Source organism: Diadema antillarum, unplaced genomic scaffold (assembly GCF_040938485.1).
Source record: "Diadema antillarum isolate AM-2024a unplaced genomic scaffold, OU_Dant_1.0 scf00000031, whole genome shotgun sequence".
Lineage (NCBI taxonomy): Eukaryota > Metazoa > Echinodermata > Echinoidea > Diadematoida > Diadematidae > Diadema > Diadema antillarum.
Window position 1 is genome coordinate 1,103,600 of NW_027270920.1, and position 72,089 is coordinate 1,175,688.

A 72,089-nucleotide genomic window follows, 5' to 3' on the forward strand; every position below is an offset into this window, starting at 1 on the left:
CATTCAGTAAGGGCAACTGTCTACAGAAACAAAATCTACAAAATGCAAGCTTAAAAAGTACCTGTTCCTCTCACACAGAGGATTATAACTACAATTTATAATGTTTATCTGGTATGCGTGTATTTGTTGTTTGCCATTACTTCTCTGTCGTCATGTTTGTACATGTGTTATATTTATCTTTTCATTTTTTAAAGCGTTTTGAGCATCGAAACGATTAAGGTGGACTTGTGCGCTATACAAGTAGTCACTATTATTATTATCATAACTATTATCATGTATCTCATATGGCCACACATCCTATAATGACCTAGCCAAACAACCTGACTCAAGATGGCAAAGGCTCTCTTCTTCGCCCTGGCTGTCGTGCTCATTGTCGCCGCCGTCGCCGAATTTGAGATGGAGGACGAGGCCACCGACATCGAGTTCCTGAAGAGGGACCCTGAGATGCAGGAGTTCTTCATGGCCGAGAAGAGGGGAAGGAACATGAGGAAGTACAAGTGTAAGTAGATGGAAAAGTACACGTACTAAGGTTCCACCTTTTGTTTTTATAGATATATTCGTTTGATTTTGTACTATTGCAACGTGTAATGTAATGCATTCGTGGATGAAGAGAAACAAGATTTTTATTTTCTTCGTGAGGAATATCTATCACTTAAAATCTTACTCTTAGCTCCTTTCTGTACACATCGCCTAACTTCGGAATAACGAGCTGTAACCATATTTAGTTGTGAACCACAGGTTCACGAAATAAAAGTACGAAATGATGCAAGATGTTACGATTCTACGATATGCCCATGCATGGGGGACGGAAGCACAGCACATCATGTAGAACATAGGTAGTTTTTCACTTTCAAAATGCTGATAGAATAGAAATGGATAGATTTTGTCAACAAAAGTATTCTGAAAGAAAAGGGGGAATGTTACGGGAAAGAAACGAGGAATGAAACGGGGAATGTGGGGAAAATTTGAGAGAGCTTTAAAAACTGATCAAAGTCAGCTTTGTCTCAGATTTGGGGGATGATGTGCAGTTAACCCGTTCTGAAATCCCCATAGACTTAATACACAGGCCACCAGGGGGGTGTTTCATAAAGCTGTTCGTAAAGTTACGAACGACTTAAGAACGACTGGTGATCAGTTCTTGTGCTGAATTATGGAAATTCTGATAAGTATAGCACATCAGAACTGATCACCAGTCGTTCGTAAGTCCTTAGTAACTCTACGAACAGTTTTTTTTTTTTTTTAAATAGGGCCCAGGTTCCCGTAGGAAACGGGTTAAGATGATGAGAATATTCTACTTTAATTTTAACTCATTTAAAACTAGCTCGGTTCATATTATGTAATTCCATTTTATTTAAGAGCATTTTAAGTGTAATAAGAGCATTGTTCTTGAATCATTCCAAAAGGGTACTGATTTCATTAATCTGGTTTTCATCTCAGACTGCGCACAGGGCAACCAGGACTGCTGGTGCAGCAGGAGAAAGGGCAACATTGTCTTCTGCAGTGGTAAGTATGCTTGAACAACCTAACAACCAAGGGACAGAATGTAGAGAAAGCTCTCCTTTACGTCATGTTTTGCCTCGATCTCTCGCTATAAATTCTTTTTTTTTCCCCGCATATCTGGAGTCATTGAGTAAATAATCGCGAATGAACTGGCACATGACTCTCAAAGCGAATTGTACATGCGTCTCTTGCGAGTCCATCCGATGTAATCACCCACGATGATGTACCATCAATAATGATTTGGTTGCTTGCTTCATACGCAGTTTTAGGGGCTTCCCCTTTTTAGCGCTGGGATGGGACTGCACTAAGTCAACTTCAAAGACGAGTATATAAAGTAGGCCTACGGTATTTTTGTGCAGTTTATGCTTTCTCTACATAATTGGAGATGATAATAATTATATTGGATGGCATTAATTCATGAAATACCAAGAAGCATTGCACTCGTTAGGACAAATATTCCCTGATATCCCATTCATAGCTATCCAATATAATATAAACATCGTGTTATTATGACAATGACTTGTTTTCTTTTGAGTTCGGTCGTCACATTTGACTGCTTGTTTCATCATCGTGTGTGCTAGATGCGAAACATGTCCAGTTATGTTCTGATCTTTTTTCTGCTTTATGCAGGTGCTGGAGATGGCTCGGGTATCACCCAATAAACATGAGCGCATCAACCACGTGACCGAAAATTCCGGAACACCAAGACCGTAGATATTTCGGCGAAGGAACCGTTCACTTCGTTTCTAAAAGACAATCTTTCTTACCGAATTAGCTCTCTCGGTTTGTTCGGCATGTTCATTTGCCATAGACGAATTGTCATCATATTTGCCCGTTTACTCGATGAAAAAAGAACTGGACAATAAATCTGATTGCACAGTCACTCAATGCTTGTTTCATTTGTCTTTATTAGTCGCCCCTTGTGAATGATACGTGCATGTGAAGTGATGGAATTGTGTAGTGGAAGCACACCACTTAAGCATACCGTGTTTGAAGAAAGTGGTAACAATACTACGGGAACAAAAGATAACGTGACATGTAATAAGGAAAATAATAGCACAAAGAAAGTACAAGAAGAGAGCAAGCGAGAGCAAGCGAGAGAGAGAGAGAGAGAGAGATGGAGAGAGAGAGAGGGAGCTCTAGATAAAAAAAAAAGACAGCATGAAAGAGAGGTGATTCATGTCTGGTGAGTCTTCGTGTGAGATTACACGTGTGTACATATCCTTGGTGTATGACTGAGTGCGTATGGAGGAAACCAATAAGGAATGGAAAAAGGAGTGCGTAATGATATTGTTCGACTCGACTGTATGACTTGTAATATATATATATATATATATATATATATATATATATATATATATATATATATATTACAAGTCATACAGTCGAGTCGAACAATATCATTACGCGCAATATATATATACAAGATTACAGTTTATGTGAATAGAAACACTAACATCCGTCACACTGTAAACAAACTGTGCACACATACGACACAGGACAGGAGGATGAAATAATTCAGTTCAATTCAGAATTTAATTATACTTTAGGTTCCATCAAACAAAAGGTAATAGGTCTCCATCCTATACTATAAAAGCTGTACATTTGTCGATCCGTATTGTTTAACAATTAAAAAAAAAGTTCAATTAAGAAAGTATAACACAAAATTATATGTACGAATATATGCACACTTTGCAAAGGTACCAAAGAGAGTAAATATAGCGATGGAAAAGAGTACGTTATCCTATGAGCATAGGATATAGTAAGACGTATAGAGAGAAATATAACAGTAACATACGACTATACATTATTCTATGTAACGTTAATAGCATTTGATAATTAACATACGAGGATGTGATGCTCATAATATAAAAGCATATTGTAAACACTACATATTTTAAAGTGTAGCGAAAGTACAAACTTAAAGTAAGATAACACTGTTACGACACGTGTACCAGGAAAATATGGTGACAAGGGCCCTGTTTTATGAAGAGTTAAAATTGATTGATTTCGACCGTAAGTCTATGGCAGTCTGTGTGGTAAGGACATTTAAAATCGATTTCATATTTTGATAAAACGTGGCCAAGAGTATCGATACACACAAAGACACGCAGGTGGTCACGTTGTCAGGTGATGTACAAGGACGCCATATTGTAGCAAGAGAAAAGAACACAATTACACTACAGCACAACGGAGAACAAGGAGAAAGGAGCAGGAGCAGAAAAGAAATTAAGGAAAAGAGGTATGTGGACTCTCTTAGAACTGTGGAAAGTAAGAAGGCATCACATAAACGATTTAATCATGATCTAACTGTAGAAGACAAATATTTAAGTTCATATCTAAATGTATTGCAATTAGACAATTATTTCCACCTGTAGACTAGGTTATTCCAAAATCTGGATCCAGTATAATAATTTCAATTTCAATTTCAATTTATTTTCATATTTCTCGATGAAAAAATACATCAAATATAACAAAATTAAATGAAGTACATGATATCAAGCTGGAGGCATACATAAAATATTGCAAATATATAAAACATAGAGTGGTCGATCTATGAGGTTTGGAGTCTGTGAATGAATGCTAGAGAAATATGAAGGAACCTACTTAAAAGCGAGCTTGTTGAGCGTAGGTCCCAATTAAAATCGAGTTAAAGATTAAGATGGGGAGCACGGGTACAACAATGACCGAAACATATAACAGAAAAAAAAGTACAATTATACAGTTATATAGCAATTTCTTCTCTAATGCAGATTTGGGGTCGGATAAGCCACATGCTGTAGGCGGATGACCCATTGTTGTTCTGGCAATGATAACAATTTGACTCAATATATAATAACAATGATACGGTTTATAAAGTATTAGAAATTTATACTTTGCCTGTATTAAGGAGGGAACACATGCACCTGCAATCCCCCCCCCCCAAAAAAAAGACATTCAACAACCAGTTACAGTGCAGAGAAAATTAAAATACCAGCTGTTACCTCGCCCCAACTGTCTTAAAGAAGGAAGAATAATGATGATAATAATGATGATAATGATAATGATACTAATAATAGTAACAATAATGATAATAATAATGATAATGATAATAATAATAATAATAATAATAATAATAAGAAGAAGAAGAAGAATAGTGATTCAGGGTAATTAAAATGTACCTATTCCAATTGACTAATGGGAAAGAATGAATTATGAAATACAAAAATCATTACAAGCACATACACGTACATGGAAGTATAAAGTAAAAGGATGAAACAACAATAATGAAAAATATGAAATTACATAATGTACATATAGATCCAGCGGAAAGCAATGAGTCTTGAGGGCCACTTTTAAACAGTCAACAATCGAAACGTAACGGATAGCTTAAGGCAACTGATTCCACAGGTAAGGCCAGTACGTGCAAACGACCGATCCCCCATTATTTCTTAGTTTTTGGAACAGGTAATTTACAGTCGGAGAATTATAAGGTATCAACACATCAATATTGTACTCTGCGGCAGATCCGTATATGCAGTGAAAACCAACAGGTACCAACATTCAACAGGTAACCAGTGCAGTTAGGATAGAACGGGGGTAATGTGAGTATGAACAATGTATTTTGGGCATGAACAGTTCTTATCATCAATACAAAGATAGAATTCATTGAATCGTCGTGTGGGGTATAGTTGTGTAGGTGACTATTTCGACGAAATACACCCTGAAATATTTTGGGTGGGTGATTAAAACATCTTGGCCCGAATTCACGAAGGTGGTACAAATGAAACCATGGTTTAAATCATGGACAAAAACCATGGAGCGCCAAGTGTCGCATGGAATATTTCGTTACGAAATCAGTCATTTCGTCGATGTTGATGATTACTTTGTAATGAAATGACGACATTTTGTAACTAAATGAACATTTCGTCGATGAAATGATTACTTTGTAATGAAATGACGAAATTTTGTAACTAAATGAACATTTCGTCCACGAAATGATAATTACGTTAACGAAACGGGCATTTTGTCGACGAAATGACCAATTTCGTAACGAAATATTCCGTGCGACTTTTGGCGCTCCATGGTTTTTGTCCATGGTTTAAATCATGGTTTCATACTTGTACCACCTTCGTGAATTCGGGCCAAAGTGGCCAAGTTCAAATGAACACAAATCCTTTATTTTCAGACTTTTATATTTTGAAAACAAAACAAACAAAAACACCAGCGGGGAAGAAAAAAACGAATCGAAACAAAATTCAATACAATTCATTTATTTCATTAATCGCGACAAAAAAAAAACAGAGATGTCCATTCGTTTTCCTTATAAAATTTTGACTACTTTTAGGGTAGACTAATCTAAAGGCCTATATCTACCACATCAAGCAGAAATTACCTTATTTTTCATTCATTGGCTACCATAGCTAAGTGTTCTAATTCCAGCTGCCGTCTACAAAGATATCTGAAATGCTCCTGTTTAGCTGGCATAATGTGAAGCATAAACCCCAACCACATTAGATTTTGTCACGAGGTACCGCGGCTGTAAGTTGGATAGTAATAGAGATAATAACGTTATCATTACTCATACCTGTAGCAATGACATGAATCACTACACGTTCATTTCGCCAAAAATATACCTAGTAAAAGTATAATAAAAAGTATAATGACGGGTATGACAAAGGACTTCAAATACCACATAGTCTGACTAAGTTCACTAAAAGTCTAGAATATCAAATATTGAATTGAATCTTCAACATCATTTGATATTGAATAGATTAAATTTGACCATGAATTTTGGCGGCGAGTGAAAATATGTTTGCCGAATTTGGTAACGCTATACTAAGGTGCGACCATGAAGACAAGTGTCGTCTTGCGACCATTGGAAGACAAGTGTCGTCCATCTGACAACCCCGGTCGGGGCAGCTATAGCTGATGTGCGTGCGATACACTGATCCGCTAGTTATTTAATAATGATAACCAATATTTACATAGCGCTGTTTCTAAACAGACACACAAGGTTCTTCAACAATTTCAACAAAATATAAGAATTCAACAATATTTTCCAAACAAAACAGAAAAAGTACAAAGCAAAACAAATAAACAATGACTATTTCCCCTATTCTTGATGAGAAAACACATATAAAACAATGTGCTCACCAATTTCCGGTGAAAGCATATATTTTCTTGAAAAGTGGTGATACACAAGATAAGGGCACACAACAAAATATCCCTTTTTATCAACATCATAAGACAGACATCGTGAACTTTCATCACATCAACGCTTTACGTAAGACAGTTGAGGCATAATCGTAATTGTTAGATAAACTTACCGAGTACGTTCAGTCAGACGTTACTCTGATCAGGGTGTCAGGACAAAAATTTTTGCCCTACTGGCAATTGATCAACATCATTCGGATCCAATCAACACATGGAGGAAACGAATCTAAAGTAGCATGGAATTAATGAGACCATGCATCCCTTCATGTTCCATTTACCGGCGGAAAGCGAAGAGTGGTACATCAGCGAATTATATTCCACATACTAAGAATCTTGCTATAGGATTGGTGAAGAGCTTATCACGTGATAAAACGTAGTTTTCCCCATCACATCACCTGAGAAGAAAAGTTCGTTACACTCTATAGTCCCTTTTGTTTCGCTGATCTCTTCAGTCTATACAGTCCTAACGCGAGATGAGTACGCGCGAAAATAAGTGCGTTGCACTGTGGACTATCATTTAAAGTGAAAACTAAGTTTCGGTAAGTGCTTGAGAACCCGTCTAGCACCATTTCATTTTTGCTTGCAATATATCGAAAGAGTCCACTAAGAAACTTACCTGGCTGACGCGGTTTGCCGGAATGATGAGTCGGTTTGGAGTATTTTGAGAAAAATAATAATAGTAGGAAAACCGACTTTTATTCCAGAAGGCTCCAGACTAACTCGGTCTCGGGAAAAATTCGACCCTACTTCAGACAATTCACACGCAGTAAGTGATCTCCACATTCTACTGGCCACTGCATAATACCAAATGAGGCCTAACTGAATGGACAGGAAAGTGCGTGCTACGTAATCCAGTACAAATCAAAACAAAAATGACAGCGCGCGGTCCTCAGTTGCTGAGACGCGCGGTCTTTGGAGTTTTTTGTTGTTGTTTATCAAGCGCCTTTGGTTGTTTTAGAGATGCTTGATAGGCGCACACTAATTTTGCATGCGCGCAAAAGAGTTTTTTGTTGCGCGCGTTGTAACAACTCGGACCATTACTGCGAGTAGCCACAACACGAAGCGCTAGTTTATACAGGCCGCTCCCATAGGACAACACTGTTGGTACAATCAGAGGGACAACCATACAACTCATCTCGCCGTCAAAGCGAAGCCGAGTTATCCCCGAGTCCGAGTTTAGCCTGACCCCGTTCGGGTAAGTTCTGAGACTGAACCTTTTTGGTTAATATTTCGCATTTTCGTCGTTACCCATCGAATATCTTGTAATAAGATCGTTATCCTGCACATTTCCTAAGCATACGTTCACATTTGGGAGCGAAATTTGACAACTTTTGCAGGCGTACCAGAACTTTGTTTGGGCTTTAACTACTGTCACTGTCTTGATAGTCCACAGTGCAACGCACTTTAACTTCGGTGCCGCGCGGTGCGCGCAGCAAATTCATTGTTTAGTCATGTACGCGCACACGTCTAAAGTACTATTATAAAATGGGTTCAAGAATGTAGCCAATTGGAAGCGCTGAAATGAGTCACGTGTGCTTGTATTAATTTCTCACTAACATCCACGGCTGACGTCACAATGTTTGCACTAGCAGTGCGCACTCAATCAGTTGTTACAAGTGCGTCGCGCGCTACTATACGCGCTGTCAATCCTGTAAACAACTTCTAGTTCGGGCTGCCGGCCGGCCTTTCTTGTGTGCATAACATGTGTGGCGTACGTATACTCTTATACGTACAGTACTTAGGCCTATATGTGCGGGATTTCCGAGTGCGACGTGCGTAAATGTTTGGGACGAACATCTTCGGACATCTTGATCCACAAAGGTACATGAAAAATGCTGTTTCGACCCATTTTATAAAACAAATGATGCACAGGATTATTTCGGGGCGTTAGTGGAGATGCAGCTCACTCTCGGGTATTTACATCTCCACTAACGCACTCTATCCTGTGCATCATTTGTATATTAGTAGTAAACTATGTAGCCTAAGCCCTAATTATATTCCACATACTAAGAATGTTGCAATAGGATTGGTCCAGAACTGATCACGTGATGAAGCGTAGTTTTGTCCATCACATCACCTGTATGGTGATAGTAAGCAAATAATCAACGTTGGTGAAGGTGATGGGACAAACTATCACTTCAGAGGCAATCTGGATGTAGCTATCTTTCCGAAGCGCAGCTGAGGAAAGATAGCGTACACATTCAGATCGCCGAGGAAGTGATAGTTTGTCTCATTGTCTGAAACTAAAAGTTGATTATTTGCTTTATATTCCACATCTAGGGTCCTAGAAATTCCCATTTTATTCCAAATCTGAAACCTTTTTAGCTGTCTTTAGGTATCCTTAGGGCTTAGGCTACGTGTGCGCGTAGATGACAAAACGATGAATTTGCTGCGCGCACCGCGCGGCACTGAAGTGAAAGTGCGTTGCACTGTGTACTATCAAGTGACCTAGTTAAATGATAGTCCATAGTGCAACGCACTTTTATTTCGCGCGTACTCATCTCGCGTTAACACTGTATGGACTGCCAGAGATCAGCAAAACAAACAGCTGTCTTTATAGATGACAAAACAATGAATTTGCTGCGCGCACCGCGCGACACTGAAGGGAAAGTGCGTTGCACTGTGTACTATCAAGTGACCTAGTTCTTCTCGGGTGATGTGATGGGCAAAACTACGCTTTATCACGTGATCAGCTCTTGACCAATCCTATAGCAAGATTCTTAGTATGTGGAATATAATCCCTTTTGTTTCGCTGATCTCCACACAGTCCACACAGTCCTAACGCAAGATGAGTACGCGCGAAATAAAAGTGCTTTGCACTGTGGACTATCATGTGACCTAGGTCACTTGATAGTACACAGTGCAACGCACTTTCACTTCGGTGCCGCGCGGTGCGCGCAGCAAATTCATTGTTTTGTCATCTACGCGCACACGTAGCCTAAGCCTTAAGGATACCTAAAGACAGCTAAACGGTTTCAGATGTGGAATAAAATGGGAATTTCTAGGACCCTAGATGTGGAATATAAAGCAAATAATCAACTTTTAGTTTCAGGCAATGAGACAAACTATCACTTCCTCGGCGATCTGAATGTGTACGCTATCTTTCCTCAGCTGCGCTTCAGAAAGATAGCTACATCCAGATCGCCTCGGAAGTGATAGTTTGTCCCCTCACCTTCACCAACGTTGATTATTTGCTTACTATCAGCTACCAAATCTCAATTCTGAGTAGTGACAAATGATATGGGCATGATGCGCGGACGTGCTTAATCATTGCGTTTAAATCGGCCCATTTCAGGCGTTGAAACACAGGCTATCCGTATTTACAGAGATTTCGTGTCGAGTGTTCTTTCGTGGAATGTCATGAGAATCATTCTTTGTTGGAAGTAACAACGAATCAATCCTGATTATTCACTACAGTATCTTGCCAAGTGGCAAACACATTAAATGCATTATATTTATTCAGAAAGTTACTTTTTTGTTAAATTTGAAGAAAAAAAATACCATACTGAAGAAACCATGCACGAGGCGAGGTAAACACGAGAAGATGAAGTTTCTGCAGTGAAATCTGCCAGCCTTCGTCCGGCGAAGTGCCTCGTGAGACAGAAGATTAGCTTTATTTCCTTCAGCATTTTTAGCATATTTTCCATAAACACTTTCTATTCTTCCTCTTTTGAACGTCGTGTAATGTTCTTTTTAGATCCCATGTAACAGTGCGCTTATGAAGTTGGGAAATATCGATGAGTTTACTAAAGTTGCAATTGAGGTACAACGATTTTCTTCGTTTACCGAAAGTGAAGAAGTATGCATTCTTCGTCAATGATGGGAGAGATGTTTGTTTGTTTGTTTGTTTCTTCTTGTTTCTTTTTTTTCTTCAATATACATACATCAGAGAGAGGGAGAGAGAGCAATGAATAAAAAAAAAAACTCGGAAAAAACCGCTCGGTCGATCGAGTGATGGAGGTGACTGCTCACAGAGAAAAAGGCCATAACGCAGCTTTAAATTGATACCTACACCAATTAACAGGAAAGCAAGCTATAGCACGAGGGTTCTGAACAATTTCGGGAATACATGTGGCAAAGCTTGAGGGATAGTAATAGTTGTAACGCAGAAAGAAGTCACAAAACCTTCATGACTGAGGGGGTACTAAAGGTCCATGCAACAAACGCTTAGAAAAGGTCATCTTGTTGGCCTTCAAGGTATGCACTACAGTTATTATTTTTACATTCGTTTATGATTAGTATCATTGTCATCTTGATCTACAGGTGGTGGAGGTGTCGGCCTGAGTGGAATGTCTCTGAATGATATGACCATAGTATGGGTTCAAGCCCATGCGAAGCCCGACACGTTTGCCCTTCAGTAAGGCACTTTGTATACATTGCTGCTCTAAATGGAAACCCAGTAGGATGAGAAAGTTTATATTGGTTGATCAGCATGTGCACGCCTGTAAAATGTCTGCGACTGAGTGGAATGCTCCAAAGAGTGAGCACTGTCAGTGCTGATTTGAAATGTACTTACTTTTTTATCTATTTATTCATTTATTTGTTTGTTTACTTATTTACTTATTTATTTATCTATTTCTATTCATTTCTAATTTTCTGTCAGGGTAGCCCATTCACTAATAAGTAGTGATATTCCATGGAGCCCTGAAAAATATTAACGAGTATAATCGTATATATACATTAAAAAGCAAAACGTATACAGAAGAAAACATAGATTTATACTATACATTGCAAAGTATAACATAAAAGATGCAGTGTATATTGATATACCGCAAGAGGTCACCAGAATGCCTAAATATCAATTAAAACAGATTTACAAATAAATTAAAATAAATCAGTTGAAATAATGCTTCCAATCACCGGGAAAATAATAGTGTTAAGCGCATTTCATTGAGACACTTAACGAGTGTGAAATGCTGATATATTATATACATATATTATATGTATATATAAAACTAGCAAGCTATCGATACTCAAAATGGAAAATTAGAACGCTTGTTAGGATAGCGACTAGCATTATCATCAAACAGACTGCGATAAGATGACTGGGGGAGGGGTGACGATCGTGGGTGCAATGCATGTGTGGTGGTATAATATAGATCAGAGGTGAAAGACATATACAAGAATTACCATCATATGAACTTTATACAGGAGAAAAAAAAAATCAAAAATCAAAGAGGAGAGAGATAGAGAAGGAGAAAAGACACAAAACTATTGAAGGGAGGATGGGGGCGAGGTATTGGTATAGAGAAAGAGAGTAAGAAACAGATGTACAAGCTGAACGAAACAAAAAATGAGTGAAAACCTTTGGCGTCTTTTTCGACCTTCGCTGAGAGCTAATGATCCAGGACCAAGACATCACAATTATGATTACAAGCATATCATGCCAAGATTACTGTGTATCTCTCTATCGAGATATATAAGGAAGCTAAGATGAAAATGTGAGAGTCCAAACGAAATATGAACTAATGAGTAGATTATTTCGTGACGTGATGGCAGTAAAGTTAAGCAGCATGCGTCTAATAGTGTGAGTGATAACCTTCAGCAAGATGAAACCACCAGCTGCTACTGAAATGTCTTCGTACAAAGAAATAGCGGAAAGAAAAGTATAAATTGAGGTCCGTTTCTTCGTCCGTCAACGTTCTCCAGTCGACGCGGCTGAAACCATCCCCAGAGACGCAATTTTCACCAAAGCTGATTGATTTTGCCGAGTAAGATTTGATTACTATGCCCTCTCAATTTATCATTTTTTGACCATTTACTAGTTAATTTTGTCGTTACTACATCATCCTTGTTATTGTGTTTAGCTAGCGTTAGGAATAGAGTAAATGTTCAAGATAGCTGAATTAATTGTTTTTCATTTTATCTCCTAGATGCCGATGACATCGGTGTGGAAATGTTCAAAGATTTTGGGGTATCATACAATAGTTATTTAATCTTTGAATTTCCGTGCATCTTGAGAATGTACAGTTCAAAGTAGATATTTAATCTAATAATATCCAAATTATATTAGTGAAAATTGCAATTTCATAGACCTTTCTTCATTCCTCTACCAGATCTGCAAACACCACCATGGCCAAGTTTCTCTTTGTCGTGCTCGCTGCCGCACTCGTCGTTGCTGCGCTGGCCGAGATGGAGTTCGAAGACGAGGAGACCGACCTCGAGTTCCTCAAGAGAGACCCCGAGATGCAGGAATACTTCATGGCAGAAAAGAGGGGGAGGTCCATGAAGAAGTACAAGTGTAAGTAAAGTCAACCATTTCCTGTTTTAAGAATAATAACCAAAGCATGGGTGAATAAGAATTGTTATCCAGAGAATTTCATTTACATTGTTCTCGATGATATCTAGATATCAAAAAATTATTGTGCTTTCGTTATAATGTTACGAACATAATTATACTAAGGAGCTCTGATAGCTGTTTAGTGCTTTAATCTATTTTATTCCAAACAAATCAACTCTTTGTAGAAAAAAACCCACATTGAGTAGCATGCAGTGCTTATCCCCTCATGAATACTGATTTCAAGAATATTCTTGAATATGTATTTGAAGCCATTTCTTATTTATGTGGGGGTGGGGTGGGGGTCCTTCACTGTACAAATAAATAACAAATTTGGGCCAGTATATAGTGCCATGATAAAGAGACTTGACTCAGAAGTATAGGAAGTCCAAAGAACGATCTAAAAATCTGTGCCAAGGTCATGACCTCCAGAGATTTTGTTAATTCCACATACAACACAATGTCACAATGAACAATTTCGAAATACCGAAATATTTATTTTACAAAATAAAAAGCTCTTCCTGCTACAAAACACCACGTAGTTAAAGAAAATGAGGTTTTATGAAAACAATACACTGATAGTTCAACCACTTTTACGGTGAGCTGAAAACAAGATCTATAACTTACATAAGTTCTAATGCAAAAATTAAGTGACAGCTACTCAACATTTGTCCGCAACCCCCCCCCCCCCAAAAAAAAAAAAAAAAAAAAAAAACTTATCCTGTCACGAAACACCACACATTGAAAAGAAATGTGTTTCTATTTGTTTGTTTTGGTGTTTTTTATGCTTGTACAATTTCAAAGTGAGCTAAAAAAAAAATGACAAAGTGAAAGTGCAATGCACAATTCAGTGAAGGCTGTCTAAACATTTGTCTGCCAAAATTTAAAATTCTTCCTCTTTCGAAACATCACATACAGACATAATGACATTAAGTGGGGCTCTATTGAAATAAAAAAAGTCGATGGTTCCACCACATGTTTGTCCTGCTGTCCCTGAAAAAAAAAATGAATGTAACGGTGAAAAAAAAAAAAAAACAAGATTTGATGAGTGAAGATCCAATGCACAATTCTGTGTAGGGTATCTTTTGTCTGCCCAAATTAAAACCTCTTCTAGCTGTTTCAAAATACTACTGTATGTAGTAAAAGGAAATGAGGTTCTATGAAAATTATAAACTGATAGTTCTGCAGGTGGTGTTTTCTTCTCTTCTGGAAAAATTGTGTAGTGCTACCGTGAGCTGAAAACACGTTTAGGCTCTGTATGGAAATTCTTGAAGCGTGTTTATCAGTCTCTCACTTTTTGTATTCAAATCATTCATGTGTTTTACTTGACAATTTTCACTGAGCACCTGCTAATTCCTTAATGGTTTTTCGAATGTACACCTTCACTTATATCACATTTCAATTAATGTTGATGCTTATTCCAAAAGTTCTTCATAATACTAAAATGAAATACACTTTATTTATCGAAACGGATGTTGCATTCATCAAGCAGATTCGTCATTCTGTAGGTTCTTTCTTCTGTAAGTTCTACATTTTTCCGAAAATGGAACAGTTTGTCCATTTGAAGATGAAATGAGGTTTGCAAATCTAAAGGGGAAAGAGGATTCAACGACCATAAATTGAAACAAGGCTTGTAAAATTGGGTCCGTTCATTCTAATCCGTGTACAAAGACTGTAAACCAATATATTCATCTTGATTTTACGGATCTACTGGACAGCGTTTCTTTGAAATTGGCAATTGCCGGTAGTTAAATGCCCCCAGAACCTTACAAGCCCCTTTCCACATATCCCACGGACTACACTGTAAGTGGAAAACTACTTTGAGGGCTAATATTATTTCTTGCAACTAGTCTGACCAAACGATATATTCGTGAATTGATCAAGCTTTGCAATCATTGATAAAACAACAGCAACAACAAAATGATAAATTCGCATATTAAACAGCCATTGCGCCGTACTCTCTTCTGTCACTGCCATATTCAGATTGCAGACAGTACAACATGGACTGCTGGTGCGGTAGAAGGAAAGGAAACATTGTCTTCTGTAACGGTAAGTTGAGTTCTATCGTGTGCTCTGTTACATTTTCCGTTTTGTGTTGTGTCTACTGTGCATTTGAAGCTACTGACAAACGGAACTGGTGTAACCATACACCGCTTGCCATTACAAACGTGACTAATGACAAAATGCCGTATTTTTGGAGGAATCCACTTTCGTTATTGCCCAAGGACCTGTATGATATTGACGTTTAAAAGAGAGCGGTCTTGAATACACCGATACAAACACTACTACTGACCGAGTCATTTTACCGCGATGGCTCGATCTGTATGGTTTTCGTGGACTGGTTACATTACATCTTGCATGACATGTTACAAATCCCCACACGTTAACCTTATCTTCTTCTTCTTCTTTTCTTCATGCGGAGATGATTTGACGTATTTTAGAAAAGCTGTTTAACTAACTCAGCGTGAGGGTGCTTCTTGTGTATTCTTGTGTATTTGCTCACGTTGTCGAGGGACCCGTTTCATAAAGATTGATCTTACAATAGGTACAATTCAAAAAAGTTGCGCTCGATCTGCTATTTATCCTGTTCTTTAAATCAAGCGTAAGTATCTTTATGAAACAGACTTAAGATCAATATTGATCTTACACTGAGTGTCTATTCACTGAGCTATACTCGATAAATCGAGCGTGAGATCAATCGTAACTCTCTGTGAAACAGGCCCCAGATTGTGTCATTTCAGTTGACGTTGTCGTATCAGAATTGTAGTTTCTGCACTGAACATGTTCATGATATTAAAGTGAGCACTCCCGCTAAAAACATTTCCGACTGGTTTGATATTGTTGCGCTGGACATTGAGGGATACGGGTGACGTATCCACGTTCCTGCGGTTCTGCCACGAGATATTCGATCTGTTTTGTGGTTGTTTTGTGCTTGAGTTTAGATTGATATCGCAGTAATTGTACATCTAAAAGATGTACTAACATGTTGAGATTTCACGCATTGGCTGCATGAAGAAATGAAGAAACAAACTGGTAATGCATTTGTGGCAAAAGATGTACTAACATGTTGAGATTTCACACATTGGCTGCATGAAGAAATGAAGAAACAAACTGGTAATGCATTTGTGGCCAATAAAGCATGAGTTTATTCGACACAGATTTTTGGCCTTTGTCAAGACTCCTGAAAAATTGAAAAAGGCGGAGGACGCCAAAAATTTGAGTCGAATAAATTCATGCTTTATTGGCCTAAAATGTATTACAGTTCGTTTCTTCATTAAAGAGATAGTACAGTATTGGTGGAGATGAGAATTGTACTTTTAACTTTTTTGCGAGATTCCAAGAAAACACTTATGAAATAGTACCAAACATACCATTTCAAGAGGAATTCAAATTCTATTTGATGAAAATCGGGTTTGGAATGGCTGAAACATCCAAAAACAAAGTAAAACGACGGGTCCAACATTTTATTAGGATCGCTCTGTTTTGGATATGTCAGTCATTTCAAAACCAATTTTCATCATATAAACGTTGAAATCCTGGAATTACACGCTCTTTCATATTTCATAAAGGATTCTCATTATCTCACCCCCCCCCAAAAAAAAAAAAAAATGTTAGAAAAATGAAGTAAGGTCTCAACCAAAACTATACGATCCCTTTAAAAGATGTACTGCATTCTTGAATAATGATCTTTAAGGGTGAATCTTATTTACTTTGCTTTCTCCTTTCTCTCTATAGGAGCTGGAGACGGATCACTAATGTAGAAGCCCGACAAGACGGCCACCCCCGTGGGGCACACTAGACCCAGGGCTAGGAAGAACTCTTCTCGCCCGAGATGATCAGCCGAATTTGTTTCCATGGCAGCTAGAGAATAGAGAAATGATATCAATCTTTATTCAATCGTATAATGCAATGAGATGTAAATAAAAGGAGATCACTAGTAAAAGTAACTGTGACTGATCTGAGTTTCCTTGAAACATTCTATTTCATCGATGCCGACTCTGATAAATAGTGATATACTTTTGTTGGTCTACATAGACATGTGACGTAAAGACACTCTGAGTTTCCAGGACTCTGGTATTGTGTTTGGCGTAATTACTCTGCTTCCGGCTTAGTACTGTGACCATTGACACCTTTTATTTTTTTTTTTTTTTTTATTCATGCTCCATATTCCACATTTCATACAAATTATATATTCCATTTGATTTTGAAAAAGAAATGTTTTTAACACAATGGTCAGTTTGAACCAAAATTGCACAAATGGATAAGGACGTATAATTGGCGTGTAATATGAGGAACCCACTAAAAAGCAAAGCTTGTAGGATGTGGGTTCCAAAAATGTAACAGGCTTTTAGTACAGTATATCAATTTCAAAAGTGACGTACAGTATATCAATTTCAAAAGTGACACCTTCAATGATAAACCCCAATATCATTGGTCCATGACGTTATGTTTCATGCTGGTGCACAATTATGATAAAATATGACATACGTGTATGTGTATATGTATATGTATATGTATATGTACATATATATATATATATGGTGAAAGAAATTAGACTTCAGACGGACGTTGCCTCAAATCTAATGTCTTTCACTATATGCTACCCACAATGAGGCACCGCGTACGTTTGGGAAAGAACCAATCCCTCGCACTATATATATATATATATATATATATATATATATATATATATATATATATGTGTGTGTGTGTGTGTGTGTGTGTGTGTGTGTGTGTGTGTGTGTGTGTGGGTGGGTGGGTGGGTGGGTATGTGTCTTTGAGTCTGTGTACATTTTAGATCTGACGAAGGGTGAAGCCAGGAAACTAATAAAGGGGTTAATGCAACACTACGTCCACCTGTGTACGTTTCGAATGTCACCGCATAAATTCAATGCGTCTTCCCTCCACGTTAATGAGCTTTAAGTTCCTTGCTGTAGCTATACATTATACACTTAATGTACACCACGCAATGAAGAGAGAACATGAGACAAGGCAGGTTATTGACCCTGTGCTCTATAGTACCCGATATCTCAGAATGTGATACGTTAATGATTAACATTATTTACATGTTATGCTTCTTGCAGTGTGCTTTTGGTGCTGGTAGGCAGCTGTGTTTATGTGTAAAAAGAAATTACCGTGTCATTCTGTCCATCCATCTTCCATTTATCGTCCATCATCCATCTTCCCTAATACATTCATCACAGCAGTCTATGGAAGCATTACCTACTGCGTGGCTATAGTTTGCTGTACAGTTTGTCCAAAAAAAAAACAACAACAATCGGATTTTCGCATTGATAACTTCTAATGCGATTAAACTTTGTGAATGATATTTAAGGGCCTTGGAATATAACATCTTAGCTATATTTCACAGAAAACCCTTTTCAATTTGGTTAAGTGGTCACAGAGAAATGTGGTTCGTTGTAAAGCATGTCATGGATCTGTTTCTTCCAAGTTTAGCACTTATGGATGCTCTTGCTCTTTGAACTGCATAAAACTATTTATGTGTGAACACAATGGACAGAACCTGGAGAGAAGGGATTCCTGACATGCTCTACAAGGATCCTCGTTTCTCTATTACCACTGAAGCAAATCGAATGGGGTTTTTCCTGTAAGATGTGGGTAATAAGTTATAGTTTCATATCCTGAAATTGTATTTGGATTGACTTACAATTTTACAAGTTATCATTGCGGAGAGTCCCGTTTATTCATCATCAGTATTATTATTTTTTTTTTTTTGGAGGGGGGGGGGACATATAGTACAGTGGATTCCCTATATAACGAAGTCCCCAAGAGTTTGCTCTCGTTATGTCGAAATTTCGTGATAACCAAACATGGAACAGATTAAAACAGAGAACCGTTAATTTCGCTACAATACTTTTTACTTTGTTGTAACCGGAATTTTGTTATTACAGTCTCACTTATAACGGGAGTGCACTGTATCTCCAGTTTCTTTTCGAATCCCCATAACCATGATAACAGTTATCATTTATGGAGACACCAGTCACGGAAAAAAAGAAACATCGAGTAAAATACCTATGACAGGAACAACGAGAATGCTACATTATATACATTCAACTAATACTTGCAAAAGCAGTTACAAGCTTATAATTAAAAAAGAATGAAAATTTGTACACAGAGTAGACGAATTAACAAGGTTAATATCCAACCTGTATTGATTCTAAACATTTGACACTTCTTTATTATTTTTTCCTATACCGTTCAATTTTCTTATATTCTCTTCCTCACTTTCTCCTCCCTTCTCTTTCCCTCTTGTTTATCCTTCACTTTCTCTTCCCTCCCTCTCTCAAACTCCTCTTTAAGATCTTCCGCTCTTCCTTTTCGCTCTCTTCCCTATTTCTCATTTTCCTTCCTCAAAGTCTTTCCTATCCCTCAGCATCCTCGCTTTCCTCCTTCTCACCTCATTAAAACGATGAAAGATAACCTTACGGCTTAGGGTCCTGATAAATCAGATTTTGATGTTTTCCACCTGTTATGTATTCAAAGCTTTCATATTCTGAGTGGATTCTTCAGAGACGTTTATGAAGGACATAACAAAGTAGTATTAATTAATTTTGTCATCGCTTCGATGCATATATAATAATTATATATCATATACAATTAAGTATCCATATATACATATTTATGCCCACTTTATTGAAAGATAACATATTTTCTCATGACAAATGTAATGTGGAGTTTTGTATGCGTACATCCGAGTATCTGTCGAAACGATTAACAGCACATAACATGAAATTGAGGGCAAAGCCAGCACATAACATCACAGCACAGCTCATAACTTGAAATTGGGAGCAAAGCCTAACAATGTGAACAAGGAATAACTCTTTAAAATTTGCTTTAAAATGATTCTGTCTTTATGGGCCTACAACTTTCCAGCACAGTATATAATGATGAGAGGAAATTGTAAGTGTGTATGAATGTGCTTTAAAATTTAACATAGTTTGTAAACAGTCTGCGCAAGAAACCATAATGATTGCAAAACTGCACATGAAAGTAAATCGATAAGCAGTAAGTTATAGCAATTACAGCTCGGTTTTAATTTCTGTTAACTGAGAATTGTCACCGCCGCTTGTACGATCGAGCACACACGTTACACATACACATGACATAAACATTTTGTCGCCCGCTACGACCGTACGAGTTGATGCAGAAACGAGAAATGAATGTGAAAAAACAAACCGACTCATCTAATTTATTTCAATTACGATGAAAAAGTTTCCTTATGAAAATCAATTCAAATTCATCAAACGGTCCTTCAAAAGTAATATCGAAGGATTCAAAATATATTCAAATATTATTGGGAAAAAAATGACGGCTAGAAAAAAAACAGCGGCCTGTCGAAAAAACGCATTTAAGTGCCCTTTATACGTATTCTCAGGGTGGTCGGTGAAAATGAGCAGGGCAACTGAGTGCGGAAAAAATGACACCCCACGCGTTCGAAGCCGCCATCTAAGAGCGCGTACCTCAGATCGCATTTTCAGTGCGCGCTTGTGAATCCGGAGTATTTTCTCCACACGTGAGTAGAATTTCAGGCCAATTGTGAGATTTTTCACGTATATCTTGAAGACTTACTTTTGGGAGTGGATGTGGGCCCCAGTGATACATATAGTATGATAGGACAATACATTGTGTGATTGCTTTATGTTTCCTCCGCAATACATTAAAAAAAAAATGTATGTAGTGATTGAGTTATATACCTTTTCTACTTGGGCAGCATTAAATATTCGGCAGAGAAACGATTATGCACTTGTATTGCAGATTTGGGGCAGAGCAGTAACCGTTTTGGTCTTGTGTTTTCAATCCAAATTACTCTAAGAATTGTGCTGTGTAGGCAATACTACATCCTTCATCTGTCAGCTCTGTCAACTCCTTCGCTACATTTGACCAGTTAGTTGTAAGCATTTCTGCAAGTAATACCATTGAATACTATCCAAAAAGATTTAAAGATAGTCATATCACAAGTCTGGGAGCACTTGAGTGTCTGATTATGTCCAGAGTTCATTTGAGTCATATCTGATTAAGTGTATCCAAGTTAGAGACTAAACAACCGGCTAGCACTCATTCAAGAGAGCTGAACGCTTTCATTATCTCGTTTGCCAATATTATTCCCAATGGTCTCCGCACGTACAGTATCTCATCCATGCTCCAGCGCGCACACGTAACAAAGATATTCTTTTACGCTTACAGTGAAAGGAAGTGACTAGACAAGGTGATACTTAAGGTTTTCTTAATTTTCATAAGGTGAATGTCCGCTTGAAAGATGATATCCCAGGTAATATCAAATTCACATTTTGCTATTTAGGTGAATTATGCCCTTGAAAGGAAAGAACTGCCTCCGAATCCTTAATCTATAAATACAGTAAACTTTCTTCTCTATCACCATAAGCCAGCTCGTCAGGAAAAACAGCCAGATTCTCATTTGGTAAGTCTCTCTATACACACGATGTGATTTAAGCCAACTGGGGATCCGTCAAAGTGGATTCTCTGGTTAAGGTTTGAGAAGCAGCTTCCCAGAAAGATGGGAATCGAGCTTAGCTGCTTGTTGCATGATGAGCTGACTTTATGCCGTTATGTCATTGAACATTCTTTCGTCGTATCTATTCCAATCTTTTGCTTTTCGTGATGTGCGTGCTTCCAAAAGGTTATATATTCATCAAGTAATTTATTAAAGTATAGTTTAGATTGTTTCATTAAATACGTATGACTTTGATGCTCTTCCTCAAGCAAAAGTTGGCGTTCCATGCCAAAGATCCGTGTTCGATTCCCGGCGGAGACCAATTTTTCAAATCTTGCGCTTTTCCGAAAAGAGGAACAGTAAGAGGAATAATGATTTCACAGCAACGCACCGATTTCTCCTTCCTTTCTCATATCTCACACAAGGTATTTTTATGTATATGATGTACAATTTGTATTCTGTAAACGGGAATAATAAGTCTTCGGACTTTTCATCGGTCTGAATGTTTCTGATGGCAATAAATCAGATCAATTTCAATTTTCAATTTCAATTTCAATGCGATATCGATCGATGTGATATTGGACATATATATTGATACTTTTTTTTTCTGCGCATCTTTTTCCTCTTCAAGAAAACAACCATCGGCAAAATGGCCAAGGCTTTCATCTTCGCGCTCGCCGTCATGCTCGTAGTCGCAGTCGTGGCTGATTTCGACGACGATGTCACCGACGACGAGATTGATTTTCTAAAGAGGGATCCTGCCATGCAGGATTTCTTCTCAGCAGAGAAAAGGGGCAGAAAAATGAAGAAATACAAATGTAAGTATTTCAAAAGTAGTATAAAATCATCGTAATCATGTGCTCGAAATGACCCCATGCAAAGACTAAAACCGATTTGATATTTATGATTGATTGTCAGTTACAAAATGCGGAACGAATAAATGTATGTAAACACATTTAATTCTTTTAGTTACACGAAATGTAATTCTTGAGTAAGAAACGTCTAATACTGCTTCCATACTGGTTGGTTGGCTATACCAGTTGAAGTTTGACAGCTATTTACATTTGAAAAACTTCAGACTGGTGTTGAATTTTAAGAGTACATTTATCGTTAGCTTCTTGTCCTAAAATGTGATAGTTATTTCCTTGCTAATTAAACACGGTGACAAACTTAACGATACAGATGATTATTCTTTATTATGGTGACGAGAAGATTTTTCTGTTTTTATGTCTCTTTTTCATCAGTATTGTTGTATTCGCTCTGAAAATTTCTTTTCTCCTTTTCAATTCAAATCGCCAATAGAGCCTATGCCTCCGTATATTCTTTTCACAATGTCCAGACTGTTCCCAGTATAACCAGGACTGTTGGTGTAGCAGGAGGTCTGGGAAAATCGTCTTCTGCTATGGTGAGTTGTCACATCTGAATTTATTCAAATTAGAGCCGTCAGATCATGTCAGCTGATTTAGGCCTACTTGTCACCTACTGATTGTGGCCTGGATTTGTTCTCAACATGCTTAAGGGATAGAATGTTTAAAATCTTTTTTTTTTTTGCTTAATTTATAAAGAAAGTATTTCAGTGTGCTGCTGAATTTACCAACATATAATAGACATGTGAGAAGATATTTCAACGTGAGCTCAACGATGGCTTAGTATCTATATGAGAGATCGATTGGATATTCAGATGTGTTCTTATGACACGAGTACCTTCAATATCTGCTTTTGATTTGTTGGTCTTTGATGCATCAAATTGAACACCATGAACCAAACCATTCTTAAATTGCTTGGAAAACGGCAGAAACGCCAGTGCGTTGTAAGTCGTATCAATACAATTACATAATACTGCCTGCATGTTTGTTTGGGCTGCACCAGTATTGCATCGTAAAAAGGAAATCTGATGCAGAAATAAGATATATAACGACTCTAAAGATCATATGAAATAGTGTAAAACTTTGTAAAATATGGATGAACTGCTAGTGTAGGATACGATAAACACTGCACGTCATTTTACCGATAAGTGCAGTGCAAGATTTTGTTTGTATCCCATGAACGGGGTAACAATCTATAAAAACTCATTCAGAGCCAGATGTTGAAATTAAACGACTAGATCGTTGTCATTATTGGTATCTTTGTCAAAATTAGTGCTATTCATATTTTTGTACGCTCATTCTTTCAAAAAGCCCATTAATTCCACAAATAAAAGTTCTGTGAGTTTTGATTCGATTCCAATGGTACAGTGATGACATGAAGTTTAATGTCATTGTTTTTTATTTTGTTTAGGCCAATAAGTACATCACTGATATTTTGTAGTTTGTTTTAACTGTGTGAGCTGTTTGTATGTATTTTGAAAAGGCCCTGTTAAGATAATTGTCATTATTATTTCCTCTTGAAAGACTCGGATCTTTGATTCGCTACAGATGATAGTGTTTCACAGATCGGTTTGGCACCGATTTCCTTTTCTGACAGTAACTTATGCCTTATAATAAACACCCAGGACAATAATTTGTTGGGTTATCCATCACAAATCATAAAAGAAAGCAATTCTGATTTACAACCAACAGGGTATAGAGCATAATCTGGATAAGACTCAACAAGGTAGCTAGGTCCCATCATATTTTTCGTCTTTTAAAATACTGCTGTAAACAGACATTTATGTTCAGTGACATTTTCATAAGAAATATGAAACAAAAGGAAAACGAAAAATTGAGATTGAAGCTAAATTGATTATTACAAATTCAGCTTTGAAAATTGGAATATTTGCCGTTGCAAAAATTGTATACTAGCTTTCAATTTCTTCCATCTAGAATTAAGCAGCCAAGTGGTTTGTGATGAATTATCATTTATATTCAAAAAATTTGACTCTATTAATTCTCTTAACCTTTGTTCAGGTGCTGGAACCGGTGATGGCGTTTAAGATTAGTCACGTGACAACACCTCGACGGACCAATTAGACCACACGGATCTGTCATTGACATACTGCGACTATCATCGATTTTTCTCTGTAGTTTTTGTACTGTATGTTCGTAATGTTTTCTTTCCTTGTGGACATTTTCGATCCACTTTAGATGAATAAAAATTTCTACCCCTGATAAAACCAGGTACAATCTGCTGTCAGTATCATTTGTTCATAAAGTATTATGGGAAAATATGTTGGTTTGTTGTACGTTTAAATTTATATTGTGTTAATCTTTCTCGTTTACCTTTTTACGAGCTCGACAACAACAACATCATTTCTATCATACAGTTGTTTTTAAACTCTCAGTTGTGTGTGTGTGTGTGTGTGTGTGTGTGTGTTATTTAACAGTATATTGATGAAGTATAAATGAAGATAGATCAGAATGTTTGACGATTCATAATGACACATTCAGACTCTCTCTCCCTCCCCTTCCTCCTGTATATTATGTATGTATGTATGTATGTATGTATGTATGTATGTATGTATGTAAGTGTGTACAATTGTATTATATACTTTGCATACAAGTTTGTATGAATGTAATTGCATTTAAGTACCGGTAATTGTATTTTCGTTGTGTATGTTATCAGTGAAATATAAATGTCTGTCTTCATGACTAAGCAGACAATAGATACTCATAGCATATCATATAGGAGCGACAAAGACGCCATGAGGTGAGTTCGATGATTCTCGTAAGAGTGGTGACTCGCGATATTGTTTGAATAATAAATATGCATTTCTTGCAGTAAACGAGTATTGTACACTTGACAAATTGATAATAATGAAGTCACATAATGATATCCATATGCATATATACATCATATATATATATATATATATATATATATATATATATATACATGTGATAAGAATGTGATAAAACCTAAACGAGTATTGTACACTTCACAAATTGATAACAATGAAGTCACATAATGATATCCATATGCATATATACATCATATATATATATGTATATATATATATATATACATGTGATAAGAATGTGATAAAACCTAAACGAGTATTGTACACTTCACAAATTGATAACAATGAAGTCACATAATGATATCCATATGCATATATACATCATATATATATATATATATATATATGCATGCATATATATATATATATATACATATGTATATGTATATATATCCCATACATGCATGTACATACACACTTATCAGTCAATTTAAAGTCACATTCATCAACACTCCACACACAGCAGCACAGTAACTCGATGAAGCAGAGTACATAACATGTATAATGTATATGTTCGTATGTTGTGACATGTAAGTTGGGTGTGTACACCTGTGCGTTTATGCATGAAAAGTAAAATATCCATGCGTTGTAAATTCATCACCACTTAATATACCCGTACGGAGTGTAAAAAAAGGATAAGACAGCAAGATGTAAACAATGACAAGGTTATTACGTTCCAGTTTTCATATCTTTATTACTTCCTGAAACTTACACATTTCATTTAATGCAAGAGGCAAGTCATGAGTAGGTTAGATATAAGAGCTCTTAAGATCTGGAAATGAATGAGGAAGATGCATCGAAGAGGTTCTCACAGATAATGCCATTTCGAGGTAATTTATAGAATCCGCTCCTGCATAAAAGAAAAGAAAAAATACATATTAGTGATTAAGTATTATCGAGAATTTAATAGTAATAATTGCGAATTTGTTATTAGCTTTTCTAATAATTTTCGTCGTGAGATTGATATTTGCAGCAACTAAACAGACTACCACCAGCAGGGACAAAGGTACAAAGCCTAACACTACACTAGGGTGCCAACCCGGTGGAGTGGTACCCCTACCCACCCACAAAAGAAATCGGGCGAATATTGCCGACATCTCGTGGTTTGCCCCAGGTGACTAGCAGCAAACGGTGTCAACCAGGCACATTGTGCCATACGCTTGAATGAAAAAGAACGCAAAAGAGCCCCCTTGCACGCATTGCAAAAACAAGAATGTTAGTATGTTGAAATGTCTGTTGCTGATGGTTTCTAAATTAAAAAAATAATAAATCTAATCAACCGAACCCCCTCCGTGTTGTTGCTGCAGGGATCGCTAGAGGGGATTCATTCATTCATTCATTCATTTTCTTTTCCATTTCAAACTGAAACATACAAATATTGTTACAAAAAGATGAATACATAAATTACACCACAATACATAAAAAGTTTACAGAATATTTAAAGTATACGGAAATGCTGGGAATGTGGAAAAATGCTAAAAAGCAGTGTTTATGGTGCATTCCCCCATCATGCCTACACGTAACGCAACAATGATGTTAACGTAATTAATGCCTTTAGAGAAAAGTAAGAGAAAATTCTTACAGTCATGTCAACTCATTGCAAATTCAGTCCTCCCCCAAAAATCTGATCTAGATTGATCAAAGATAAGAAGGATATTCAAGATGCATAATCATTAATCATTAGAAAATGATTTAGAGGCAACTTACACTCCTGATCGCGGTAGTTTGCATCTCGTTTTCCAAGCTCCTGAGACGGAGAAGGTGTATCACCAACGACCAAATCCCTGCTGGGTGATTAAAATGGAACCAAGATGCATGATAAGCACAGGACAGGTGTAATCAGAAGGAGAGGGGTATATTTTATAAACAAACTTCCCGTTTTATTATTTTTTCCCCGTAACATAATCAACGTAACAACAGTCAGTTTTCTATGTATATATACCTATGTAGATACACATATTAGTATCAATATGTGTTGTAAATTACATTACACTACATTACATTACATTATATTACATTGCATTACAATACACTACATTACTTTGCATTGCATTGCATTTCATATCATTCAATTACATACTATATTCAAATATTATTCAGATTTCATCATGCATTATAGCATCGGTAGATTAGGTCGGATACAAAAACCACTTTTACGTAAAGCATGATTCCACTGATGAAAAGCTTTTCGGCATAATAGTAATAAATCTATTACTATTATGACGAAAATAAAAAAGTGTACATGTAGTTAGAAAGATGAATAAAATATCTAGACGCATTTTATGCGTACATTTATGTTTCTGAATAAAAAACATACAGTGATTCTTACAGTCAGTGCCAAGGACGTTATCATATCGATGTGTCTCTTACAGTTCACCAGATTGAAAGGCGGCTATAATCTTAATACTTGCAGATGTACTGTAAAACGTACAATAAGTTGGACAACATCGCAAAAAAAGAAGAAGCATAGGACATACGTAACAAACTTGATTTATGCTTTCAAATCTAATAACATACAATTGGTTGTGTAACAATATATAAAACCTAACTAAACATCCACTTTAAGGACCCATCACGTATAATATTCAACAGAACGCCACTTACTCCGCAGAACATCCTGTTTCCATAATTGTCACAGAAGCAGTCTTCATCATCGGCGCACCCTACGGGGATGAAAAGAATAAATTGAAAACCATATATGGATTTATTGATGACCATGATAATGTATGATACATGTGTATGGTATATAACATACATAGGCGACTGTTGTTATAACGAAGCCCTCAATAACAGCCGGTTTTCTTTCGTTTTATCGAAGTTTCGTTATAACGTATTCCTTATAAAGCAAGTAAAATGTACACATACATATGTATATATATATATATATATATATATATATATATATGTATATACATATATGATAATAATAACATATGATAACAAATTCATATACAAAGAGCGACATGGAGAGAGAAAATGATGTAGGGGAGGTCTTTGGAAGCAAAAACCCTCAACTTCAGTTATCTTGCTGGTACTTGTTGCATAGCGTTTCTTCGATGATATTGTCGGAAGTTAGAAACAGACAAACAAACAAACAAACAAAGAGTCACTAGTACTTACTGCGGAAGTCGTAGTTGTCAAATCTTCTCTGGTATGGGTAATACTGCTCCGCCATTTCGTCACTCTTGGCTTTCTTGTTCTCACTTGCGGCAATGGCGACAACGAAGAGAGCTACAACTAGCGCGAAGAGCAAAACTCGGGCCATTTTGGTTTGGTGTTTGAATTCTGTAAAGAATGAATCAGATGAAGAAATATAATTGTTAAGAAAGGGTATCGAAAGATGAGCTAGAAAAGCTCTCGCAGAGCGCAGACCTCCGCCAAGCAGCTCATCTCCATCCATTACACGCATGCTGAAAATCGCCCAATTTCCCAACAAAGAAGCCTTTTGTTTATGGTATCAGGTTCCAGCTACGCTGCAACTCGCCCGAGCATAGCACGCACTTCACAGCGGTGTATGAATACCTCAAATACCCGCAGCTTGAACTTCCAAGTTCATTGACCCCATCTGCCAAAACATTTTAAAAAAAAATCCTTCAAAATCCCTAAAAATTCTCGGATCACTACCAAACTTGCATCATCTGTTTCTTGTGTCATTATTATCATTTTGCAAACAGGCAAACCAACACCGAAGGTAACAAGATTAGATTGCTCGACTCTTTCCTAATCCAATCATTCTCGGTCATGCTTAAATATTTCCATTTATAATGCCATGAAAATAAGAGCCTCATGTGAGAAGAATTGTTAATATATCAACTTGTACAATCTTGAGTCAACTCCTTGACAGGGACAGTGCTCTCCGTTGTCATTTTTAGAATATATGATATTAACATATATTATTAAAGAGCGAGAGAGAGAGAGAGAAAAAAAGAATCAGGCACCGTTACAAGCGTTATTCAAATAGGAAGATATGCAACATGGCAACGACTGCTCCTGGCTTACCTTTCTGTGGCGATGGAGAAGACTTGAGTTATCTGTGTCCAGACCAGCTAATGCCAAACCAGGTGACTCGCCCAGTATTTATGCAAGTCGTGAGTGTATTATTTTCTAGATGGTGCCAACCATCCGGTTATGACACAAATGGGCAGATGGAAAACTTACCAGAAGTGTTTTCCACTCAATGACACCCAAAAAAAAGAAAAAAAAGAAGAGAGATTAAATGAGAAACTTTGAAGTATCATACGGGTGAAATTGTGATCAGTATTGGGAATGATTGATAATATTATCAGAATTTTTGTGAAATCATAAACAATGAAATATGTGCTCTCAATTCTGAAGACCTCTTGCATTTTTTGTTGTTGTTGAGATTAGACACCTGCTAAAATTGACTTACACAGAAGTTTATATGAATCGCATTGTTTCATAATGAGTACACATATAGGTTAAGAGGAAAACGGAAACCACGGAACTGTACCACAGCTTGTTCTCATGAAAATTATAGAAAATATCTTGATAATTCAACTGCATTTAATTCCGAGGACAATAACCCCTTCAAGGCTTTTTTTTTTTCGAACTGTCATAACCCTGTGGGTTTTTTTTTTCCAATGGAACCCTCTTCCACAATAATGAGGATGACAAATGCCTTAATGAAGGTGATTTATCTTTGAAACAAGACAAATTCCAGCTCGATCAATTGATATTCATACCTTACTACAAGATCCTTAGTAATCAATATCTACTCTTCTTGATATCAAGATTTGTCCGTTTGTTCACTGCAACACATTTTTGTCTTTACTTTATATGGAATTCAATGATCAATATTAAGAAGTTCTTGACATCGAAAAAAAGATGAACACAAATTGTGCCGCACAATCAATTCTAATTTGGAGCACTGTTAGGTAGCAAAATTCATTCTCATTTCGAGAGTTATTGAGCAAACTAACTAAAGGAAGACTGCTGAGGGTAATTTTCGCCTTCAATGTCCGTGTTTGTCTTGTTTATGTGTATGTGTATGGATTGTATTGGTTACTCACTAAAGCATCTGATGATGGTTCCTTTAAAGTACTTCTCAAATAATTGGAAGAATATTCTTGATAATGTTGCATGGCATAACGTATGTAATCAACATTCCGTGACTCATCATGATACTCCTGCTCTTCGTATAGCATACTTTTAATTCAAACCGAAACTTTTTTCAATTCTAATGAATTTATTGGGAATTTTCTGCATTGAATATATATTACAAATGAAATACAGTCATTTCTTTTTGTTTTTAAGACAATAAAACATACAGTGTGTACATCTGAACACAACTAATATACGTGTACAGATTAAAGAAAAGAATAAGACAACACGTCAATTGGGAACCACTCGGGATAAAGTGAATCAAATGATCTGACTGCATATGGCGCATGTATTGGGAGTGTGAATGCAGAAGACTGACGTCAAATAAGCATAAAGCTTGAAGATACGACGGTCTTGAAAGAGAAGAAAAAAAAAAGAAATTGAGCAAAACATACATCATGTATACTTATCGAAAACAAAAGAAAAGAAGAAAAAAGGCAGAGTCATTCTGGCATCACATTACGACGAAATTGTATAGACACTGTATGTACTCAGAAAGAGGTGAGTGAGGTGAGTGCTGGTGCAAGTGTGGTTAATCATGTCGACCCCCTTGAATATACAGCTAGATTTCGTCTAAAGACACACTTTGATTAAAAGAGTGATAAACGTTATTTACACTGCTTTGCATGTTTCAACCCTCTTGTGAAAGGATAATCGCGTTCCCAATTCCTTGATTTCTTAACCCCTCGTTTTATTATTTCCTTGGCGGTTTTACAAATGTATGGTGGAGCATAAGATATGACAACGTGCATCACTTTATGTTACATGTATCCCATAGAAGTAACTTTGGGAGTTAATGTTGGTGTCAGTTATGAATCCATACTACTGGTAACGAAATTACAAATGCATCTACATACACGAACATTAATCACTTTTAAAGCTTGATACGCTCCCGTTCTGTCATTGTATGAATTATATGGAGTTAAATACGCGAAAACTTGCGGGTATACAACGTAGCAAATTCAATATTCAGACCGTGAGTCAGTTTCCGAGAGAACAGAAATAAATCAATGCCACAATATGAGATCAAGAGCTATTCGCTCTTTTGTTATTTTAGCTTTACTATTTTTACGGACATGAACCATACGGCTCCATGACGGTACGTCTATTACAACAAGTTGGCCGAGACTACCAAGGATTACAATGAAAAGTATAGTAAACGATAATTATTGTAACAGTTCATGGCTAATGTAGCAAACATCTATTTCGACCACACCAGGAATACATGCAGTATGTGCAAGGGATGGCAAGTCATCTTTTCCTTACAACATTCTAAGATCCTCATGAGTGTCAACAATGCAGCCGTTAGAATGTATTCTGTATTTTGTACAGATCCGAACCTTGACATGGGGGAAATTTACAGGCTTTTAACATAGGTCCCTCGCATTGGACATTGCTTGAGTTTATTACAGTAAAAGACGCAAAATTTACGAAGAAAATTGCCATGGCTCATATATCACTTCACGTTTCCATACTGAATTTGTATTCACTTTGCGCATGAGTTCAAATGTATACGTACGTATATATTATGTGTTTAAGAATGACCGAATAGAACAATTTCACGTGCATTGCCCATCGGTAATGTTGTACATTACTTGCACATTAAATATTGCTGTGTGTAGGAGTCTTTCCACGATTATAGTCTGTAAACAGAGGAAACACTAATATTCCGTAGTCTTCAGCAAAACTGTCTTCATTTTCCCTTGCCTGGTATATATTATAGGAAAGTTATATCTCCTTAATAATGATTTCTTTCTCGATCCGCTTCACTAAGTTCAACGCTTGTCCCTATTATCTATAATATCGTTATGGTTTCATTTGCGTGCTTCTTTTATGATAAAAGTTGTTTAAACAGTAATGTAAAGAATTGAAAATCCAAAACCTATAGGTACTGCAATACAAGATGTATATATTATAGGATATATAGATCATTGTCAGTTCCTGTGAAGCAGGGAATTAGCAAATGTACACTCAAAACACATATGCACGCACGCACCGCACACGCACACGGCTTTGAGGGTAGCTTTAGGACTAGAACTGATTTCATTCAATCGATAGTTTGAATTGGCGTCTTAAATGCAGCTTTGACTTGAAATAAACTTCCCTTCGTGCACTCGTGGACATGCCGACTCAATGTACCATCCTACAATGCATTAGTTTTTCTGAATTTCTATGTTATGCATACGACTGTATTTTGAATTAGGAGGCAATTAACCATTTATAAACTCTTTATTACCAAAAAGAAAGGAGAGGAAACAATGTCTGAAGGCAGCTTGAAATGTACCTGACACACACGTTTACGAGCTGTCTATGATAGTTCCAAGCAGCTGTGTACCATAGCCGGTTAGCGAAGTATGAATTTGCAAAAATCATTAAGGCACAACACAGGACATCTTTTTATTCCTCCTTATAATTTCCTAGGGTTGATCTACCATTAAGCGGCATTGACGTTCTCAGGGGTAGACTATATATACTTGGTAAATAGCAGTTTCGTCAGGATTTATGAGCGCTTTCATTCCATTTGCTGCATGTGTATTAACGTCACCAGATATTAAAGAATCAGCCAATATTGACAGATGAAGGAAATTCCGTTTACAGAGCATACACTCTCGCACATTTTCTTCATAACTAAAACATGTTAAAAACAGACGCTCCGTGAAAGAGACTTTCTGCCGATTTATTGGCTGGCCATGTTAAGATATGAAGAATATATCTATATATACGTGTTTGTGGTCACTCACACATACACACACACACACACACACACTCTCTCTCTCTCTCTCTCGCTCTCTCTCTCTCTCTCTCTATCTCTCTCTCTCTCTCTCTCTCTATATATATATATAATATATTATATATATATATATATATTAGATATATATTATATATATATATATATATTACATATATTATATATATATATTAGATATATATATATATATATATATATATATATACATTGTATATACCTACTATATGCAATGGGCATAGTGATTATATAAGATGAATACAATATCAATACAGATATTAGACAATCTGCGGTATAAATAGAGAGGAAACATTGTTTTAGTGTCTTGAAGTTTCAAAAAGGTATTTTACTCAAATATGGTAATATAATTATTAACGCCGTCTTTTACCGATAAATGCATTGTCTGTGTATATACCAGCCATAGATCAATGTTAGTGAGCTGCCTATAATAATGAATGTCTATTTATTGAAAGGAAAAGACTAATTCCTAATAATTTTGAATAATTATATTCTAATGTTTCAAAGAAGAAACAATTGATATGTTGGGATCTATGTAAATGCAAAATAATGCATCTGAAGACTAGTGAAGTTAATCTTATTTGGAACTACGTAGAAAAGACGCAACAGTCATGGCAGTCAACGTGGTCAGATTACAATACAAAATTAAAATAACGCATTCACTGCTTACCGCAATTGCTTGCAAACTCTGCCACGTACTCTGTAATGATCTTTTGGGATGTCTTATCATCACTTAAAGGTACGTCATTCGTTGTACAACGAAGACTATTTTTGCCAATGTGATGAGTTCTTTTATTCCAAAGCGAGACAATTTTTGCGTTGATACATCGGAACAAAGTCTTAACATACATATTAAGCACGAAAAATGACAAAATAGCGTTGGTGCAAGTGACATATTTTGTCAAAGTTTTCATTAAGTTAATCATTAGTATATATGGATGTTTCAGAAATAGAATAAACTCGTAAAAATAACAGCGATAAACCAAACCTGAAAGACGGTTCATTGGTGACTTTTAAAATCGTGCTGTGTAATTTTATTTAACCAGCTGGCTATAGGTTTATCCGCTTATTATTAGACTGGTTGCCGTGGTAAACACGATAAGATATCAGTTAGCATAACAAGATATGTATATTAAAAATGTTTAAAAGCTTTTCATTCTAAACGTGTCTACAGTTTCGGAGCCCGTAATCGCTAAATGAATTTAAAGCTCAGGAGGTCTTATATAAATCTCCTTTTATAGAAGAGCAACGCAGGTTATACCAATACACACTTAAAACGAGACCATCATCATGGCATGCATGTAGATGACAGCAGGGTATCCTACAAGCAATAAATCGGGAACATGAACACACACATTATGTTGGTAGAGAACAGTTCAGTGATATTTCGGACGTTGAAACACATACTCAAATACGGAACGTTTATTTTCTTTATCGCATTAGCCATGTATAGGTTCTAGCTGGATGATTATACCTTTATCATATTATGTGACATAAAAAAACTGCTTGTTTAATCTTAACTCGTTTCAGAGGAAATTTAAGACAACAATTAAGAAATAACCTTCCCGAAAAAGAACTGGAGAAGTGATAAACGGTGACACGACTAAGTAGTATTCTTGCCATAAGCATAATTACAATCACATTGTCCTTAAATCATTAAGTATTCATTTTTTCAACACACTTGAGCGATTAAGGAACATTCTTAAAATGGCTCTACGGAATAATGGCTGTGCCAGAGCATATGCAACAGGGTTGACTGTGCTGTTACAGAAAGCAATCCACCTTCCGGTTTTCTGCAGGGTCATAGCAAAAGCCACCCTCAGGAACGCTGAGCGACTGGTGGAGGCAAATAATAAAGCGATGCTGCTCGGTAACCAAGTAACGAAAAAGACGAGCATCACTAGCGCCATCGTACGAAAAGCTTTTGCGTCACCAGTTACTTGTTTTCTTTGCAGTCTCGCTTGCTTCAGGTTTGTACAAGAATTTTGACGTAGTTCTTGCAGTGACCCTTGACGGGAGCCAGAATTCTTAGCCACAGCTTCATTGTTCTCATTGTGGTAGACGTTTCTACCCATAACTTCTTGATCCATTTCACTGCGAGACTTGATTGTTGGTCGATTTTTTCGGTTTCGGGATTTTTCTTGTCTGTTACATGGTAAAGAACTGAGCGCGTTCAGATCTTTCGCTCTTATCTGACTAGTAACTGTCGTACTAAGATTGACATTGATATATATTCTAAGACAGAGAGGTAGGAGAATACAAAACGGGATAATCGCTCGCAAAAGTACCGTTATGATGCTGGATGGTAGGAACTTTACGTAATTGGGTTCACACCAACCTGATGGGCCCACACGTCCGTTTGGATAGACAAAGTCCCAAACAGTACTTGTCCCCATCCAGATAACAAAGGGAACCACCCATGTCATTGCGTTCACCAGAGCGGCAGTCTTTTTGCTCCTCTGTTGATAGTGGTATATAGGTAAGGAAGTCGCTACGTAGCGATCAAAGCAAATTACCACAACGCCGAAAGCTGAGACACCAGGCAGTGCGTTTTCAACACCATCATAGATTCTGCAGGTGACTTCTCCTAGAGTCCAAGAGCCGCCAAATAGGTAAACTTGAGCGCGAAACGGCATGCAGATCAACCCCACCATTAGATCAGCGATGGTCATGTTGAAGATATAGACGTTGTTGTAAGTCCATAGTTTCTTCTCAGACCAAAATGCGAGGAGAATGAGCAAATTTGCTGCGATCGTGATTAATGTGATACAAGTCAGGATGAGGGCTTGCCACGTAACAGTAGGAAAGTTGCTTGGTAAAACGGGAAACATAGCCCCATCGCTGATGGCCATATCCGAAAAGTTATTCATGATAGACAAAGCTCTCAACGATTCCAAACCTTCAAGTGAAAACGGAAATAAAGTAATAAGATTCAAATAGCATTATGTTGATTGATGTGCAGTACCTGCTTGAATAATGGGTTAGCTATTAGAGTTTACATTTGAACCATTTGCACCATTTGAGAAGTTTAGAAATGATGGAGTGATAGATTAGAAACAATTGCAGGCTTTTTACGAAGATAACCTTTTTGGTAGCGTTATCGATATAGGAAAACGTGTTTTTTTTTCGTTAATTTTTTATGTAAATACTGCTCGAGTACAAATTCAGAAACCATTGCGTTATGTACTAACCCTAAGGAATTTTTAGATCATAGATGGAGTAATCTCATCTCATCTATATACTGAATTGAATGGAATTTACTTTATTCTAATATTTAACGAAAACAACAACCACTGCATCACATGCCCCTGAAGAAAAAATAAATGTACAATTAATGACACAGAAACGAGCCACAAAAGTAAACCCATAATTTAATATATGTGAACAAATTAATGAACAATTCTAATAATGATTAAATGACGGAACCATGCTTAGGCCCATTACGAATAGGATTTTGATTATGAAAAAAAACCTGAAACGAATCTCCATGGAATAGTAACGATGTAGAAAGTTATAAGATTTAAATGTGATATATAAACAAACACCAAATAGAGAAAGTTTGGATATTTTCGTCACTCCTGCTTCACTCGCATTTGGCTGACGCCTCAGGTAATTTTCACTTTTTATGTCTTTTTTGTCTATGATCTCTGGCTTCAGGGTCAAGGTCATGGCAAGTTAATTTGGCAGTTGGTATGGGAACAGCGTAAGGAATCAGTAAACATCTTCAGGGACCTGCTAAATACTGTATTTCTATGTATGTATATCCCTGGAATATTATACATCGCCCACAACAAACACGGCGAGGTATATGATTATGAGCAAAACGAGAGGTCCAAATTGACTCATGCTAAACAGGAAAGACAAACACAAGAAAACATATTTACTTTTCCGAACCCCTTCCAACAAAAAAGGGTAAATATTTATTAATGGTAGACAAAAACGTCACATTTATTTACACATCTTATATATCATATCAATTTTTGCTGTCACTATACTAATATCAATACCATCATCTTTAGAAACATATTATTTGAAATGAATAAATCTCAGCGGTGGTAACAGTGACCAGTGTACTATTTTGTAAGAAGACAAGAATTTTTGCAGCAATCAGAGCTTCAAAATAGATAATTAGAGAGACTGCTGCAAAGACTGAAATGATGACACCTACCTACATCACAGCATGCGGGCAAGAGAAGACCACGTATTTGTGATGTGGACACTCTGGATGGCTCGGATAAACTGAGTGAGAATGAAATATTACTGTGTCATCCAGAGAAATCGAGGATTACTGACAAGTGGACATTCGCCATGACTACAAACACACGTCGAATGACTTCATGACACATCACATTGCCGGAAATTAAAACCTGTCTAACGTCAGTTGCGAGTAGTGTGAAGCATTTCTTTTTTTCTTTTTTCGTTTTTTTTTTCTTTTTGCTGTCAATCAAGCCCATTTAGTTCCACTCTGAACGACACCATGGCATCAAGCTAGAATATCAAGCAATAATACTTTATTAGGTTTGATTACATCTTGAGTTGAGAGATGATTCTTCGGAACTACTGCAAACGATTCCACACAGGAATTCATGGATAGCAAAGGGGCAGGGTCAAAGCGTATGCTCCTCAGAGCAACGTATTTTTCAATGATTGGCTATGACGACAAAATCTGCGACGTACCTTGTCTCCTCGTCACTGGGATATACTCATGTATATTACATTGGGAGGGGTGCCTACGTAAGAATGGTTATCACTATCAATATTGCCAAGGAGCCCATGTTTTCTATTTTTTTCATTTGTTTTACCCGTGCTCCTCATCTTAATCTTTACACTCGATTTTAACACCGGGACCATAATACGCTCAATAAGCTTGCTTTTATTGATGTTCCCCTCATATTTATTTAGCATTTATTCCCAGATTCCAACTTTCATAGATTGACCACCATGTTCTACATGTTTGCAATATTCTATTATGCTTCCTAGCTGGATATCATGTATCATTTCATTTTGTTATATTTGATGTATTTTTCACTGAAAAATATGAAAGTAAATTGAAAATTGAATTGAAACATTATTATAAAGCTTGGAGTCTCTTCTTTCACCTCTTTTATAATATACACTTTACCTAATAATCAATTTCTGACGACTTTTTGTCAGTTTTGTGATGCATGGCCACATTTTCGGTCATATCAATCATGTCAATCTCTTATTACAACTTCATTTTTCTGAAATTTGAAATCACGTAAGCACTTATTACGAAGGCCAACTGCTTCAATTTGTGTAATAACGCTTAATTATACCACTGAAATAAATTGGTGTGGTTCATAGTATGCAACCATACTTTTTAATGGACCTCTCAATTTAGTGAACCTCTAAATTGGGGGAATGCACCCTACAAGCATTGCTTCTTCAGCATTCCTCCCAATCTCCTGCATTTTCTAAACTTCAAATGTGTTGTGCTTTTTTCGACGCTATCATTTGTTTATCCTTACATATCATTTTTCATATTTTGTAATTGTTGACACATTGCTTATCTTTTATGTGAGAAGAAAATGTATTTACAAGTTCTGTTGGAGATGAAAAAAAAATGAATGAATGAAATGAATGAATTCTTTATTCCTCTAAACATAACTATTTTATTTTGCCGTTATGCATGTATATCTTAATTTGTTAACTATCATTTATCCTTTGCACGGTTAGATGCATGCCTATGATATGATTCCTGATTTATTCAGTGTTATGTTTTGTTGGAAAAAATGAAAATACATTGAAGTGAATTGAATTTAGTTGAATTGAATTGAAAAAAGTGGTCTCGCGGAGATGATTTTTTTTTCCATTCGAGACGTTTTCTCTCTCCCTCTCTCTCTCTCTCTCTCTCTCTCTCTCTCTTTGTATCCAAGGCTGACTTGATTTAATCCTTGAATAATGGTAGGAGGATTTAATGGAAAACATTTTTGGTTCTGCTGATAAAATCAACGAGATAACAGTTAACTAGATCATATTTCTTTTCAACATTTAAAGAATTAAAGGGAATATATTAATACAAAATCAATTGTGTGTGTTCCGCCCATAGGCCATACCTTTTCCCAATCAATAATCACAAGTAATAAGAAACTAAATGCAGTGTTTGAGCAAACATCGGGTATTGTTTAACATTGGGAACAGTGACTTAAGAAATGTTCCAGTTATCACATTTGACCCTTAATGTTTAGTCCAGTTGTATTATAAAACAAACTATCAAATAACAATTTCGCAACAAAGCCTTAAAAATAAGGAGATATCCCTATCTTTATCAATAGTGCACAATTTTGCTATAGCTATTTTGTATGTTTAAAAATACGCCAGATTGATTACACTGATTAAAATCTTTACACTGGCTATATTTCTAACCCTAAATCACATCTGAGAACTATTTTGAAGCACTAAAGCTGGGTTTCTGTTTCATCCATCTGCAAATGGTAAATAATCCCTTTAATGTATACATTACTTTATATCCATTTTTTATTTTACGTCAAGAAAGATGCTTCCAAATCGCTTCCATGTTTGTGCTGATATACTGTGAGAAAGGACATGCCTCGGGTCAGAAAACCTGCAATACACAGCAAAAATCCAGGTGATAGATGGCGATGTATTTGAAAAAACCTGTCAGTTATAATTACCCTGAATATCTCAGGTACAGTATACTTATAAAGAAGAAACTTTAAGGAGCAGACTTCTTCCGTGCAGAATTACACCACAAAGCCAAGGCCACCGCGATTGAATAGAGGTATCCGCTATTTCTCATCCCAACTCCTCGTTTCTCACATTCCTTTTCAAACTGAGAGAAACCCACGTACCAATAGAATCCTTTTATCAACTAATGGGCTTTGAAAATCTTTCTATTGAGCAGGACACAACCGCGAGATTTTCTTTATGTCAAAATGCATTTAAGATTATTACTCTTACAACACTATTCAACTTGATGACTTTTAAATGATGTGTTGAATAGACTGAAGATAGTGGGTAGTTTCTGAAAGTAAGCTCAGAATGACTTCTTTGATTTCCTAAAGATTCGTGTATTGATATGCCCTTCTATAGCATTTGAGAAATCAAGCTTGCGCATGAATGTCTCGTGAAAGACATCAAAACATGATCTACTCTCAATGGCATTGAAGGCCACTGTCCTCTGATTTCTATGGAAGAACGTAATGAAACGAGAGGGTGATGACGTGATGATATGAAGCTACAATATGAAGCTACACAATGTGTATTCATGACTTATTGTTTGCTAATGGATACTAACACTTTCACTGGTAATCGAGTAGACTCACTTTTAGTCAAATTCTTAGAATACAGTACATGTTTTCCCATTAACTGCAATCAATATTCTTTAAAAAGCACAACCAACAGGATTCATTTAGCTGTAAATAATCTGAAATTAAATTGTAGTGAAATTTTTCACTTGCTATATCAATCTTGCTGCCATTATTAAATGTCTATGAGGTCACTTTCCCGTTTTCACCTGAGATATCTTCGTCCATAGTTGTCTATGCATTTCAAATACTTATAGCCTTGATGGATAAGAAATTCTATGTTAGTTTCATGAAAAAACTTTAACGTGTATTTGTATCTCATAAATTTCACTTTGTCTACCTTTTCTGGAGTCAAATTCTCTTGACAACTCTACAAAAGAAGCTTTAAAAATTCGATACCTTTACTTCCGATTTAAAGTTTTTTTTTCTAAATTCCTGTATAGCATGATTTATACTCTTGTTACCATTAATTTCAAGTCCTTTTTAATCCCAACCTTTTATCTTCTTTTCTACAATCTCCTCTCTACATATCGGTGAGCTCATGCATCTCATAACCATTGATCTTCTCTTCATTAGCCCTTTTCACCTCTCCTTTTCAGTCTCTCCCCGTTATTCCTTCCACGCTCATTCATATCTTCTTCTTCTTTTTTGTTGTTGTTGTGATTACAAGTGAGCTACCTCGTGTTTATTTGTATGAGTGTGTGTGTGTGTAGGTGTTGGGTCTTTTTTCTTTTCGTCAGGGAATTTGCCTAGTTTTGTCGTTAGGGTGTGCGGGTGCGCATGGCAGATTGTCGTTAGGGTGTGAGTGTGCGCATGGCAGATGGTCGTTATGGTGTGGGAGTGCGCATAGGGTTAACAACATTTTGTCATGCACAGGGAAGCGCGCTAAGAACAGCATGCCATGCGCAAGGAAGCGCTGTAACGACAATCTGCCATGCGCACGACGTGGTGAAACCCCGCATGTTGATTCACCATTGTCAATGTTCTCTCTCTCTCTCTCTCTCTCTCTCTCTCTCTCTTGTAATGAGTTTGATTATTGGCCCTCCATTCATTCATTTATTTCCGATTCTATCTCAATTTTTTCTCACCTGCCAGAATATTTTAGTCTAAAGCACACTTTCTAGATCAGTTTAATTGCCATTTCATGTTCCTCGGTTCTGTGTCGTGTGAAATATGAAGTTTTGTATTTTGAACAATCTTATTGATAAGGATTCAGTGATTTGTATAATACATTGTAATGGTATATTTTGGATGAATGTAATATTGACTGATGTTTTGTAATAGAGAGTAAATGGTATTTCAATTGTTATGATGAAAAATACATGTAATCATGATAATGATAATTTCAGGGAATAAGAAGAGGTTGAAGGAGGGAGAGGGAAGAAGAGAGTGGTAAAGTTTATTAGGAGGGGGAAAAGAGAAGATGAAGAAGAAGAAAATGAGTGGATGAAGAGAAAGTTGATTTTTAGTAAGGTTATTTGTATAAGCAATAGAGATTATGAAAATAAGAACAGATGTGTTAATAATTGTAATTGTATCATTTGGGTTTTTTAAATCTTATTGTGCAATAGTTAATATTTTGTAATGTATGTTTGTATATATTTGAATGTATTCATGCTGATCCTGCAAGGGTTTTTTTTTCAATAAATACCTTTCAACAATAAATGATTATAAATAATAGTTAATAAGGAGATTGCATACCACAAGCCCTGCTTTTTAGCAGTCCCCTTCATTTCCAGCAATTCTGAATCGGTATTTGTCAATAAAATCACAATATCTATTGCATTTCAGTTCACGGTATTTTGCGTGATTACAATCTTGTACTGATTTTGAATACTAATATGTCGCATTCAAATGTCTTTTTGCAATTTGGTAATTACATAAAAGGGGTACCACTGGATTAAAGTCCCTTCTATTAGTTTCACCATATCATTGATTACAAAGTACTACGTGTAGTACAAACCCTACAGTAATTTTAGTCTTGAAAACTGTTATACACGTGAGTATCTTCCTTTTGGAGGTAAAGCTAAATTTGCTATTACAATGAACCTGGCAACTTTTCACAAAAATGAGCAAAATTGTGAAATTTTGCCCGAAATTGCGTGATTTTTATTTTTCACTGCGATACCAGTTTGATAGATCTGCAGCTTATTGTGGATAGAAATCTATTTCAATGGCTCAAAAGTAATAGAAGACGATTTAATTGCGAATAGAATGAACATCTAAAGCCATACATCAAACGACGGATTTTTTTTTTTTTTTTGCAAGAGTGAATCTCAAGAATTAGGTTCCACGTGTAAGATTTCGTCTTCCGAAAATTGCTCATTACGAGAATCCTTAACTTATGGGGTGGAATCCCTATTAAAAACTAATATTATTTGCTGTTATTTTGGGACAATCACACAGTTTTAAAGGTTTTGAGAGAAAAATGGGTGAAAAAAAAAACAAATATGAAAAATATGACCAATCGTAATTTTCTCAATCGACTTCGGCGTCCCGCGAAACATTACGTCGGGCACACTTAAAACTTTTTGTGTGTGTGTCTAATTACAATAATAATTGCACCTCATTCGCATATTTTACAACGTAGCCGTGGTTAATTTGAAAAAAAAAATGAACATTTAGTGTCGTGTAGAACATTTTTGATTAGATAATGACAAACCTCTTATGAAATATGAGAGAGCATGTAATTTCAAGAAGGATTCAATGTTTATTTGATGAAATTTGGCCTTAAAATGGCTGAGATATCTAAAAAGCAATCATAATAAAATTGACAGGCCACGACTTTTATCAGGGTCTCTTTGTTTTTCCTTGTTTTTTAGATATCTCACTCATTTGAGAACCGATTTTTATCAAAATCAAAAAAAAATTATTCCCCTTAGAATTGTTTCCCTCAGAATTGTATGCTCTTAAACATTTCATAGTGTGGTTTGATATCTCGCAAGACGTGAATCCTCACCTCAACCAGTACTGTACAGTCCCTTTAATAGTGCAGTTGCTTCTTTATTTCAAACTGACCAACTGTGTTGAAAGTGGACACCACAGTGTCCCGCTTACACGAGGAACCATGTTTTCCCTATATACAATGCTAGTTTGTATGCTGACTTAATTTTTAGTTTAGAATGTCAGTTTTCACTCATTTTTAAAGGCAGTCATCATCAATCAACAGTTTCAAAAATCTTCTTAAAACTCATCTATTCCAGGATAGCTTTCCATAGTCATGTATCAGGACATCTCTGCATGCTTCCCAGATATATTCTATGCATTATGACCGATTTTCGTAATTATCAGCTCCTTCAAGTTCTATACCTTTATTACATTGTAATATTTCCACTCAAGCAATGATTTATGTTGTTTATTAACCTCCGCAAATGAACTATTGTATTTATAGTGCAAGTGACTGCTATTGTCAAATTTTTCAGTTACCTGGAAGTCGTGAAAAAGTTACGTATTGATAACTGTTATGACGAAGGTAAATCGGAATAAACAAATATACAGATTCAGATGATGTTTCACACAATTATAGGTTGAATCAGCAATAACAACAGTGAAAATAAACGAAAATTGTTTGATGGTGGCTTTAAATAGGGTACCGTGTTAGTTTATTTCAACGTAATTACAAGTTTATGTGATCAAACGGGTCGCTGCAGTAAACACAAGTATTATTGCATACATGCTTAAGTACACACAAAATGTTTGCAGGATTTTGATGGTGGCTTTTAATAGGGTACCGTGTTAGTTTATTTCAACGTAATTACAAGTTTATGTGATCAAACGGGTCGCTACAGTAAACACAAGTATTATTGCATACATGCGTAAGTACACACAAAATGTTTGCAGAATTTTTTTTCTTACAAGAATAGCAGAAAGGTCTTTTTACGAAACTTGTCTTCAGTCTAATACTCAAATAAATCTAAACTTATTCCAGTGCACACTTTTAACAAGACTGTCATAGAACGAAATCCAATCCATGCTGTCGATATTAATGATACAAATAAATTTCAACCTAACATGAACACACAAGTCGATGGTAGAGAAAAGTTCTATAACACTCTGTACAAGCAAAAACACTGTGTTCGCGTGCATGTGTGCATATTGTGCGTGCTTACATAGTGAATCATGCAAATGAGTGTCGAATCCTTTCATAAGTATATCATAAATGATTTTCCGAAGAAAATAGTTTTTTCGGATGTTAAGAAAACAAATTCCATGACAATTTAACAGCATAGCCTACTGTGCTAGGCTGCTTCAAAAAGAAGTGGATTGCGGTAAAACGACAAATTGCACTTTCTTGCTGTTTCTTGCCATTATGAAAATGGATAATCCTGTTAGGAAGTGCCAGCGACTTGGAGAGCGGAACATAGCATAACGTTTACCGCTTTTTTATTTCAAACTTGCAGAATTACTTGTCTATTCGCAAGTACATTCTTAGAAACCATTACTCATTAAAAATCTCGGACTTAGTATATCTATATGAATATATATCTCGGACCTAGCAAATCAATATGAATCCCGTTTCCTACCGACAGGATACGAAAAATGCATTTGTTCTAAACCTAAATATATGTATAGTTGTTCAGTAGGAGGGTTCATCTCACTTCGAATATCATCATCTAGGTCAATTTCAACAGTTATTGGGTTCAACTTTGGAATATACAATGTAATCAATGACACTAAAGCATGGAAACAACTTTGCAGACCTTTTGTAAAACGACGCTTTTCTTGTATGAATGACACTGGAATATGGAATATACAGAAGTCACAGCGAGGAATGTGTACAATGAGAGTTCCCAACTTACAAATCAATACCAACGCCAGACAGAAAGAAAAAAAAACATAGGATTATATCCTTTTACTCACCACCCTACCCCATACACACTCAAAGAGATACAGTTATTAAAGGCTACATGATAAATAAAACTGTTATACATAGACTAAATAAAACTTTTAAACCCAAACGTTAATACGAAGGGTTTTTTTTCTGCAAAATAGAACAAAAACTTCAGAATCACACCCTTAATCAGACCTCATTTCAGATTGAACGTCGGTGACGGTGAGTTGATATGGGAAAGCACTGAATGTGAGTTTTTTCCTACCATCAAAATTATTTAGTAGTTCCTCAAAAGCAGAGTTCCTGAAAGAATTAAATTAAAAAGTAGAACTGAATTGCAAACCTTCAATATCTGTCTTAATCTGCTCTGCAGCCTGGTAGAGAGGAATTTTAAGCCATTTTTGCAGAGTGTTTAACTTAAATCAACCAACGACTGACGGGAAATCGACAAGACACCGTCAGGACATCGCAAGGGGAGTCAGCCGTAACGACTTCTTAAGAATTATTTGGAAGATGATGTAATTTCCACAGGGGCCGGGCAGACTGCATATCGCACGGAGGCCGTATTAATCTGTGAAAGTCATAAAACTTGTTCCCTAACATCTTTTGCAATATTGTTCCTCGGGCTTCTAATTCATTGGCATTTGATTTTTTTTTTTGGGGGGGGGGTTGTGTGCGGTAAACAGAATTCATTTCGACGACGTCGGTAATTTCACAAGAAATTAAAATGAATTCATATCAATGAGTTTGATGTCATTGACAAGATTTGTGAACCTTGAATTTGATGCCGTTCATCACCTTTAATTTATGCAGTGTGCTTTGATATTCCTTTCTGCATCTACTTATGGGCATATTCAAATCAACATATCAAAACCGATTAACGAATAGCAATACATCGATGTAAATAAACACTGGATTGACCACAGTGTTTTAGTAGTAGCCATGGCAGAAGGAAATCACGTAGATACATTCGAACTTACGACCTTCTGATCTCGGACAGGCATCTTATCCACTAGAGCACCGAGCTTTCGCCCGACAGCAAATGCTGGTTCTAATCCTTGTAGTTTACATCGGGCACTGCGTAACTATTCACATTCATGAAATTCTTCCATTGTGTTGTTTTATCACATGCAATAAAAACAACTCGACGGACGAATTTTATGAATTTGAAGATACCAGACCATATCATAACGTGAGGGCAAGAATACATTATTCAATGCGCACAACTTTTTTCTGCAGAAGAGATAGATTTACAGGCAAACCAAGGGACTACAGGGTGAGCAAGAAAAAGGACGGTGAGGATATCAAAGCTTTAATGGGCGCCTACAAAATATCTGCTTGAGTGTACGGCGGAATAACGGTTGTGCCAGCGCATAGGCTATAGGATTGATCGTACTGTTACAGAAAGAAAACCAAAGTACTGATTCCCGTAGCGTCTTGGCGAAGGGCAGGCTTCGGAACCTCTGGCGATTACTTGACGCATATATGAGAACAACGATGCTAGGTAGCCATGATACGAAGAAAGCCACTACGATAAAAGATAATGTACGTAGGGCCTTACTATGTGTTTTCTGTGATGTACTCCCCTGATTAATCCCGGCCAGGTTTTCCGACAAGCTTTCGCCGTAACCCGGGTGAAGTTTGTCAGGTGACTCTGGTACGCTGATTTGATCTGTTATTGAAATCATACAGCTCTTGCCACGTCGTGAGCGGGAACTTGGACATATTGTGCCAGCCGATTTGGATTGTTTAACTACCACTTTGTCTTCGCTTGTCTCAGGAGACCACCTGTCACGAACATAAGATGTTTCGGGGGTAGCACACCTATTTGTAATATCATTTCTCTGTACCGATCTACCCGAATCGTTTTTCTCGGTTTGTCTGACACTTGCCGTGGTTTCGGTTGCAGTCATATCAGTTCCTTTAATGTGAAATACAGACTGTTTCTGGGACTTACGGGAGTCACGTGAACACTTATCAGGACTATCTGGCTGTCTAATAATGTTGTCTCTCCACGACCTATTAGTAGTCATCCTCACTTGAAGGTATATCCGTATGCATAGTGGGACAAGAATAAAGAATGGCAGCACAGTTCGTATAAATACCACTGCCATTGTCGTTAAAACGGACTGTGCATAATTAGTATCACAAATACCCGATGAGTTTTTACGAGTAATTGGATAAATTAAGTCCCAAACAGTGGTTACTCCCAACCAGAGCGCCAATGGAACCACCCATGTAAAAATGTTGATCAAAGACGCGTTCCTTTTACCCTTCAACCGGTAATGGTATATGGGAAACGACGTCGCAAAATATCTATCGATACATATCACCACCATGCCCATAACAGATACTCCGCGAAGAGCATTCTGGAGGCCATTATTGACTTTGCACAGAACTTCTCCAAGAATCCAGGTACTGTTAAACAGAAACATCTGCGCACGAAACGGCATACAGACTAACCCGACCAGGAGATCTGCCACCGTCATGTTGAAGATGTAATAATTGCAGTATGTCCACAATTTCTTCTCTGCCCAGAACGCCAGGAGAATAAGCAGATTTGCGATGATTGTGATGAACATGATGCCAAAGAGGACCAAAGCTTGCCAGGTGACTGTAGGATGAATCGTAGTCAAGAGGATCATTGTTTTTGTACCAGTGCCATTGGTCCATTCTTGACTCACGGCGATAGAACTGTTGACCATTGTGTAGCAAATGCTGGAAAGGGGAATATACTCATATTAGAAATACGACCTAGGCTGCAAACCCTTCATTATTTATTGAGACGAGTTTTCGTTGGACATTCTAAGGTTCATTTTTTTTTAATCCAAGACTAACTTGATTTTATACATCCTTGAATATCGCCTAATAATCTTAGGGAATTGTTTTGCATGACGCCGTATTACGCTCATAGCAGCAATTAGATAATAGTCTACAGCAATGCATATTTCTGTTAAACTATTGAAAGATTAAATTGTCGTTTTCTTGTGCTGACAAAATGTGAGAAAGCACTCACCTTACGTCAGGAAACTTGCGATTAACAGCGAAATTCTGATCGTTCTGAAGACGTGTCAGTCAGTATATAGGAGTGCATGTGACCGGAACATCGACACGAGCAAACTTTTATAGGGAATGGTCCTCATTTGTGTCGGAAGGCCACAGTACCTCAATAGATACCCCCCCCCCCCCGCCTTCTTATCCACACTTCTTGTGTCTCCCAGACCTTAAACTGTGAAACACCCATTCCGATAAGAACCATTTAAGCTACTGACGACTTTCAAAATCTTTCTATCGAACATACTAAGTCATTGTTCTCATACTATTCAAAGTTGAGAAGACGTTTACCTGTTTTGGAATAGATCGACGATAATACATATTATTTGATCTTTCATTGATATCTCAACTGAAATCACGTAAGGTACGCAAGGCAACCAAGGAAAGAATGGCTGAGACAGTGTCTATTGATTCGTCCTTGAGGCACCGTAGAAATCAAACTTGAACGTGTGTGTCTCATGAAAGACCTTGAAATATGGTCTATTCAAAGTATTCACTGCCGCTGGTCTTTACTTTCTAATACACGAACGTGCTCACGTGACAGAATATTAGCTGAAATGATGTGAGACAATACAGTGTGTATATTGAAGACTTATTGTCGATTAAATGACGCTGCTACTTTCAGTAAAAAGACACCACATTTCGAGTTGACTCACTCATTGTCACGTCTTCTATGGTTGTTTTTTTCCTCTGCAATCGATGTAAGTCGATATTAAGCACAGACAGCCAATAATGCATCAGCAACATGAGCAAGGTGAAGCTTCCACCTTAGCTGCATTTGTACTTTCATATCAACATCCCGTTGTTCAGTAGAGCTACCTTTGTGCATGTTTTAATGGATTTCAATTCAATAAAGCTGGGATGGATAAACCACCTTGTAGTAAAGCTTGGTATAAGAAATAACTTATGGACAATCAGTATCTTATTCTTTTATAGTCAGTCTCACGTAAATGTATATCCGAACGCAGAGTGATGCAACACAAAATGGAATTATAGCTCGCAAAAGAGCAGTCGTTATATTCGTCGCCGTATTCTTTATATAATTGACTTCGTACAAAGGTGATGCCAGATCGGGACCGACTGGTTTGTTCGAGTTTACTATTGTAGCTATTCCCACCAGTTTCTTAACAGGAAACTAACGAAGTGATATGGTTGCATGCCACGTGTTTACTCAATGAATATTGGAAACGACGTTTGGAAACGATGTTGCTGAGCAACGGTCGGATCATTACCACGACACCAAGAACCGAAACACCAAGCAACGCATTTTCCGGTCTCTAAAGACTTTGCAGAAGTTACGAAATAATGTATCTTAAGTATATAAGGTCTATTTTACTTTGAACTACCCAAATTACCGATGCATTAAGATTGCAATATAAGGGTTACACCGGAATATCATGAATTGCTCAATGAAAATTTCTGCAAACTTTATCATTTTCTCTAAGATGGTCTTTAAGCTGTCATCACCCAAAGGTGACATTCATTGCATGACAAAAATCATTTTTCGCATTTAATGAACTTTTTCTATTTCAAAATCTTTCTTTTGATTTATTACCAAAACTATCATTACTGCAAGTGGTTGCGATTTGTTTAAAAAAAGATCAATTCAGAAGTCGTGTTCCAATATTTAATGCTAAATAAAATGATAATAGGTAAATTGGAACAAACCAATACAAACGAGCAATAGATGATACCCAAAAATGGGTTGTACCAACGAAGATAATATCAGTAAAAACAAACGAAAACATGGTAGTAGTGGCTTTTCACAGCGTGCAATGTAAGTTTATTTCAACCCGTGTTTACAGGTTAAATAATCATACTGGTCATTGCGATAACAGAACAAAACAATACTTCTATATAATTATGCAAAAAAACCCCATGAAACAGTATATTTTCTCCAAGTACACACAAATATTTGCACAAGTATAATATAAAGCTTTTTAGTCCAAACGTGTTTACAGTGTCATCCCGAGTAATCGCCAAATAAATCTAAAGTTTACAGAAAGGGACAATTAAAACGAGACTAGTATCAACAGAAAGTGAATTCATCCTCACGAAATTAATGATACCAACAAGGTATCCTACAAACAAAAAAATTCAATTGATATGAAGACATAATTCATGTCAGTAGAGAAGAGTGTCATACGATTCTATTTCTATTCAAATTGTATCAGAATTTTACTGTATACCGATAGTTGGGAGTAGAACGGAGCAGGTCACGTCATTACCCTTTTGCTGTCATCAAGCTCATTTAGTTCCATCATGGCAGCAAACTAGATTGTGATTATTATCTTTTTCAGGGTTTGATTAGGCTTATAAAGTCGACTACGCTCCTCACGGTAACGCGTTTCCTCTAATTATTTATGACAACAAAATTTGCGGCTTACCTTGTACAACATGTCTCCTCGCCACCGCGAAATGCTCGGGTACTTCATTTCAGGTAAATTCGTCAGAATGATTATCGCTATGATCCAGTCAACTTGCAACGGGATCGACGAGAATGGATCGATTATAAACAATAAATACTGTACAGTATGTCCCAAAAAAATTACAACGGGACCCCCCGCAATGATATGTTTAAAAATAGTGAATCGATCAAAATACAAATTCAGGGTATGAAACTATAACTCATTGCCCACATCTTACAGAAAAACCCCATTCGATTTGCTTCAGTGGTCAAAGAGAAATGAGGAATTTTGTAGAGGATGTCGGGAATCTCTTTTGTCCAAGTTCTGTCTATTATTCACGCACTAGAGCACTGAATTGCTGAAATTGGAAAATTAGACTCATGACATGCTTTACAACAACCTACATTTCTCTGTGACCGCTTAACCAAATTGAATGAGGTTTTCTGCAAAGTAGAGCTAAGATGTTATATTTTAAGGTCCCGAAGTAGCACTTGGACAGGTCGATCATTTTGGATGTTAATGCGAAAATCTGATTGTAATTTTTGTGAGACATACTGCAGTATGTCCCTCAAAAATTACAATCAAATTTTCGCATTGATAACATCCAATGTGATTGGGGTTTTTTTCAATGCTACTTCAGGGTCTTAAAATATATCATCTTAGCTCTATTTTACAGAAATCCCCATTCGATCTGGTTGAGCGGTCACAGAGAAATAGGGATTGTAGTAAAGCTTGTCATGAGTCTGATTCTTCCAAGTTTAGCACTTCGATGATTTTGTGTGTGAACAATAGACAGAACTTGGACAAAAGATATTCCCGATATCCTCTACAAAATACCTCATTTCTCTTTGACCACTAAAGCAAATCGAATGGGGTTTTCTGTAAGATGTGGGCAATGAGTTATAGTTTCATACCCTGAATTTGTATTTAGATTGATGCAATATTTTTAAAGATATCATTGCGTAGGGCCCCGTTGTATTTAGGGGGGGGGACAAACGGTATGATTTCATTGATTTTTTTATTCATCCTACGTGGTCACACTGCTTTACTGCTGCAGCTTTTCTTTAATACGCATGTGGTAAGGTTAGTATCATGAGATCATCTTCCAGCGTAAGGGGTACGAAAATGGATGTCTCAGGATCCTTGATATGTCCATCAAGAAAAGTTGATGAAGGCAGTCCAAGTAAAAACTTGGACAATCAAACTAGCTTCCATATTTTCTGTGCAAAAATAAGTAAAAACCTTCAGATTCGCACTCGTCTATAAGACCTCATTTAATAGAACTTCCTACTATCTCTCTATGTCATAACTTTATTAAGCAATCCCTCAATTACAGAATTCCTTTAAAAAAAGTGTATAGAGGAATAAGAAGCAGAGTAATGACATATGGAGGTGTGCAATAGATCCTCTTAGGGATAGAAATATAGTATGAGATCTATCATAACGTGCTCTACCTTCTTTCCCTAATCAATCGCAATAATTTAATCAGCTCGGCAGCCGGGTGGCAAGGCTTTTCGAGGCTTGTCGAGTAATTTACTCAAATCAGCTAGTGACTGATCGACGGGACACCATCCGTGAGGGCATCGCTAGGACTCTCACGACTTTTTCAAAAAAATGTTTTAGCGATTCGGTATTTCCAGAAACGCCTGGGCAGGTTACGTATCGGTCTGACGCCGCTCCGCTTTGTTCCAATGGCATACAAAAACTCATACTTCTACTGCAATTTTATTTCTAAATGACATCTTTAATCTTACTGTAATGTTTTGCTGATATGATATCAAAATGGATGAAAAAAAATGACGTGTTTGATGACATTGTGAGAGTCTATTTACAACGTTAAACCCTAACTTTGATGGCGTTCATCAACTCTAAAAGTTCATGTCAGTGAATTCGACTCTATCAAAACCGTGCATTTTCCAGTGTCCGTTGACATGATTAATTTGTATCATGTTTTCTAGTATTAACACTCAATTACTATAATTTATCATGACTTTGCGGCAAGAAATGCATTCATTTCAATAGTGTCAAAATTATAATGCACAAAGTAAACGCGCTACATTAGGCAAACAAGAGGACTACAGGATGAGCAAAGAAAAGAGAGGAAGGTGAAAATTTCAAGACTCTAATAGGCGCCTGCAAAATATCTGCATGAGTGTACGGCGGAATAACGGTTGTGCCAGCGCATAAGCTATAGGATTGATCGTGCAGCTGTTACAGAAAGACATCCAAAGTGCTGATTCCCGTAACGTCGTGGCGAAGGGCAGGCTTCGGAATCGCGGGAGGTCACTGGACGCATATATGAGAACGATCATGTTAGGGAGCCACGTTACGAAGAAGGCAGCTACGATAAAGGTCAACGTGCGTAGAGCCTTATTATTTGTTTTCAATTCCATCCTCCGTTGCTTGATCTCTGCCACTGTGTCGGCCACGCTTTCGGACATGTTCTCGGAGACACCAGGGCGACGGTTATCAGGCGACTGTAATACTCCAAATCCGTCTGTTATTGAAATCTTTGAGCTCTTGTCACGTCGTGAGCTGGAAGTTGGACATACTATGTCGACTGATATTGATTGTTTAACCACCTTGTCTGCGTTTGTCTCAGGAGACCACCTGTCACAGACATGAGATGTTTCAGAGGTAGCACACCTATTGGTAAAATTCTTTCTCCGTATCGATATATCCAAAGGGTTCTTCTCTATTGGTCTTATACTTGTAGTTTCGTTCACAGTCATATTAACCTCTTTGACGTGACATACAGATTGTTTCTGGAGCTTAGAGCCACGTGAACAATTATTGTGTATCCTATCTGACCCGAATTCCTTCACAACGTTGTCTTTCCACGAGCTCCTACTACTCATCCTTACTCGAAGATAAATTCTTAGGCAAAGTGGGACAAGAATAAAGAATGGCACCACAGCTCGCATAAGTACTACTAATATAGTCGTTACAAACAATTGTGCATAATTAGCATCACAATAACCCGATGATTTTATACGAGCAAGCGGGTGTATTAAGTCCCAAATAGTGCTTATTCCCAACCAAAACACCAGTGGAATTACCCACGTCAAAACGTTGACCAAAGTCGCGTTCCTCTTGCCCTTCAGCCGATAATGGTGCAGGGGAAATGACGTTGCGAAAAATCTATCTATACATATCACCACCATACCCATAACAGACACTCCGCGGAGAGCATTCTGGAGGCCGTTATCAACTTTGCAGAAAACTTCTCCTAGAATCCAGGAACCGTTAAAAAGAAACATCTGCGCGCGAAACGGCATACAGACTAACCCGACCAGGAGATCTGCCACCGTCATGTTGAAGATGTAGTAATTGCAGTATGTCCACAATTTCTTCTCTGCCCAGAACGCGAGGAGAATAAGCAGATTTGCGAGGATTGTGATGAACATGATGCCAAAGAGAACCAAAGCTTGCCAGGTGACTGTAGGATGAATCGTAGTCAAGAGGAGCATTGCTTTTGTGTCATTGGTCCATTCTCGACTCACTGCGATCTCTGTGATGGAACTGTTGACCATCGTGTGGTAAATGCTGGAAAAGGAAAGTACTCATGGGATCAGAAATACGACCTTGGCTGCAAACCCTCATTGATTATTAAAACGATGTTTTGTTCGACAGTCTTTGACTTACCAAGATTGACATTTTTTATCCTTCAATATCACCTCGAATATCTTCGAATTTCAAGGAAATGTTTTTGCAAAACGTCCTGTTCATGCTCACCATAGTAATTAGCTAAGTAGTCGATAAGATATTCCATTTTTTTAACAAATGAAAGATTAGATTGTCTTTTCTGGTGCTGAGAAATAGCGAGAAAGTACTCACCTAATACCAGAAAACTTGCGATTAACAGCGTAATTCTGATCGTTGTGAGGAGGTGTCAGTCAGTATAAAGACCTGAATATGAGTGGCACATAAACTTTTATAAGGAATAACCATCATTGGTCTAAAAAGGCCACCGTGTTTCAACCGATTCCTCCCTGCCTTCCGATACGCGCTTCTTGCGTATCCGAGACCTCAAAAACTGAGAGATAGCCACGCCCCTAAGGACCCTTTTAAGCTACTATGGACTTTGAAAATCTTTTCATTGAGTATGCTAAGTTACTACTGTCATCATAGTATTCAAAGTTGAGACGACTTTTACCAGTTTTTGAATAGATCGACGATAATAGATGTTATTTGATCTTTTATTGATATATTAACTGAAATCAGGTAAGGTACGCGAGGCAACGAGGCAAAGAATGACTGAGATGATACGTCAGATATTTCATTATTGATTTGTCCTTGGAGCACCGGGGAAGTCAAACTTGAACATTTGTGTGTCATGAAAGACCTTGAAATGTGGTTTATTCTCAAAAGTAAGCGCTGCTGGTGGGCTTTACTTTCTAATAGAACGTGCTCACGTGACAGAGTAATAACTCAAATAATGTGAGGGAATACAGTGTGTATTCAAGACTTACTGTCTGTTAATGGAAGCTGTTACTTTCAGTATGTAGGAAAAGTATTTCGAGATGACACTCTCTTCGTCGTTCTCCTCACATTTTTTCCCCTCCAATCGATATTATTTGACATGAAACCCTGGGAAATCATGAGGAAGGTGACGTTTCCGCCTTAGCTGCATTTATGCTTTGAAATCAACATCCCTGTATTCAGTAAAGATACCTTTGTATATGTTTTTCAACAAATTTTGATTCAGTATGGCTGGGAAGGATAAGATACAGTATAGCACAGTTTGGTACAAAAAAAAAAACGCTTTTCGTCAGTCAAGGTCATATATTATATATATATGACATCAATGAATATCACGTAAATGTATATCTGATAGCAGAGTGGTGCAAGAACACAAAATGGAATTATAGCTCGTAAAAGAACAGTCGGTAAATTCGTTGCCAGATTCTTTATATAATTGGTTTCATATAAACGTGATGGCCCATTGGACCGATCGGTTTGATAGAGGTCAGTATTGTAACTATTCCATGTCATATTACCACGTTACCAATAACCCAAAATACCAAGCGGCGCGTTTCTCAGTCTAGAAAAGACTTTTAGGAAATAACGTATCTTACGTTAGGTCAATTTTTACTTTCACTTACCGAAAATGACGCTACATTAAGATTGCATTATTACATCCTGAAATATAGATTGATCAGCGAAAATTTTCACAAAATGTATCACTTCCTCTGAGATGCTCGTTGCACTGTCTTATCATCACACAGATGTATGGCATTCATTGCATGACATTTTGTCCGCATTTGATGGATTCTTCTGTTTGTTTTTTTTTATGTATTACAAAAAAGAGCCATTACTGCAAGTGGCTGCTATTTGAAAAAAAAAATATCATCATCGTAGAAATAGTGTTAAAATACGTATTGATAAATGTAATGGCAACAGGTAAATTTAAATAAACCAATACCACCAAGGAATTGATGACGCACAACAAACACGAACAATAATAACAGTGAAAATAAAAGAAAAAAAATGTTTATGGCGGCTTTCCAACTCGTTCTGTGTAAGTTTTATTTTAACACATTTATTATGATATCTGAGCAGAGACACCAATACTCTGAAAGATCTTGAACAAATTACAGTGAACAGTGTTGATGAAATAGGAGCCTCACATATTTCAGAAATGCAGCAGTGTAATTCCATTACAATACCGCTTGATTGACAAGTTCACCTGTGTAGAATCTTTACATGCCTTCATCTTTTGTTCTGTTTCCGTGATCCCAAACTCATGAATCCCTATGGTGAGGCTGCAATGTCATCATCCTTGTTCATTGCAAATCGTTATAAGTTTTGAAAACAGTCTTATTCCTCATCCCAATCATTATAAATTCTGAAACTCTGTACTCAGTATTAGTAATTTAGAGGTGTTCAAATATAAAAATCTGAATATCGTCTGTAGTTTTTGTTTAAGCGATTATACAGGTCACCGTAGTAAACCGTACAAAACATTATTTCGTATATAATTACAAGGACAGTACACTTCCTTCAAGTATGCACATATATGTGAAGGCTTTTTATTTTTTAGGAAAATGGTAGAAAGCTTTTTAGCTGAATTTGTCTCTTGTTTAAATTCCATGTAATCACCAACTAGATCACATGTGAAATTTACAACGCATGTACACTAAAAACGACATTAATATTTATAGAAAATAAATTCCTCTATAGGGAAATTAGTGATAAATAAACACAAAAGTCTTGTCAGTGGAAAACAGTGTTTTACTATTCTTTTGCTATTCAAATTGCATCAGAATTAAGTGACTGTAGGATTTTGAGTAATCAGGACGTGATTAACTAGACAGCCATGTATCCATAATAGGGAACACCTGTAGGGTACGTTCCCACTCCAGGCTTATATGACGGGCAAAAGATGTCGCAAGTAACACAACCATGCAACTGCACAGCCATGGAATATATGTTACGTTTTAACCAATCAAAAGGCAAGAAACCGTACAACTGTATATCTGTGCAACTTATGGCGGGCGAGTTTGAGCTATCAGCTAAAAACTATTTTTAAGAAAGGCCATGAAATGATAACAAAACATACAAATCATAGCATGAAGAGAATGCAAATAAAAGCATGAAAATAATCCTTGTAAACGAACGCCACACTGAAAAAAGTGAAAAGGTCACAAAGTATACAAAGTATAACATGAAAAGTGTTACATGAAAAATGTAACAATGAGCCAAAGAAATCAAAATGAGAACTAAGGAAAAGAATTTAACAAAAATCTACAAAGGTTTGAAAAATGGACAATCACACTATCACAATGCAAACAGTTTTAGACGTTTTAAAATGACTGTCGAGCTTTTAACGAGACGGGGTGGGGGTCAAATGATTTGACACACCTGTTCTATGAGAAAATATCTAAATGTACAAAATTAACAATTGGATGTGAGTTGAATGTAGGCGAAACGAAAAGGCAAAACGAATCGTATATAATACAACCATGCCACTGTCCAGCCATGGAATGAGTGTCAGTTTTATCCATATCTGTGGTGAAACTGTGTAGCCCTGGAATGCCTGTATGGTTGCCACTGGTACCAAGATTCAATAATCGAACAACTATCAATCCATGCATATATACATGTATTTCGGAACGGTTGTTTGGTTTTAACCTACCTATTAGGATGCAATTAAGTAAAGAGCCACACCTTCATGCACAGTTGCGTTTATTTTCGTCTCCTTTCGCCCGCCATAGGCTCATTCAAATAGGCTCATTCGATGGCGTGCCAAATTCACAAAAGGGCAAATTGAGACTTTGGAACTACATAACTACATTATCGAAACTAAACTAAACTAAACTAAACTAAACTAAACTAAACTGAATTAAACTTCATAACAGAAATGCTAAACATATAAGAATATCTACGCATACTCAACTCTACCCCTCCCCCAGATTCATAAAGGACCATATATAAAATTATATGCTAACTGACAAACTTTTTTCTTCCGTATAAATGTCTTTTTGACTCTATCTGTATAAATGACTTGTCTGACAAATTTGCTCCCATCCAATCAGACTCTAGCTTTCAACTCAGACGAAATATCTGACAAAACGCTTTATGAAATGCCCCTCTGATGTTTATGTTCCATAAGATCATCATTTGCAAGTAACATTAATATACTCCAGGCACAAATGCAGGTGATGGCAACAATAATCACTCTATACTAAAAAAAAAAACAAAAGAAACAAACAAACAAAGATAAAAAACCACACATAGTAAATTGCGCAGTAATACATTATGTGTAAAATTCAACATGAACGATACGTGAAATTATAATACAACTACATAGATCAAACCTACCAATACAACAGCAGGCAAATGGAGACGGTTACAATACGTTTTTTCGAAATAATCTGAAATGGGCAATCCATCCATTGTGTAGTCAATGTTTTGATTCAGGCATGATTTATCTATTGTTTTGTTTATATTCTAATGTGAAATGGATAATAAACATCGAAACAAATTCGAGAGATTCGTTTTTAGGAAGGTTAGTACAATTTCCGGAACAACGAACCTTCAGAAAAATTAACATTGCCCCCCCCCCAACAAAAAAAAAAAAAAATGAAAATAAATAAATAAACCAAATAAAGACTACATGATTGTACTTTAGACACTGAGGATAAGTTGAATGAGGAAGTATTGGAAGTGACATTCAAAAAGCAAAAGAATGGTACAGATAAGCTGACACCAACCATGGCCACAAATTAAGGCAGAACGTCTTCAACACGTAAAGAACATCGAAGGAATAATAACCTGTCTAACGTTATCGTTGTGAGTAGTATGAAACAGGTCACGTCATTGCCCTTTTGCTGTCAATCAAGATCATTTAGTTCCATCATGGCAGCAAACTAGATTATGAAGTAACTGCACTTTTAAAGGTTTAGCGACAAAGTTTGCGGTGTACCTTGTCTCCTTGCCGCCGCGAAATACTCGTATACTTCATTTGGGGTGAATTTGTCAGAATAGTTATCGCTATCATCCACTCAACTTACAAATACGCGGCTAAGAATGGATCGGATGTAAACAAAACTGTATCACTTGGCTTCATCGATATACTACTACGAAGTCACACTCTAGGTACTGTCATGTGCGGACCAACTGATGGGAGGTCCGGGTAGCAGAAATATTTCCCCGCAAATCAACCCGCAAGGCTTCCCCCAGACACGGTTTGACACGGCCTTTAGTATGCCCCAAAATTCATTCCGGGTGAGTCTCGGGGGGTATGCCCGCAGAGGTACACGCAGAACACCGGTAGGAGGCCCTTAGCGTTAGCAACTCGCAGGCAACTCCTACCCAGGTACTTCGCAGCAGTAACGCAGGTACTTCGCAGTACCCGTATATCACTCGTAACTGGAAACGGATCGGTATCTAAATTTTGAATCTTTCACTCAGGTCACAGGGAATACACGCCAGTAGCAGGTAAGTAGCACGAGTCCTGCAGTCCTGCGTGCTGGAAAATCCCTACTCGTAACAAGCCCGCATACCTTACCCAGTAAGGTGTTCTTTCTGATGTCAACAGAGTGTATCTCCAAGACGTTAGTAGTTCTAATCTTACTGTAATCTTTTGCAAACATGAAATCAAAATGGATAAAAAATTAAAGTGTGTGATGACATTGTGAGAGTCTTGATACAATCTTAACCCCTAAGTTTGATAACATTCATAAATTCTGAAAGCTTACTCCAATGAATTCGACTTTATCAAAACCGTGCATTTTTCTAGTGTCAATTGATTTAACGTATTGTTTTCTACATCATGTAAACATTCTAGACTTTATCATGACTTATCTCAATGACATCAAAATGATAATGCACAAAGCAGAAGCGGTAAATTAGGCAAACAAGAAGGTTACATGGTAAGAAAAGAGGGGAAAGAGGACATTTCAAAACTTTTGTAGGCGTTTGCAAAATATCTTCAAGAGCGTACGACGGAATAACGGTTGTGCCAGCGCATATGCTATAGGATTGATTGTGCTGTTACAGAAAGACATCCATAATGCTGATTCCCGTAACGTTGTGGCGAAGGGCAGGCTTCGGAATCTCGGGAGGTCACTGGACGCATATATGAGAACGATCATGTTTGGGAGCCATGTTATGAAGAAAGCCGCTACGATAAAGGTCAATGTACGGAGGGCCTTATTATTTGTTTTCAATGCCATCCTTTCTTGCTTGATCCCCGTCACAGAGAAATCTGACATCTTTTCGCCGTAAACAGAGCGACGGTTACCAGGCGACTCTGCTACTCTGACTTCCTGTGATGTTGAGATCTCATGGCTCTTGTCACGTCGTGAGCCTGACGTTGAACATACTGTGTGAGGTGATTTTAAATGTTTGACTAACTCTTTGCCCTCCCTCTTCTGAGAAGACAACCTGTTGGGAACATAAGATGTTTCAGGGGCAGAATATCCACTGGTAATATTCTTTTTCCGTACAGATCGATTGAGACCGTCTTCTATGGGCCTCACACCTTCTGTATTGTTGTTAACACAAACATTACGAACTTCACGTGGGTTCCGATGCCCTGTAGATTTTAAATCGTTCATTTTCACGTCATGTGAACACTTGTTAGATACGCTATCTGGGTCGAATTCCTGAATAACTCTGTCCTTCCATGACCTATTATTACTCATCCTCGCGTGAAGGTAAATCCGTAGGCAAAGCGGGACAAGAATAAGAAATGGCAGCACAGCTCGCAACAGTACGACTACTGTACTCCATAAAACCGACTGTGTATAATTAGCTTCACATACACCCGAGGCAATGACACGACCATTCGGACGAATCAAGTCCCAAACAGTGCTTATTCCCATCCAGACCATCAGTGGAACCACCCATGTCAAACCGTTGACTAAAGCCGCGTTCCTCTTACCTTTAAGTCGATAATGGTGTATGGGAAACGAGGTTGCGAAATATCTATCGATACATATCACTAACATGCCCATAACAGACACTCCGCGGAGCGCATTCTGAACGCCGTTATCGACTTTGCAGAAAACGTCGCCCAGGATCCAGGTTCCGTTAAATAGATACATCTGAGCTCCAAACGGCATACAGACTAACCCGACCAGGAGATCTGCCACCGTCATGTTGAAGATGTAGTAATTGCAGTATGTCCACAATTTCTTCTCTGCCCAGAACGCCAGGAGAATAAGTAGATTTGCGATGATTGTGATGAACATGATGGCAAAAAGGACCAAAGCCTGCCAGGTGACTGTAGGATGAGTCGTAGTCAAGAGGATCATTATTTTTGTACCGTTGTCATTGGTCCATTCTTGACTCACTGCGATAGAACTGTTGACCATCGTGTAGCCGGTGCTGGAAAGGAGAAAATACTCACGAGATTAGAAAAAGGCAACCGCCGCTGCAGACACTTCATTTTATATGAGACGATTTTACTTTCGAAATCCATTTGATTATTTACATCTAAAACTGATTTATTTTTTTTTTTGATATGACCTAAATGATTTCAAGGGATTATTTTGAATAACGTCCCGTTCATGCTGATAAGATCGATATAATTATACAGGGTGGCCCCCGTCAAAAAGAACAGAACACCTAAGATCTTTAATTTCAGTAATATTGTTGCCATATGTCATCAATTTTCACACTGTCAGAAAGGCCATTCTTTTTCCATTAGTTTGACACCCAGTTCTTTAATTTTGGTTAATTCACAATGACATTCACATTATTCACAATGATGACGGACAATAACAACCACACCGTCCGCCCCACTTCCCACACATTGTGAACGCCACTGGTTCTATTGCAAGCCGAATTCTCGCTGGTTTCGGTATCTCTGAGAGTGCAAAATGATCACATTTTGAAAATTGCAAGGGTTGACAAAAATGGTCATAAATCATAACACATTAACCAACATTAATGAACTTGATGGTATTCTATTGGAAAAAGAATGACATTTCCAACAGTGTGCAAAATGATAACATAGTCGCAACAATATTGCTGAAATTACAGGTGTTCCGTTCTTTCTGGGCCACCCTGTATAGTCAATGAGATACTATATTCTTTTTAGAAATAAATGATTAAATTGTCTTTTCTTATGCTGACAAACAGTGAGAAAGTACTTACTTCACTTCAGAAGACCTCCGATGATTAGCGAAATTCTGAGAGTTGTGAAGAGGTGTCAGTCAGTATAGAGGCCTGAATATGGCTAGCACATCAACAAGAATAAATTTTTATAGGGAATGAATTCATTTGTCTACAAAGGCTAAAGAATGTCAACCAGTCTCCCCCTTCCGATCAGCACTTCTTGCGTATCCGAGACCTTAAAAAAAAAAAATTAGAGATAGTCGCGCCCATGACAAGCCTTTTAGCTACTGAGGACTATGAAAATCTTTCTATCGAATCCCGTAAGTTGTGACTCTTATCGTATTATTCAAAGTTGAGAAGACTTTTCCTGGTTTTTGAATAGATCAGCGAGATGTTATTCCATCTTTCATGGATGTCTTAACTAAAGTTATATACGGCAAAGCAAAGAGGAAAATAACGACTGAGATGATATCTTAGATATTTCGTTATTGATTTGTCCTTCGATCATCGGGGAAATCAAACTTGAACATTTATGTGTCATGAAAGACCTTGAGATGTGGTTAATTCTCAAAAGAATTCACTGCCAGTGGGGTGCACTTTCTGATCGAAGAACGTACTCACGTGACAGAATGATAGCTCAATAAAGTGAGTCAACACAATGTGTATTCAGGACTTATTGACGCTTAATGGACGCTTGTACTTTCAGTATTAAAAAGGAACCATATTTCAAGTTTATTCACCCATCACCAAGTCTTCTAGATACTTTTTTTTCCTCTGAAATCGATTTAAGTCGATATAAAGCTCAGGCAGCCAATGAGACATCAGCAACAAGAGAGAGGTGATGTTTTCTCCTCAGCTGCATTTATACTTTGAAATCAATATCGCTGTGTTCAGTAGAGCTACCTTTGGAAATATTTTGAATAGATTTTTATACAATCCATCTGCAATGGATATGACATCTTGTCGCACAGCTGGGTAGGAAGAAATTACTTTTGGACAGTCAATCTCCTATTTTTTTTTATTTTTATAGTGGATCTCACGTGAATGTGTATCCGAACGCAGAGTGGTGCAAGAACACAAAATGGAATTAAAGCTCGCAAGTGAGCAGTCGTTACACTATAGTTTCTATATTATTCACATGTATGATGGTGATATAAAGGTGATGCCCCGTTATGACCGATCGGTTTGATAGAATTCAGTACCGTAGTTATTCCCACCCATTTCAAAACAGGGATATTGCCAAGTTATGCCCTAGAATTATCATTCAACCTTGGAAACGATGTTGCTGAGTAACGGCCGGGTTATGAACACGATATAACACTGGTAGTATTCTGAAAATCTTCCTAAGTTTCTTCTTATATCAGAAACTTAGGAAGTGACTGGAAAGACAGAATTGGTATTCTGAAATTTCTTCCCAGAAACTTCTTAATGAAATTTAGCCCATCCTTATCCCCGCCCACCTCCTTTCTTAAGCCAATAAAAAATGCCGTATCATACGGAACCAACCGATAACAATCGAATATCATAATGACATATGGTTGTATACCCTTGTACGCGGCATGTCCACTTTCTCATGCCCATTTCGCGCATCAAAGTTGCGCGCAGAGAATAACAGGCGCCTATCACGATGTTTTGCAGCTTGCTGTATCATTTAACGTACGTAGGACATGGGCGGAGCTTTCCTAAATATCTTCCTCAAATTCTCTCCTAAGTGCATTCTAGAATGCCAATTTCTTCTCATTAAAGTCAGAAATTTGTATATTACATCATCATTTGCATATCTTCCGAAGTTTCTTCATAAGTTAGGAAAAACTTAGGAAGAAACTTAGAAAGAAACTTTTATCGGAAGATTTTTTAGAATACCTAGGAAAATCCTGACTTATGAAGAAATTTTTTCCTGGGGAGGATTTGAGAATACCACCTCAAGAACTTCGCAGTCTCGAAAAAAAGAATGCGGAAATTACGAAATGTATCTTTAGTAAGGTCGATTTTACTTTGAACTAAGTAAATTGACGCAGGAATAAGATGGGATTTACACTGTCTTATCGTCAAAACAAAGCTATTTTATAAATTGTGTGCCAAAATATTTTTTTCGCATTTGACGGATTTTACTTTTTCAATTTTTCTTTTTTGATGTATTACAATAACTTTTCTATTACTGCAAGTTGCTGCTATTGTAAAGAAAAAATAACAATGATAATGATAAATAGATAAGAAGAACAGAAAAAAAAATCACTCCGGTAAGAGTCGTGTTCAAAAACCTATTGATAAATGTAATGGCAATAGGTTTATGGGAGTAAACCAATATAAAACAAGCAATAAATGACACTCAAGAAATGAGTTGTACCAACTATAAAAGTAACCGTGAATACGAACGAAAACATATTAATGGTGATTTTCCAAAGCGTACTGTGTGAGTTTATGACAACATAGATAACATTATAATCAAAGGTTTAAGTAATCATGTCGTTCGCGGTGATAAACGGGAAAACACATTTTCTTATATAATCACCAAAACAGTGCACCTTCTTCAAGTAGAGAACGGTGTTATATTATTCTACTTCTATTCTAATTGCGTCAGAAATTTACTGTATACCACACTCTACTGTTTCAAATGTAAGAGAAATGAGCTTTTTGAAAAGAAGTGGATAGTAGCGGTAACACGAAAGACTGTAATATTATTCAGGTTTCTGGCTATAAATGAAGAATACCCTTTTGCTAGTGCTAACAACATAATGCGGTGAACAGATGATAATATTTCTCGTTTTTTCATTTTAATTCTGATTGGTTAAAACCTCACATCCATGTCATAGCTGTATAGTTGAACGGTGGTATCAATAGTGACCCTTTTCGCCCGTCATAGGACTCGCTTCGAAATACGGTTATCCAGGAATATTGATGACTGTTATACAATGTAGATAAATCACACTGAGCCACCGCCCCTATATTATATTATATGTTATAATTATTTTGTGACAATTGACATTTCGGAATGATAATATGAATGTTTGGTATCTCAGAGTACTAACGAATAAAACCGTGTCAAACTACATTCCTGCGAGGTTTTTTCCCTTTTTCTTTTTCCGGATTCATTTTTTTCTTATTCATTTCCTTATTCATATCGCAGTTTCTTCACATTTGAGTTCTATATTATTTCTGCCTGACACCACTATCACCACTAATCAGTAACTACAGTTGCATGAGGGTCAATAGTATAGAGATAAGGAAATGAATGAGGAAAGGGGCAAAATGAAGCACCTTCACAGACTGTCAAAATACTGTCTTTGTTGCTTGTATATCCCATTAGAATATTGCAGGAGATACGGGTAAGGGCAAAATGAGAATTCCAAACTGACTAATCGATGCTAATGGCAAACAGAAATGACAAACATAGAGGAACATCTCTGCACACTCTCCACTCACCCTCCCTCTGCCCGTACACACTCACACACAAGCGACCCATATGTAAAAACATCATCTGCAATACTGATATGCCAGCGATGGCAACAAAATCACTGTACTATTTGGCAAGAACGCAAGAATGCAGTATGTCGTCAGCTGAGAATGAGAAGGACGTTTGTTTAATGTGTAAAAGTAACGAGTGTAGATAGATCACACCCAACAATATACCAAAAACAGGAAAGAGGAGACGGGCACAGTATTTGATTCTGATATGATCTGAAACGGACCGCTTTTTTATAATTCATGAATGATATATTTATTCTTCTGAGTACTTGTAATGTGAAATGTGGAAAGTGATGATCCCGGGATAAGTTGATTGAGAAAGTAACACAAAGACTTATCCAAAGAGAATGAGAATGACAGACACCATCCATCACCACAAATAATGTAGAACGACTCCACGACGTATAGCACATCGAGAGATATCTACTTTTTTAGTAGTATATGAAGCAGGTTGTCTCATTCCCTTTTAGCTGTCAATCAAGAACATTTTATTCCATTCAGAACTACACCACGGCAGCAAAGTAGATTATGAAGGAACGGCATTTTTTATGGTTTGATTAGGCCTACATCATCATAAAGTTGACTCACAGCAGATGATTCCAAACATGATACTTACGGATAGCATATCGAAGCCGGATCAAAGTGTATGCTCCTCAGAGCAACGCATTTTTCGATGATTAGCTTTGAAGACAAAATGTGCATCGAAGCTTAATTGTCTCCTCGCCATCGCAAAATACTTGTGTACTTCACTTGGGGTGAATATGTCAGAATGATTATCGCTATCACCCATTCACCGTGCAAAGGTGCCGATGAGAATCAATCGGATGTCAACAAAAAACTGTAGGAATTTGCTTCATCGATTCATACTACGTAGCCATCCTTTTTTTCTACGTATCCATCCTGTTTTACTGCTGCAGTTCGCTGATCAGGCACGGCGGGTTGGTATCAGGAAATCGTAAGGGATGCGAAAATATATGTTGCAGCAGCCTTATGAGCGTCAAGAACAGTGATGTAGACTGTCTAAGCAGAAACTTGGAAAAGTCATAACTAACCTACATATCTTCAGTGCAAGATAAAAAAAAAATCAGATCCACGCTAGTCTACATATCAGAGCTCATTGATACATTACGTCCTATTATTTCTTACGCTTGAGCTTGTTTGCTTGGATTTTTATACACATTTACATATTGGTAACGTCAGTCGGACGCCGCTCCGATTTGTGACAATCGCATGTATAATTTCTCAAACATCTCCTATTGCCATTGCTATTTGGGCTTCTAAATGTCATTAATTTTTGTCTGCTGTAAGGAGAGTTCATTTCAAAAGAAATTGGTAATTTCACTCTTCCTGTAATCTTTTTTACCAACATGAAAACAAAGTGGATTCCCTAATTAAGTGATTAACTGTTCGATGACATTGACAAGATCTGTAAACCTTGAATTTGATAGCGTTGATCAACTCTGAAAATGGATTTAGTGAATTCGACTCTATATGAATAGTATTCTAGTCTCTCAAAACCTCACATTTAGGAGTGGGCAGTGACTTAATTTATATTGCTCTCTACATCAACAGGCATATTAATGTACACATACCAGACTTTACCATGACTTGGTGGCAAGGGATGCGTTCATTTAAAGAGTACCAAATGCCAATGCACAAAGCAGAAACGATACATTTAGGCAAACAATCATTAGGGACTACAGGTTGAGCAAGGAGGTTGAGCAAGGAATAAGATGGTGAAAATTTCAAAGCTTTAACAGGCGCCTCCAAAATATCTTCGTGAGTGTACGGCGGAATAACGGTTGTGCCAGCGCATAGGCAATAGGATTGATCGTGCTGTTACAGAAAGACATCCAAAGTGCCGATTCCCGTAACGTTGTGACGAAGGGCAGGCTCAGGAACCTCAGGGGGTCACTAGACGCATATATGACAACGACGACGTTAGGGAGCCATGTTATGAAGAAGCCCGCCACAATCAAGGTCAATGTACGAAGGGCCTTATTATTTGTTTTCGATGCATTAATTCGTTGATTGGTCCCGGACAGGTTTTCCGACATGTTCTTGGCGTAACCCGGGTGACGTTTCGCAGGCGACTCCAATATGCTGCCTCCATCTGTTGTTGAAATCTCTGAGCTCTTGTCATGTTCTGAGCAGGGAGTTGGACATATTATTGCGTCAGGCGATTTTGACTGTTTTACTACCACTTTGTCTTCGCTCTTCTGAGGAGAGCGTCTGTCAGGAACATTAGATTTTTTAGGGGCATTTTTACTCCCTTCCGATATACCCAAATGGTTCTTCACTGTTGGTCTAACACTTGCCTTGGTTTCGGATACAGTCATATCAATTCCTCTAACGTGGCATACAGACTGTTTCTGGAACGTAGATTCACCTGAACACTTATTAGGTGCACTATCTGAATCGAGTTCCTTAATAACGCTGTTTTTCCACGAGCTGTTAGTACCCATCATCACTCGAAGGTAAATCCGTAGGCAAAGTGGGACAATAATAAAGAACGGCAACACGGCTCGCATGACTACCACTACTATAGTCGTTAAAACCGAATTTGCGTAGTTAGCACCACAAAAACCCGCTGAGTTTACACGACCAATCGGACGAATTAAGTCCCAAACAGTGCTTATACCCAACCAAAACACCAGTGGAATCACCCATGTCAAAACGTTGATCAAAGTCGCGTTCCTCTTACCCTTAAGCCGATAATGATGTAGGGGAAATGACGTTGCAAAATATCTATCGATACATATCACCACCATACCCATAACAGACACTCCGCGGAGAGCATTCTGGAGGCCGTTATCGACTTTGCAGAAAACTTCTCCAAGAATCCAAGTACTGTTAAATAGAAACATCTGTGCACGAAACGGCATACAGACTAACCCGACCAGGAGATCTGCCACCGTCATGTTGAAGATGTAGTAATTGCAGTATGTCCACAATTTCTTCTCTGCCCAGAACGCGAGGAGAATAAGTAGATTTGCGATGATTGTGATGAACATGATGCCAAAAAGGACCAAAGCTTGCCAGGTGACTGTAGGATGAATCGTAGTCAAGAGGAGCATTGTTTTTGTACCGTTGTCATTGGTCCATTCTCGACTCTCTGCGATAGAACTGTTGACCATCGTGTAGCAGATGCTGGAAAGGGGAAAATACCCACGGGATTTATACAACCTTGGCTGCAAACCCTCCGTTTTTTGTTGGGAAGACGTTTCATTTGACACTCTTTGGTAATTTTGTTTTTATTCAAGTCTGACTTAGTTTTATTTTTGAATATTACCTGAATAATTTCAAGAAATTGTTTTGCACAGTGTCGTGTTTATGCTCATAAGAACATTTAATAGCCAATAATAATTAATAATCAACAGATGATAGTTAATAATGTGTTCTTTTTCTGTTAAACAAATAAAAGATTAATGAAAAATTATCTGTGCTCAGAAATAGTAAGAAAGTACTCACCTAACATCAGAATTGAGATCGCTGTGAAGAGGTGTCAGTCAGTATATAGGCCTGAATATGAGTGGCACATTGACACGACCTTATATAGATTTTGTAGCCTTCATTCGTTCAAAAGGTCGGCAGTGTTTAATCCATTCCTCCCCCTCCTGACCCACCTCTCGTGTTTTCCAGACCTTAAAAACTGAGAGACAGCCGCACCCATAAGAACCCTTTTAGCTACTGACGACTTTAAAAATCTTTCTATTGCATACGCTAAGTTATTAATCTTATCATAGTATTCAAAGTTGAGAAGACTTTTACCTGTTTTTAACAGATCGATAATAGATGTTATTGGATCTTTCATATACTAGTAACTGAAAGCACGTAAGGTACGCGTTCACAAGAGGTAAAGAACGACTCAGATGATATCTTAGATAGATATATCATTATTGATTTGTCCTTGAAGTAAAATGGAAATTAAACTTGAGTATTTGTGACTCATGCGAGACCTTGAAATGTGTTTTATTCTCAAAAGCATTCACTGCCGGTGGGCTTCACTTTTTAATAGAGGAACGTGCTCACGTGACCGAATAATAGCTCAACTGACGTGAGGCAAGATTTTCTGTGTTCAAGACTTATTGTCGGTTAATGGACATTGTTACTTTCAGGAAAAAGGAGCCATATTCACTCCTTCATCTTTAAGTCTTTTTATGAAATTTCTTTTTTGACAATCAATAAGGCATCAACAACATAAGCAAGATGAGGTTTCCACCATAGCTGCATTTATACTTTCAAATCAACATCCCCGTGTTTAGTAGAGCTACCTTTAGGGATATTTTGAATAGATTTTCATACAATGCAGCTGCGATGTAAAAGACACCTTTTAGCACAGCTTGGTATGAAGAAATTATCTTGGACAGTCGATCTCCTATTCATTTTTTTTTTATAGTCGATCTCACGTAAATGTGTATCCGAACGCAGACTGGTGCAAGAACACAAAATAGAATTATACCTCCCAAACGAACAGTCGTTATACTAGATGCCATATTCTTTACGTGTAGAAAGGTGATATAAAGGTGATGCCCCATTATGACCGATCGGTTTCATAGAGTTCAGTACTGTAGTTATTCCCACTCATTTCACAACAGGAACCTACGAAGTTATACCGTTACATGTCACTTGTTTACTGATTAAATAACGGAAAAGATGAGTAACGGCCGGGTCATTACTACGATGCCAAGAACCGAAACACCGGGCAGCGCAGTTTCCAGTCTGGAAAAGACTGCGGAATGTACGAAATAATGTTTCTTCAGAAAGGTCGATTTTACTTTGAACCACGCTAAATGACGCTGCATTAAGATTGCGATATAAAGTTATCCTAAAATATCAATTGCTCAATGAAAGTTTTTGCACACTTTATCACTTACTGTAAGGTGATCTTTACGATGTTTTATCATTACACAAAGGTATGTCATTCATTACATGACAAAAATTCATTTTTCGCATTTGATGTAATCTTCTATTTAAAAACCTTTCTTTGGATGTATTACAATAACCACTATTACTGCAAGTGGCAGCTATCTGAAAAAAAAAAATAATTTCGGTAGAAGTTGTGTTCAAAGACATATTGATAGATGTAATGACAATAGTTAAAATCGAAATAAACCAATGCAAACAAGCAATAGATTAAACTCCAGAAATGGGTTGTAGCAACCATCATAATACAGTGAAAATAAACGAAAACATGCTAATTGTGGGTATCCACAGTGTAATATGTTAGTTTATTTCAACATTATGTTTAAAGGTTTAAGTAATCATAACTGGTAGCAGTGATAAACAGGATAAAACAGTGATATATCATTACTCTTATATTTTTACCAAAAGAGTATACTTCCTTCAAATACAGACAAAATACGCGAATTTTGCACTACATGATTTTAGAAATAATGGTAGAAAGCTTTTTAGTCCAAACACGTCTACAGTGCATCCCAAGTAACCGTCCAAAAATCTAGAGTTTACAGAAATGCACACTTAACACGAGACTAATATCAACAGAAGTAAATTCTTCCTTACGAGAATATTAATACTAACAAGGTATCCTACAAACGTCAAATTTCATTTAAAATGAACGCACAAGTCCTGACAGTAGAGAACAGTGAACAATACTGCACTCTGCTGTTTTAAGTGGGCGAGAAATAGGCTTTTTGAAAAAGGAAGTGGATATTAGCGGTAATACGACAGACTACTATTTTTGGAGGTGTGAGGCTTTAAATGAAAAATTCACTTTTGGTAGTGCTAATTACATGAAGAGGTGAACAAAGGATACTAAGTAATGTTTTGCGCTTGTCTAGTTTAATCTTGCAGTATGCATAATTGTTAGGTAATACATTTTTGGAAATCTTTACTTTAAACGGTTTATCTCGTACATGTTCTATCTATCTAAACTTCTCTTGCTATTTTAGGTGCTGTGATACCGAACTTTTTAACATTTAATGTGTAAGTAGACTCATCTCACTTCGAATTACAGTCATCCAGAGTTATTTCAATGGTTGTTATACAATGACAATCAATCACAATGAAGCACTACGTTTATATCATAATTAAATCAAATTAAGTATAATTTTTTTTTCTACAATTTATATTTTGGAATGATCATATGAGTCTAATATGAATGACTAACGATTAAAATCATGTCAAACTACATTTCCGTGAAATTACTTCCCTTTTCCATTTTCCGTATCCATTTTTTGTTGGTTTTTTAATCATATCGCATTATTCTTTCATATTACAAAGTATTGGGTCCAATGTGATCCCTACGTAGCGCCTCTGCTACCGATTTAGTTAACAACTGATCGGTAACCATGAGCGTAAAGAGAGAGAGAAATAAGAAAATGTAAAAAGGAGGCATCTTCACAGACCTTCAAAATACTGTCTTTGCTGTTTGCATATCTCCCTAGAATATTGCAGGAGATACGGGT

At 37.1% G+C, this 72,089-nt stretch overlaps 2 protein-coding genes across 2 annotated transcripts; both read left to right on the forward strand.

The window, feature by feature from the left end:
• The first annotated feature begins 330 nt into the window (after positions 1–330).
• Positions 331–11,057, forward strand: LOC139741667 (uncharacterized). The gene is made up of 4 exons (XM_071652250.1): positions 331–499; positions 1,438–1,503; positions 2,131–2,148; positions 10,960–11,057. The coding sequence occupies exons 1-4, from the start codon at positions 331–333 to the stop codon at positions 11,055–11,057; spliced, it is 351 nt and encodes a 116-aa protein (XP_071508351.1).
• Positions 11,058–12,768: 1,711 nt separating this feature from the next.
• On the forward strand, positions 12,769–16,734 carry LOC139741678 (uncharacterized). The gene is made up of 3 exons (XM_071652261.1): positions 12,769–12,937; positions 14,957–15,022; positions 16,709–16,734. The coding sequence occupies exons 1-3, from the start codon at positions 12,769–12,771 to the stop codon at positions 16,732–16,734; spliced, it is 261 nt and encodes an 86-aa protein (XP_071508362.1).
• Positions 16,735–72,089: the final 55,355 nt, after the last annotated feature.

What these genes read in the sequence shown, in the direction of transcription:
- LOC139741667 (XM_071652250.1), top strand. Translation starts at nt 331, where the DNA reads ATGGCAAAGGCTCTCTTCTTCGCCCTGGCTGTCGTGCTCATTGTCGCC. An exon ending in GAACATGAGGAAGTACAAGT is followed by an intron (nt 500 to 1,437) that starts GTAAGTAGATGG and finishes TTTTCATCTCAG; the next exon opens with ACTGCGCACAGGGCAACCAG.
- LOC139741678 (XM_071652261.1), top strand. Translation starts at nt 12,769, where the DNA reads ATGGCCAAGTTTCTCTTTGTCGTGCTCGCTGCCGCACTCGTCGTTGCT. An exon ending in GTCCATGAAGAAGTACAAGT is followed by an intron (nt 12,938 to 14,956) that starts GTAAGTAAAGTC and finishes TGCCATATTCAG; the next exon opens with ATTGCAGACAGTACAACATG. An exon ending in AAACATTGTCTTCTGTAACG is followed by an intron (nt 15,023 to 16,708) that starts GTAAGTTGAGTT and finishes TTCTCTCTATAG; the next exon opens with GAGCTGGAGACGGATCACTA.